This window comes from Budorcas taxicolor, chromosome 18 (assembly GCF_023091745.1).
Source record: "Budorcas taxicolor isolate Tak-1 chromosome 18, Takin1.1, whole genome shotgun sequence".
Classification (NCBI taxonomy): domain Eukaryota; kingdom Metazoa; phylum Chordata; class Mammalia; order Artiodactyla; family Bovidae; genus Budorcas; species Budorcas taxicolor.
This window is the reverse complement of record NC_068927.1, coordinates 60,308,394-60,380,482: the sequence shown is the minus strand read 5'-3', so window position 1 is coordinate 60,380,482 and position 72,089 is coordinate 60,308,394. Positions and strand designations below refer to the sequence as shown.

The following is a 72,089-nucleotide window of genomic DNA, read 5'->3' as shown; positions in this document are numbered from 1 at the left end:
GCACTCTGGCCACCAGTGAGGGCTTGTGGATGGCTTCTCATCGTGACAGGATCTCAAAGCATGTTTTCTGTCTTTACTGTCTGAAGCGAGGAGCCCCCTTCTCTGCAGATGGTCCTGTGAGCAGACACAGCAGAGAAAGCAGAGCAGGAGCCTCTGTACGTATCACTCACGTGCCTTCAGGGAGCAGTAGGGCTCTTGTCAGAGCAGTGACTTCTGCCTCCTGAGCTGAGCTCCCTAGGGGCAGGGCTTTTGCTTCTACCACCTTTTCAAGGGTTAGCACCACAGGACTTCCCTGGGGGTCCAGTGGTTAAGACTCTGCACTTCCACTGCAGGGAGTGTGGATTTGATCCCTGTTGGGGAACTAAGATCTTGTAGACTGTGTGGCAAAAAAACCACAAAGGGTTTTCACTACATACTGAATACGTCCCCTGCCTTGGTCCACGAAGCTGCTTCCATTCATGAACACATCCACATCCAGCTCAGCCAAGGGTTGTGTGTTAAGCCTGGTCTGCTCGAAGCAGTCATGCTCAGGGGGTTGTGCAGCAACCATCGGGAGCAGTGACGCTGGATTCAGGGCCAAAGTGACCTGAAGTTTTAGAGTGGAATTGCCTTAGAGAATGGCTTGGTACTTCCCCATTCTCCCAGAAGTCAGCCAATAACCCCCTTTATGTTCCAGTGAAGAAAGGACATGAAATGAACTGAAAGTCGCTCAGTCATGTCTGACTCTTTGCAACCGCATAGACTATACAGTCCATGGAATTCTCCAGGCCAGAATACTGAAGTGGGTAGGCTTTCCCTTCTCCACAGGACCTTCCTGACCCAGGAATCGAACTGGGGTCTCTTGCATTGCAGGCAAATTCTTTACGAACTGAGCTACCAGGGAAGCCCGAAGAAAGGACATGGTGAGAGAGGTACACAGTGGTGGGTTGCCCCAGGGTGAACTGCTCAGTTTCCTGAAGTCTGGCACAAGGACTTGCCACAGCTCGAAGGCTAGGGGGCCACCCTGAACACTGTGTTAGTTGAGAAGTAATAGTGGGCCGAGGGATGTTCCTCAGAGCTTGAAATAATACATGAGACTCAGGCCTTGTCCCTCATGGACCTACAGTGTGCAAGGTTTAAGTCTGCTAGTTCCAAAGCTGGAGCCGAGACTAACCTTGTTTTTATCATTTCCCAGGCTGTTTGGTGCTCTTTTGTCGAAGTAAGAGCTCAAGATATGTTCTTTTAAAGCCTGAATTCGAGATCCTAATTTGACAGAATCCTGCCTTTCCCAGAAGCCCCTCAGCTCTGTGTGTCTTGGGTGTTCCCAAGCTGGCAGTTGCCTATTTTCTGTCAGGCAGAGGATGAAACCCAGGTACGTGACTTGTTACTTACATACTCGAGCCTTCTTCAGGGAGCTGTTCCACCCACAACTGGCCGAGTTCAGGGTTCTTATGTTATTTTTTAGACACTTTGCTTGTTGTGAGCAAGTCATCCACACACATTGGAGTAAGAGCCCGAGCCAACATTTCCCCAAACAAGGTAGGGGAAATCTTCAGTCCCCGAGGCAACACTGTCCAGCAGTACTGTTGGACTCCCTGTGTTTCTGGGTCCTGCCACCAGAAAGCAGACAGCTGCAGTGGTTCTTCTGCAGTAGGAATGCAGGGAAAAGTATGCTTCAAGTCCAGAACTGAGAACCAGCAGTATCGTCCCACAGTAGCTGTGAGCAGAACACATATAGATTACTTACTACAGGCTACAAATCTTGGGCTGTATCACAAATGGCCCTGATGCCTTGGACAATGATTTGTACACTGCTGAGTTCACCTCTTTGGGAGGATAGGAGTTTTATATAGGAATCTACAAGGTTTAATTAGTCCCAGTTAAGCCAACTTTTCAAGAATTGTCTGAATTATCTTTGGGGTCTCTTGCCTCAGAAGGTATTGTTTTAAATTAGGTGTACCAGTGTCCTTTTTTTTTTTTTTTGCTGTCTCACACAGTTTGCAGGATCCTAAGTTCCCTCACCAGGAGTTGAACCCGGGCCACTGCAGCAAAAGTGCCAACTTGTAATCACTGAATCACCAGGGAATCCCTCCAGTGTCCCTAATAACAGGATTTGCATTGGCCACATGTTTGTCAGCCTTCCCTGCGGTGCTGTCAGTCCACACTTCCTGCCTTACCTTTTGTATACTTGAGGAGGGGGAATCAATCTCCTTCTCCAGAATGTCCACAAATGTCATCTGCCTGCTTACCGGGTGCCCTGACAGGATGCAGAGGTCAAGCTGTTCTGGTAAAAAGTCATTTGTGCATTTAATTTACAGAAGAGGGATTGGACATGTTGGCATATATAAGAAGCTGTGTTTCAGGTTGAGGTCCCCTAATCTGCATTGCAGGGATTGTAAGAAAGAACAGCTTTGCACTTCTCCAGAAACTCCTGTGACCGGGATGGACTGAGTCGTTTTCTGTGCCATCTTGGTATCTACCAGAGTATGCTGCACTGTAGCTATCAGAAAGTCAGTCAGCTTGTCCCACTGTCACAGGTACCCGGGGCTCCTGGGGCATCATCAGAGTGTTCATCTCTTTCTACTGCAGTGACAAGCTCCTGTCTGTTACTGCTTTCCTTCTTACTCCTTAGCCAAGGACAGTCTGTTTTCCAGTGCCCTCCTTACACTAAGCACGTTGTTCCCTCCCCCATGGTGGCTCACCTCTCCTCAGGTTACTCGTGCTCTGGGAATCCACTGCTGCCACCAGGTAGTGTGGCTTTCAGTCTTGCATCTTCTTGCTTCTTTTATTGTTCCCTGTTGTTGAACACTTTTAAAGCAACATCTGGCAGTTGAGAAGGGGTCATTCCAAGTGGACCATCTAACTTCTGTGATTTTCTTATGTCTGGGGAGCTTTGTCCAATAAGGGTTATGTTTACCATTCTCATTATTTTCAGAGGCCTCAGGGTTTGCATCAGAGCAGTGCCTATAAGTATGATAAACTCTTTCTAGAAACTCTGATGGATCGTAATTGGGTTTTTGGTGTATCTCTTGAATTTATCTAAGCTCTTTTGCCTGGGTATTCCTCTTCAAAGACCTGTTCAGATACAATTACTGTAATGCTCTCAGTTCAGTTCAGTCTCTCAGTCATGTCCGACCGTCTGTGATGCCATGGACTGCAGCATGCCAGGCTTCCCAGCCCATCACCACTCCCAGAGCTTACTCAAACTCATGTCCATTGAGTCAGTGATGCCATCCAACTATCTCATCCTCTGTCATCCCCTTCTCCTCCCGCCTTCAATCTTTCCCAGCATCAGGGTCTTTTCCAATGAGTCAGTTCTTTGCATCACATGGCCAAAGCATTGGAGTTTCAGCTTCAGCATCAGTCCTTCCATGAACACCCAGGACTGATTTCCTTTAGGATGGACTGGTTGGATCTCCTTGCAGCCCAAGGGACTCTCAAGAGTCATCTCCAACATCACAGTTCAAAAGCATCAATTCTTCAGCACTCAGCTTTCTTTTCAGTCCAACTCTAACATCCATACATGACTACTGGAACAACCATAGCCTTTACTAGACAGACCTTTGTCGGCAAAGCAATGTCTCTGCTTTTTAATATGTTGTCTAGGTTGGTCATAGCTTTTCTTCCAAGGAGCAAGTGTCTTTTAATTTCATGGCTGCTGTCACCATCTTCAGTGATTTTCGAGCCCCCCAAATAGTGTCTCACTGTTTCCATTGTTTCCCCGACTATTTGACATGAAGTGATGGGACTGGATGCTATGATCTTAGTTTTCTGAATGTTGAATTTTAAGCCAGCTTTTTCACTCTCCTCTTTCACCTTCCTCAGAGGCTCTTTAGTTCTTTACTTTATGCCATAAAAGTGGTGTCATCTGCATATCTGAGGTTATTGATATTTCTCCCAGCAAGCTTGATTCCAGCTTGTGTTTCATCCAGCCTGGCATTTCGAATGATGTACCCTGCATATGACTTAAATAAGGAGGGTGACGATATGCAGCCTTGACGTACTCCTTATCCTATTTGGAACCAGTCTGTTGTTCCATGTCCAGTTCTAACTGTTGCTTCCTGACCTACATACAGATTTCTCAGGAGGCATGTCAGGTGGTCTGGTATTCCCATCTCTTGAAGAATTTTTCATAGTTTGTTGTGATCCACACAGTCAAAGAGTATTCATGAAGCAGAAGTAGATGGGAGGAATATTCTATTTAAGGGGCAGGGTTTCTGGGAATTGGGCCTCTGCCTGCCTTTTGGCCTTTTATGGTTATCCTGTGAACTATCATTGTGCCTGTCCGTGTTTAGGTGAAGTGTAATGAGGTTTAAGGTCAACTGGAAGTAGACTCTTCCGCCATCTTGTGCCTAGTTTTTGTCATATCCTTTTTTTCTCAATGACTGGGTCATCCCTTCCCCCCACTTCTTTTAATGGTTGTGCCCTGCCCCCTTCCTTCTGTCTCATTGTGATCCTTTAGAATATTGAGAATGTTGTCTTCTAAGGAGTGATGTGGCTTGGTGCCAGAGGAAGAAAAATTGATCTTTATGGTTGAACAGGTTCTTCCATCAAGGTCCGGTTAACAGAGGGCTCATGCAAGAGGAGGGAGGGGGCCAAAATGGGCAGAGGAAAAGTTTGCATTGAATTTTCCTGTCTTGCCTTAAACTGTTGAGTTTTCATTTCATCAGTGCTCTCTCAGGAGGCAGACGTCTTACTGCATCCCACCTACTCTGAATGTGTGGGCAAGAGGGATCAGGAGACAGAGTGACTGAGAGAAATAGAAACTTGAGGAGAACAGAAGAGTGGGTGAGATCAGAGGGCAGTGTGGAGGATGGGTGTTTTGCAAAGAGATGGTAAGAATGAAAGAATAAACAGTGAAAGTAGCAGATGGTAAAAACAAAGTGAAAGGAAGTTGGGATCTCTTGGGACATGAAGGAGTAAAGACAGAATAGGAGAGGAGCCCCTGATCAGTATGAAAGGGAAGGTCCCTTAGTCGTGTCTGACTTTTTGTGATTCCCATGGACTATAGTCCACTAGTCTCCTCTGTCCATGGAATTCTCCAGGCGAGAATACTGCAGTGGGTTGCCATTTCCACCTCCAGGGCTGATCAGTATAGTGAGGGTATAAAAGGGTGGAAGAAATGACCTAGGGAGAGACTTGATGCTGGGAGAGAAGGGCTGGAGTGGGGACAAACTGAGCAGAGGAAGAGAGGGTGGAAAGGTAGTTTGGCCACGAGAGGTGGGGCAGAGTGGGGATGAAGGGAGTGTCACGGATTCAATGGTGGTAACCTGGAGGACTGAAAGAGAGGGACACAAGGAAACAACAGGTCAGAAAGGTTGAGGGGAAACAACGTGCAGAGAGGCAGGACAGCAGAGGGGAACAGAGAGAGAAACCAAATGAAAGGGAAAGACGTGGAAGTGAGGGGGTGCAGATCTGGACCCAGATGAGTGCTGAGCTTTTTTTTATGCATGATTAAGTTGTGATGTATTTGATTTGTGGCTTTGGACTCCAAAAAACACCTTTTAAAATTATTCTGATAAGGATGAGAATTGAAACTGTCCGGTCTGTATGTGTGCATCTTGTAATTATTTGTATCATAATAGAGCTTCCATCTGCCATCCTGTTCAGCCCAGGGGACAGTGACTTGACTCAGACAGCTGTGGGTCACCCCTTCTGTTTCCTGGTGTGGAGGAGAGGATGGGGAGGCTGGTGGAGCCAGAAATGACATCTGTCACCATGCGGTGCCTCTCTGAACGAATGTTAAAGGTGCTTTAACATCCTTCTGGTGATGGTTTTGCTTTTTGCTTTACATTGAATTGTTTTCTATAAAGAATTATTCTGAAATGTACTTTGCTGCCTTCCTATAATCCACTCATATTCTTATGCTATATTCTAAAAGCTTTTAAAATAGTTGGCTAGGCTGGGTCTTAGTTGTAGCATGTGGGATCTTAGCCACTGGACCCCTAGGGTAGAAGGAACATGACACCAGACATTTTTTTTAATTAAGAAAAACAACTTTATTGTTTTTTTCATTCATCTCAAGTTTAGATCAGCACTTGTATGCTTTCTCCTCTTTATGTTACATGTTGAAAAAGTTCATTGGTAATAACTTAATAATTTTACACTTTTGGCGAGTACTTGATCTTACCAAGTACTTGGACTGTAGTCTGCCAGGCTCCTCCATCCATGGGATTTCCCAGGCAAGAATACTGGAGTGGGTTGCCATGCCCTCCTCCAGGGGATCTTCTGGACCCAGGGATAGAACCAGGGTCTCCAAATTGCAGACAGACTCTTTACCATCTGAGCCACCAGGAAAGCCCAGTAAAGAAAGTTGATGATCATTTAACAGTCTCTTTTCTTCCCTTTTTTATAATGTAAAACAGTAAGCTGTGAGGTACTAAATAGACATTCACCTAAGTCCGTTCTCTGTACATGAGACTCTGTCTATTCATGATGAGATAAATAGACATGTCTGTTCAGCATATTTCTAACCTAACTCCATTTCAGTGTTTTCCTGAAGAGTAGCTATGTTCTTGCAAATCAGTATTTTTTTTAAAGTATTTTATTTAGATTTTTCTGGCAAAGAGGATTTACGTGGTTGGTATCTATGTGACTGGGGATTCCTTGTTTGCTCAGTGGTAAAGATTCCACCTGCCATGCAGGATGCGTGGAAAGACCCTCTAGACAAGGAAATGGCAACCCACTCCAGTGTTCTTGCCTGAAGAATTCCATGCACAGAGGAGTCTGGCAGGCTATATAGTCCATGGGGTTGCAAAGTTGGACACTGAGCAACTAAACCACCACCAGTGTAATCAGATCTTGAAAGAGAGCTTTCGTTTGGGCTTATGGACACAGACGATGGTCCCAGTGTTTTTAAGTGGGATGCACACTAAGGACAAACTGCCCACTGACTAGCCCATCATGTGTCCTCTCCAGAATTCAGTTACACCTGGTTCTTTCACTCAACTCAAGACAGTTTCAGAAATGTCTCCCTGGTGGGCCTCAGGGAGATTGAGAGACCCCTGAAGTGACTGGCTCAGTTGGGTGTGTGTCTGTGTGTTCACGAGGGTAGTGCCTACTTGTAATTCAAATTTTGAATGTATCCCAACAAATTCTCTGGCAGTCCACTGGTTAGGACTCAGTATTTTCACTGCCTCCGGCAGGGACTTGAGGAACTAAGATGCACAAGTCGTGTGGAATGCCAGTCCTTTCAGAATGAAAAACAAAAAATGCCAGAGTGCAGGATGGTGGAGTCATATGTCTTTCTCTGCATTAGGATAAACATGAAAAATTATGTGCTCCACGGGCTTCTAGCTGTCTGTCCTCTGGACATGTAGTCACAACCCCACCCTAGGAATGGACCATTTTCTCATGGTTCACTCTGCTCCGGTCACTTTCACCTTTTCTTTCTCAAAGTTGAGGTTCCTGTTCCTCTCCTTTGTCTCTCAGATCTTCAGGTCTAGGCTCAAAGATATCTTCCCATCCATCATGTAATTTTCCCATGGTTTTATGGCCTCCCTATCAACAACCTATCAACAACCACATCAGAACTGCCCATCTCCTTTGATTGGGTTTTCCTTCCTTTCTCTTCATCGACGGGCACACAATGTTGATTTTCTTCCTTGAATGCCTGCAACACGTCACTCTGGGGATGTCTGTAGGGATGTGAGTAGGGGTTAAGATTGAGTAATCCTTAGGAAAGAGCAAGGGATCAGGGCAGGTCTGGATGGTTCCATCTTTGTTCTGCAAAGTTCAAGTGAACAACCAGTGTCCTTGGATTTGCAGCTTGTGTGCATTCCTGTTGTGACACCAGTGCCTGGAGGGAGGAGAGTGTGGAGCTCTAGAGGAACCCAGTGAATGGTGTGCATCGCAGGTGATTCTGGGATCAATCAGTGTGTGGAACTGCTGGACGTCTGAGGTCTGATTGGAAGCCTGAGGCTGAGTTTATGGGTAGTTTCAGGATCAAGGAATAGGTGTGAGGTGCCACAGTGGGTGGTGAAACTCAGATTTGCATGCCTGGGGTTTTAACTGGGTAATTGATAATCATATCTGGCACAGAAAGGAAGGAAGCAGATTTAGGCAGAGAGAATATTATTAGAAACCAGCCTTGAGCTGAGCTCACATGCAGTGTGCTCAGTGAAAAACAGGGACCTTGGCCCTGCAGTATTTATTCTTTTTGACGTGGCAGACTGGGAGTTAAGGAAAACTCCCATTTGCCTGCCATTCCTTAATTTCTCTTTCTGACTTTAAGCGTACAGAAAATGCAACAGATTTCTGTATGTTTAATATCCTGCAACTTTTATCAAGTTCACTGATGTGGGCTATAATTTTTGGTGATATATATTTATAATGTCCCCAGTGACAGTTTTACTTGAATAAAAGCGGTATTGGGCATCCTTGCCTTATTTTTTGATCTTGAATGTTTTCAGCTTTTCAGTCTCAACTGTGATGTTAGATGTGAATTTTATGAAAAGGTCTTTTTTTGCATGTAACATTTACTTGACTGGAGTATTTTCTTACGAATGCCACAGGTGTTACTTAGTTTGTGCAAAAATCCCACAATCAAAATGTTAATATGATCTGGTATCACATGGATTAATTTACAATTATTGACTGTCTCCTTGTGCCCATGGGAGATCCACTTGATCATGGTGCTGATTCCTTTTAACCATTTCTTTTACCAGGGTGTTTGGTGGAGGCCTTGTTGAATAAGTCTTAGAAGCATCCTTCTCTCTAATTTCTGGAATAGCTTGAGAAGAATCAGTGAAGTCTGATTTAGACATCACCCTGTAAGCTGATCTGGTATTTTCTTTGTGGTTCATATTTGTGCGTTTCATTGGCCTAGAGATTTTTTACGCTTATGTATTTTGTGGTGTTGATTGTAATTTCTTTTTCGTTTTATTGATTTTGACCCCCCCCCCCTTTTTTTTTTACTTCATTGGTCTTTTATTACCTTTTAAAATTTCATTTCTGTCTGTTCTGATCTCTTTGGTTTTGCTCTTTTTCTATGTATAAAGATTCTTTGAGATTTTCCTTATTTCCTGAAGTAGTAGGTAGGTATAAGTTTCCCACATGTGAATTGTGTTTTCCTTTCATTTTTGTCTCAGTTCAGTTCAGTCACTCAGTCGTGTCCGACTCTTTCCGACCCCATGAATCGCAGCACGCCAGGCCTCCCTGTCCATCACCAACTCCCGGAGTTCACTCAGACTCACGTCCATCGAGTCCGTGATGCCATCCAGCTATCTCATCCTCTGTCATCCCCTTCTCCTCCTGCCCCCAATCCTTCCCAGCATAAGAGTCTTTTACAGTGAGTCAACTCTTCGCATGAGGTGGTCAAAGTACTGGAGTTTCAGCTTCAGCATCATTCCCTCCAAAGAAGTCCCAAGGGTGATCTCCTTCAGAACAGAATGGTTGCAGTCCTTGCAGTCCAAGGGACCCTCAAGAGTCTTCTGCAACACCACATTTCAAACGCATCAATTCTTCGCCACTCAGCTTTCTTCACAGTCCAACTCTCACATCCATACATGACCACTGGAAAAACCATAGCCTTGACTAGACGGACCTTAGTCAGCAAAGTAATGTCTCTGCTTTTCAATATGTTATCTAGGTAGGTCATAACTTTTCTTCCAAGGCGTAAGTGTCTTTTAATTTCATGGCTGCAGTCACCATCTGCAGTGATTTAGGAGCCCCCCATTAATAAAGTCTGACACTGTTTCCACTGTTTCCCCATCTATTTCCCATGAAGTGATGGGACCAGATGCCATGATCTTCTTTTACTGAATGTTGAGCTTTAAGGCAACTTTTCACTCTCCTCTTTCACTTTCATCAAGAGGCTTTTTAGTTCCTCTTCACTTTCTGCCATAAGGGTGGTGTCATCTGCATATGTGAGGTTATTGATATTTCTCCTGGCAATCTTGATTCCAGCTTGTGTTTCTTCCAGTCCAGCGTTTCTCATGATGTACTCTGCATATAAGTTAAATAAGCAGGGTGACAATATACAGCCTTGACATACTCCTTTTCCTATTTGGAACCAGTCTGTTGTTCCATGCCCAGTTTTTTTTTTTTTTTTACTTTACAATACTGTATTGGTTTTGCCATACATTGACATGAATCCACCACGGGTGTACGTGTGTTCCCAAACATGAAACCCCCTCCCACCTCCCTCCCCATAACATCTCTCTGGGTCATCACCGTGCACCAGCCCCAAGCATGCTGTATCCCGCGTCGGACATAGACTGGCGATTCGATTCTTATATGATAGTATACGTGTTACAATGCCATTCTCCCAAATCATCCCACCCTCTCCCTCTCCCTCTGAGTCCAAAAGTCCGCTATACACATCTGTGTCTTTTTTGCTGTCTTGCATACAGGGTCGTCATTGCCATCTTTCTAAATTCCATATATATGTGTTAGTATACTGTATTGGTGTTTTTCTTTCTGGCTTACTTCACTCTATATAATTGGCTCCAGTTTCATCCATCTCATCAGAACTGATTCAAATGTATTCTTTTTAACAGCTGAGTAATACTCCATTGTGTATATGTACCACAGCTTTCTTATCCATTCATCTGCTGATGGACATCTAGGTTGTTTCCATGTCCTGGCTATTATAAACAGTGCTGCAATGAACATTGGGGTACGTGTGTCTCTTTCAATTCTGGTTTCCTCGGTGTGTATGCCCAGCAGTGGGATTGCTGGGTCATAAGGTAGTTCTATTTGCAATTTTTTAAGGAATCTCCACACTGTTCTCCAAAGTGGCTGTACTAGTTTGCATTCCCACCAACAGTGTAGGAGGGTTCCCTTCCATGCCCAGTTCTAACTGTTGCTTCCTGACCTGCATACAGATTTCTCAAGAGGCAGATAAGGTGGTCTGGTATTCACATCTCTTTCAGAATTTTCCACAGTTTATTGTGATCCGCACAGTCAAAGTCTTTGGAACAGTCAATAAAGCAGAAATAGATGTTTTTCTGGAACTCTCTTCCTTTTTCGATGATCCAGTGGATGTTGGCAATTTGATCTCTGGTTCCTCTGCTTTTTCTAAAACCAGCTTGAACATCTGGAAGTTCACGGTTCACATATTGCTGAAGCCTGGCTTGTAGAATTTTGAGCATTACTTTACTAGTGTGTGAGATGAGTGCAATGGTGTGAGCATTCTTTGGGATTGAAATGAAAACTGACCTTTTCCAGTCCTGTGGACACTGCTGAGGTTTCCAAATTTGCTGGCATATTTTGTGCAGCTTTAAAAATTTATATATCTTGTCTTTGCACTTTTTGCCCTTGTAGTTTGATTCTCCCTCTCATAGCAGTCAGAGAAGATTCTCCATATGGTTTCACTTCAATTTACTGAGACTATAATGTTCTATGTGCAGTAATGTGTAATGAGCATTTTCGAGAACACTGTGTGATGACAGAAATTCTTCCCTGTTCCTGACAAATCACAAAAGCCATATATTGTTTGGCTGTTGAGAAATCGCTTTATGGCTGGTCAGCTGCCAGGATGGCATGACTTGTAGACTGGAGGGCCTTGGGTTAAAGGATACCAGACACAGAACAGGTACAGAGTTTGAGGACTACAAACCTTATACTGAGCATCTCAAATATAAACTTATTCCTTGACAAATCAGATCATGTACTTGTGGAAACTAATTTACCTGTTGTGTAATTTTATCTAGGTGGGTGTGGTGTATAAATTATATATTTCACATTGGGGGTAAGAGAAAGATTTCTTACAGGTGCTCCCCTACCAGTAGTCTGCTATGGCTTTCATTATACTCATAGTTAAACTTTGCAGGGAAAGCAATGCCTGAAGAAAGATTAAAAGGTAATATGTCAAAGTCAAGCATTCATGTTTAGCAAGCAGGTCACACATTCCTGAGGAATTCTAGCCATGGGAGGAGCCAGATGTCTTGAGTATTCCTCTTTTGGGATTAAATGAAGGAAATAGATAATGCAGAATGAACATGGTAGATAGATTAGGTTACATATCAATTAGATGCTCAGTTGAGTTCAGTCGCTCAGTCATATCCAACTCTTTGTGACCCCATGAACCACAGCACACCAGGCCTCCCTGTCCATCACCAACTCCCAGTGTCCACCCAAACCCATGTCCATTGAGTCGGTGATGCCATCCAACCATCTCATCCTCTGTCGTCCCCTTCTCCCCCTGCTCTCAATCTTTCCCAGCATCAGTGTCTTTTCCAATGAGTCAGCTCTTTGCATCAGGTGGCCAGTGTATTAGAGTTTCAGCTTCAACATCACTCCTTCCAATGAACACTCAGCACTGATCTCCTTTAGGATGGACAGGTTGGACCTCCTTGCAGTCCAAGGGACTGTCAAGAGTCTTCTCCAATACCACAGTTCAAAAGCATCAATTCTTTGGTGCTCAGCTTCTTCACAGTTCAACTCTCACATCCATACATGACCACTGGAAAAACCATAGCCTTGACTAGACGGACCTTTGTTGACAACGTAATGTCTCTGCTTCCTAATATTCTGTCCAGGTTGGTCATAACTTTCCTTCCAAGGAGTAAGCGTTTTTTAATTTCATGGCTGCAATTACCATCTGCAGTGATTTTGGAGCCCAGAAAAAAAAGTCAGCCACTGTTTCCAAGGTTCTGCATCTATTTCCCATGAACTGATGGGACCAGATGCCATGGTCTTTGTTTTCTGAATGTTGAGCTTTAAGCCAACTTTTTCACTCTCCTCTTTCACTTTCATCGAGAGGTTTCTTAGTTCCTCTTCACTTTGTGCCATAAGGGTGGTGTCATCTACATATCTGAGGCTATTGATATTTCTCCTGGCAATCTTGATTCCAGCTTGCAGTTCTTCCAGCCTGTGTTTCTCATGATGTACTCTGCATAGAAGTTAAATAAGCAGGGTGACAATATACAGCCTTAACATACTCCTTTTCATATTTGGAACCAGTCTGTTGTTCCACATCCAGTTCTAAGTGTTGCTTTCTGATCTACATATAGTTTCCTCAGGAGGCAGGTCAGGTGGTCTGGTATTCCCATCTCTTTCAGAATTTTCCACAGTTTACTGTGATCCACACAGTCATAGGCTTTGGCATAGTCAATAAAGCAGAAATACATGTTTTTCTGGAACTTTCTTGTTGACTTCACCAGCTTAACATTTTTATCACTTACTGGATCTGAAAATGCCACACACCAGTGTACCACTAACTGAGAATTCAGCTTGTTTTGTGTGGCTTTTAAGAAGCATGACCAAGAGGAGCTGCCTCACATCCAAGGTCAGGGGCAGCAGCTGAGAGGACCTACCCCACGTCCAAGGTCAGGGTTGGTGGTGGAGAAGAGCTACCCCATGTCCAAGGTCAGGGGTGGTGGCCGAGAGGAGCTACCCATGTCCAAGGTAAGGGGCAGCGGCTGTGCTTTGCTGGAGCAGCAATGAAGAAATACCCCACGTCCAAGGTAAGAGAAACCCAAATAAGATGACAGGCACTGAGAGAGGGTATCAGAGGGCAGACAGACTGAAACCACAGTCACAGACAACTATCCAGTCTGATCACATGGACCATGGCCTTGTCTATCTCAATGAAACTAAGCCATGCTGTGTGGGGCCACCCAAGACAGATGGGTCATGGTGGAGAGGTCAGACAGAATGTGGTCCACTGGAGAAGAGAATGGCAAACCACTTCAGTATTCTTGCCTTGAGAACCCTATGAACAGTATGAAAAGGCAAAAAGATAGGATACTGAAAGATGAACTCCCCAGGTCGATAGGTGCCCAATATGGTACTGGAGATCAGTGGGGAAATAACTCCAGAAAGAATGAAGGGATGGTGCCAAAGAAAAAACAACACCCAGTTGTAGATGGGACTGGTGATAGAAGCAAGGTTCAATGCTGGAAAGAGCAATATTGCATAGGAACCTGGAATGTTAGGTCCATGAATCAAGGCAAATTGGAAGCGGTCAAACAGGAGATGGCAAGAGTGAACATCGACATTTTAGGAATCAGAGAACTAAGGTAGACTGAAATGGGTGAATTTAACTTTGACCATTCTATCTACTACTGCAGGCAGGAATCCCGTAGAAGAAATGGAGTAGCCATCATGGTCAACAAAACAGTCCAAAATGCAGTACTTGGATGCAATCTCAAAAATGACGGAATGATCTCTGTTCATTTCCAAGGCAAACCATTCAATATCACGGTAATCCCAGTCTATGCCCCAACCAGTAATGCTAGGGAAGCTGAAGTTGAACAGTTCCATGAAGACCTAAAAGACCTTCTGGAACTAACACCCAAAAAAGATGTCCTTTTCTTTATAGGAGACTGGAATGCCAAAGTAGGAAGTCAAGAAACACCTGGAATAACAGGCAAATTTGGCCTTGGAGTACAGAATGAAGCAGGGCAAAGGCTAACAGAGCTCTGCCAAGAGTTTCCCTTTTAGTCCTCCATTAATAATGATATGATTTCTAATATATAATAAATTTTTGTTAAAGTGTTTTATCTCTTACTCATGATTCTCTTCTAAACCTCAGCAACCACAATCTTGTCCAATTATTTCAGTAGTTGGCACCAATTTACACTTGTTCTTGACTAAAAGGAAATATGTCTTCTCTATCAATCAGAATGAACCACTCTTGCCTAAACAAATACAACTTCACCTTGGATAATCTCTCTTCTAGGATTATATGGTAATCAGTGTACCTACATCTTATTTAAACATTCATTCACAACACTAACTGATGAAATGAAACTAAAGACATGGTCTGGAGATAATGTGGGTTCATTTCTGGACTACCACAACAAGGCACTTATCACTGGGTCATGGTGTTGCTAGTGGTAAAGAACAATTTGATCCCTAGGTCAGCAATATACCCTGGAGGAGATCATGGCAATCCACTCCAGTATTTTTGCCCGGAGAATCCCATGGACAGAGGAGCCTGGGGGCGCTACAGTTCATAGGGTCACAAAGAGTCAGGCATGACTAAAGCGCCTTAGCAAACACACATGGTGCATATAAAAGTTACATTCTCCCTATTCTACAGACTAAACTACGCAACAGAATTATGTCTTAAAAGAAAAAAAAAAAACAGTCTAAATACATTAATGAAATGTTTATTCTCTGTCTTTTTCTTCTGGGAGGTGGCCCACTGGACACAGATATTTATTGGATTGGCCAAACAGTTTTGTTCAAATTTTTCTGTTGAGTTCTTCCAACAAATTTTTGTAAATACACTGAGGTCATTCTAACTGACCAGCAGCATTTGATTTTTGTGGGCACAGAGCTGCTGGATGGCCCTACTCAGAATTACTATATGCAGAGAGTCCACCTGCACCTGGTCTGCTGCCTGAGGTGCCATCTCAGGGAGCCTCCTCTTAGCTGTTCCCCCAGAAATACAACTGGGACAAGGTGACTCATCCCACCCTTTGTGCCTGCCTGCACCTCGGCCCTGTCAGCTGCAACAAGAATTACTGTAGCCATGCCAACAACCTAGGCTGCAATGTGGCAACACGTTGAAGAGATCTTTGAGGCGAGACAACGTGGATTCAAGCTCTGATTCAGTCACTTCCTGGGATGGGGTGCTTTTGTTCCATTCAAGTTCCTTCATATGGGAAACGAGAAACAACATTAGTACTTATTTTGGAGTTCAAGTTCAAAAAGATAGCATGCATAAAGTATTAAAACAGGGATTTTCAAACTGTGATATAAAAGTGATTTTGAGTCGAATTTAACATCAGTTATCAAGGAAAGTATTTTCGGTTGGGAACAAAGAACACATCTCACTTTCTCTGCAAGATCTTTGGGCTCTGAATGTGAACACAACAGAGAAACGGCAGGATGGCTTGCAAGCATTTGGCACTGGAGACTATTTCCCTGTCACAAAATACAGTGGAATCCAGTCATTCCCTTTACTGTGTGCTTGTGCAACTCTACTCACTTGACTTCCAAGCACCTGATCACAGCCAACTCCCAAATGAAACATTTCATTTCACAATTTGGCCATTTCAGTTTTTTCATGGAAGTGAACCCCACCCCTAAAGAAACTCAGCTTCTTCACTACACCTACTTTGTACACGTCATGGCATTTATGGGCATACTCAGGTCACAAAAGTTTGAAAACAATCCACTGATTCATATATACCTTGGTGTAAAGAGGACAGACAGCTTCTGGGAGCACCTGTTTATTTACCACGTGGGATGCTGACCAACCCATGAATCAATGAATAAGGCCATAGGGATCTTTAATATTTACTTGTGAAGACCAGTGAGCCCTGATTAAAGGAGCCCCACAGGAATGGGGAAAACAGAGACTTCACTCTTAACAGGTGCAGACGAAGCCTCATGCACACTGAGATGAAGCTGAGATGAAGAGCAAAACACAATCGTTTGCTAGGATCCTGGATGGCGTGACCTGCCTGCTGGTCTTAAAGGATCTCTGAGGGGTGGGAGGTGGGCTGTGGCTCACTATGGGGTCACAGATCCTGAGGGCAGAGCTATGAGAGAGCACTCATCAGCATGAGGTCTCCATCTTGGACTGATGCTGGCTCCACTCAGAACCTGTAGGCTACAGCAATGGAGCCCCTAAGGCCAAAGGATGAAAGGGCCAGGATGTAGCCCTAACCATTAGCAGACAGGCTGTCCAAAGGCTTCCTATACACATACCTTTCAATGTAACTCTACCCACAAAAGGGTCAAGACCCAGTTCTAACCATCACTGTGCAGGCACAAGCCTCCAGACCAGCCTCACCCAGCAGGGTCATTGGTCAGCTGCTCAGTCGTGTTCGACTTTTTGCGACCCTTCAGACTGCAGCACGACAGGCTTCCCTGTCCTTCACCATCTCCTGGAGTTTGCTCAAACTCATAACCATTGAATCGGTGATGCCATCCAACCCTCTAGTCCTCTGTTGCCCCTTTCTCCTCCTGTCCTCAAACTTTCCCAAAATCAGGGTCTTTTCCAATGAGTTGGCTCTTCACAGCAGGGGGCAGACACCAAAAGCAAGAAAAGTAGAGACCCACAGCTTGCAAACCGAGTCCACAAATACACGTGGGACACCACCCTGGGATCAGATGTCCTCTGGCTCTTGGATTGGGAGAAGGATGCCTGGGATATCTTCTGCAGACGGCCACTTCTCCAAGGTCAAGAAACATAATTATGCTACCAGATAGATTAAAATACAAATAGAAATTTACACAAAACGAGGTGACAGAGGAATATGTTTCAGAGGGAGGAACAAGACAAAACCCTAGAAGAAATAAGTAACGTGGAGATAGACAATCTACCTGAAAGAGCTCCGAGTAATGATAGTAAACATGATCAAAGAACTTGGGAGAAGAATGCATGACCTGAGAAATGAGAAGTCTTTAATGAAGACTTAAAAAATATAACAACCAACCAAACAGAACTGAAGAATATAGTAAAGGAAAAGAAAAAAAACAAAAAAAAACCCCCAGAAACTAAAATGAATCAGAACAGGCTAAATGAGGCAGAAAACACATCAGTGAGCTAGAAAAAAGAGCACTGAAAATCACCACTCCTGAACAGAATAAAAAAGAATAAAAGGAGGACATTTTAAGAGACCTCTGGGACAACAAGCCACTAATATGTGCCCTGTAGGGTCCCAGAAGAAGACAGGAAAATCTTAGGAGGAGAAAACAGCTGAAACCACTCTAATTTTGGAAAGGAAACAGTCACCCAAGTCTAAGAAAAGCCAAGAGCCCATATCTGAATAAAAACTTCATAGTAAGGACAAGTCAAAACTCTGTGATACACTGTGAAAATGCGCATGAAAATACCCGCAACATCCTGAGACTGTCCACTGTGTCAGGCTCCTTGGTGCACCCATTTACCAGGCTGAATTCTGCCCAATGCATCAATCACTGAATAGAGCTAATTAGGGACTTCCCCAACGGTTCAGTGGGTAAGAATCCGCCTATCAATGCAGAGAATACAGGTTCCATCCTTGGTCTGAGAAGATCCCACATGCCACAGGGCAATTAACAGAATGTGCTGCAGCTACTGAGTCCGTGCTTTAGAGCCTGGGAGCTGCAACTACTGAGCCCTCGCACCCAGAGGCTGTGCTCCCCAACAAGAAAAGCCAACACACACAGCAACTAGAGAAAGCTTGCATGCAGCAACGAAGACCCAGCACAGCCAAAAATAAAAATAAAATAAAAATAAAGCAAATTAGACCTTTAAATTTATTTGATGCGATTTTTGCACATTAATGGAAGTCAGTCTAAAATGCACTGCTGTGCTATTTGGATTACAGTCATATGAATGTTCTGGTACAGAGTGTAGAGAGAGTAACTTTAGTTACAAATTATGACTACGTACCCCCCAAATTTTACGTTGTTTGATTCCATGGTGACAAGAAATTGTTCTAGATTTATTTAAACCTGAGAGCCTAATGCTGCCTTCTTAGCTGCTGTTACAAAGTAGTGAAGTGAGATAAAACTGTTTTGATGGAATAACAGAATCCATCCAGGGTTAAGACACAAGTGTTTCTATTTTATTCATGGAAACAGGAAACCTTGATACATTCAGAATGTAGTTCTTTGAATACAACAGTCGCAAATGGTAATGACAGCTGTTAAATGTGACTCATACACATACAGATATTGCCCGGTTCTGATCAAATTTGATGCTCAAAATAATTGCTCTGTGTCGGGGGACGTTCAACTTTAAGGGATCCAATATGTTATTTTCTTCTTTTGTGTGCCATTTCTCAAGGACTCTCTATTCCTTATCAGTTCCTGGAAAACAGGAATGAGTAGAGCTGCACCCAGTTCTCAGGACTGAGGTCATGAGAAAGGGCATCTGCTTGGATTCTTTTCAGTGATTCCCTTCAGTGACCTTTTACTTAAAGGTAATTTATTCATTTATGCCCCTCTTACTCAGCATATGGAATGCTTTCTGGCCCTTTCAAGATTGTTATTTGCTTGGCTTTCTTTTTGCTCATTTTCTTTTTTTTTTACTGCCTAAAGCTGCCTTGTATGAAGTTATAGAAACATGCGTTTCTGCAAATAAAGCACACTATTTTCACTCGAGACTTGGGTCTCCTGCGTCCTTCTTCTCGTCAAGTCCAGTCCCCAGGTCCTGGTCTACAAAGACCGTGACAAGTGGCGTCCAAACAGGGACTTGGTGAACGCCCTTGGCAAGTGGACGGAGTGACTATTGGGACCTAAGGAGGTCAGTAAGTGTGGGATTATAGGACAAACAGCTGGAAAGCCCCACCACTTTTCTACTTTCCTTCATCACTTATTTAAGGGTCAAGGACTTTCAGTTTTGTGTCAATGGATAGAGGCTTGCCACCAAACAGTAGTTAAATATAATCCCTGGTTCCCTGATGAAGGCAATTTTGATTTAGAAATTTGGAGACGGGTTAAAGAAAATATGAGCAAGCCACAAGACAGGAAGAAAATATTCCAATAAGTTTCTGGCCCTTGTGGGCCCTCATTAAAGCCGTGACCTTGCCATTTCAAGGTAATTCTAGCCCCCCTGATATTCGTCAACAAGCGGAATGCTCATTATATGAATATAAATTAGATGAGAAGACTTTACAGAAGGCCCAATTACAGCAACATAACTTGTTTTAAAACTTCCCCACCATTCCTGCTCCGACTGTCCCAAGCGCTCCTCCTCCTCCTCTTGTAACGGGCATGAAACCGAACGTACCCTCAATTAGAGGACAAAATTAATCTGATGATGATTCTTCTGACGCTCTCTTTGACACTAAAGCCAACAATACTTTTTTTGATGACAATGATAAGCCCCTACACACACTCATATTTATGAAAACAGACGATCCACTCATTCTCCTTCATGACAAAGGATTTCTGATTTACTGGCTTTGCAATCTCGAATCTCTGAGGCCGATGATATTTTTGCCTTTCCTGTGTTAGGAAATGTTTATGCTCAAGGGCAGCTAATATTGCAATATGAAGGCATTGAGTTTTCTTATGTGCAAGAGATGAAAATGGCTGTTACTCTGTACAGCCCTCATCCACCTTTTACTGAAGAACTTCTAAACGCTATGGCATCTTCTACTGGAAACTTTATTCCTATGATTGGCTAACTTTGATAAAAGCTCTTCTTAAACCACAAAAATATCTTCAATGGATAATGTGGTTTCAGGATATGACCCGAGATCATGCCAATTCTAATGCTCAAGCTGGGACTCCTCAAAACCAAATTACTTTAAAAATGTTAACCAGTATGGGGCAATCTGATTTGGTGAAAGCTCAGATACAATGTCCTCTTTTGTTGCATGAGCAATTGAAAGAAGTTGCCCTTGAAGCTTGGGATCGAATTACTCCTCAAGGGGAACCTAACAGTAACTACACAAAGATACGACAAGGGCCTAATGAAGCCTATGCTGATTTTTTAACTAGACTGGGTGTTGCTATCTCCCATAATGTTGCCAGAGAAGAGACAAGAGTGCAATTAGAAAAACTGCTTGCCTATGAGAATGTGAATCAGGAGTGTCAAAGAGCCATTGCTCCAATTCGTGAGATCAGGAATGTTACTTATTATTTGAAGGATTGTCACAACTTAGGATCAGAAACTCAGACAATGCAAATGTTAGCTGAAGCAATGGCTGCTGCCTTTAAAAAGGGTGAAAAAGGATGTTTTGTTTGTGGAGATAGGAGCCATTTAAAAAACGATTGCCCTAAAAAACACACAGAAAAAAAAAATAAAACTACTAAAAAACCTCCAGGAGTCTGCCCTCAATGTCATAAAGGGGTGCATTGGGCTAAAAAATATCGATCTAAGTGTGATGTTTAAGGCAACCCTATTTAAGGAAACTCAAAGATGGGAACTCCCCGGGTCCCAATCCACAAAAACCAGGGGCAAACTCCATCTTTCCCCTCAAACCTTCAACATCCAGCAATGCTGCCATCAATATACCAGCCCTAAATGATTTTCTTCTTTTTCCTCAAGCAGTCCCTTCTAGAATACCTACCAGCCTTTATGGACCCCTACCCCCACAAACCTTCGGCCTTATACTTGGCCAATCTAGTCTGACTTCTAAAGAAATTACTATTCACCCTGAAATAATTGATTCAGATTATGAGAAAAAAATTTAACTTATGATGTCATCTCAGATACTATAGCAATTCAAAAAGGGGGACAAAATAGCTCAATTACTTCTTTTACATTTCTATTAACTCCTCTAATGGTATAGGGACAGGTGGATTTGGTAATACAGATCAAAAGCAGTCCTTATGGAAAACGATAGCATCTGAATATGCACGACCAAAAATCAGTATCAAAATTAATGGCAAAAGATTTTCTGGTCTTCTTGATACTGGATTCGATATTACCATTATTTTCAAATATTTATGGACCAAATCTTGGCCTATACAGAGAATTTCTTGCTAAATTGCAGGAATTTCTCAAACCAAAATACATGAGATTTATCAAAATGTTCAAATATATCAATATGAGGGACCAGTAGGCCAGGCTGCAACATTACAACCTTATGTAATAGAAGCACCCCTTAATTATATAGGAAAAGATTTACTTACACAATGGCAAACTCAAATATATATTCCACATTTTTCCTAGTGGCCACACTAACAAACAATACAATTATTAAAATAACTTGGAAAAATGACGAGCCTATTTAGACAAAGCAGTGGCCCCTTACAAAAGAGAAATTAGAGGCTGCTAAGGTCATGGTGGATAGGTCTGACAGGATGTGGTCCACTGGAGAAGGGAATGGCAAGTCACTTCAGTATTCTTGCCTTGAGAACCCCATGAAGAGTAAGAAAAGGCAAAATGATAGGATACGAAAAGAGGAACTCCCCAGGTCATTAGGTGTCCAATATGCTACTGGAGATCAATGGAGAAATAACTCTAGAAAGAATGAAGGGATGGAGCCAAAGCAAAAACAATACCCAGTTGTGGATATGACTGGTGATAGAAGCAAGATCCGACACTGTAAAGAGCAATATTGCACAGGAACCTGGAATGTCAGGTCCATGAATCAAGTCAAATTGGCAGTGGTCAAACAAGAGATGGCAAGGGTGAATGTCGACATTCTAGGAATCAGTGAACTAAAATGGACTGGAATGGGTGAATTTAACTCAGATGACCATTATAGCTACTACTGCGGGCAGGAATCCCTCAGAAGAAATGGAGTAGCCATCATGGTCAACAAAAGAGTCCAAAATGCAGTACTTGGGTGCAATCTTAAAAATGACAGAATGATCTCTGTTTGTTTCCAAGGCAAACCATTCAATATCATGGTAATCCAAGTCTATGCCCCAACCAGTAATGCTGAAGAAGCTGAAGTTGAATGGTTCTATGAAGACCTACAGTACCTTTTAGAACTAACAACCAAAAAAGATGTCCTCTTCATTATAGGGAACTGGAATGCAAAAGGAGGAAGTCAAGAAACACCTGCAGTAACAGGCAAATTTGGCCTTGGAATGCGGAATGAAGCAGGGCAAAGATTAATAGAGTTTTGCTAAGAACATGCACTGGCCATAGCAAACACCCTCTTCCAACAACACAAGAGAAGACTCTACACATGGACATCACCAGATGGTCAACACCGAAATCAGATTGATTATATTCTTTGCAGCCAAAGATGGACAAGCTCTATACAGTCAGCAAAAACAAGACCAGGAGCTGACTGTGGCTCAGATTATGAACTCCTTATTGCCAAATTCCGACTTAAATTGAAAAAAGTAGGGAAAACCTCTAGACCATTCAGGTATGACCTAAATCAAATCCCTTATGATTATACAGTGGAAGTGAGTAATAGATGTAAGGGCCTAGATCTGATAGATAGAGTGCCTGATGAACTATGGAATGAGGTTTGTGACATTGTACAGGAGACAGGGATCAAGACCATCCCCATGGAAAAGAAATGCAAAAAAGCAAAATGGCTGTCTGAGGAGGCCTTACAAACAGCTGTGAAAAGAAGAGAAGCAAAAAGCAAAGGAGAAAAGGAAAGATATAAGCATCTGAATGCAGAGTTCCAAAGAATAGCAAGAAGAGATAAGAAAGCCTTCTTCAGCGATCAATGCAAAGAAATAGAGGAAAACAACAGAATGGGAAGGACTAGAGATCTCTTCAAGAAAATTCAAGATACCAAGGGAACATTTCATGCAAAAATGGGCTCGACAAAGGACAGAAATGGTCTGGACCTAACAGAAGCAGAAGATATTAAGAAGAGATGGCAAGAATACACGGAAGAACTGTACAAAAAGGATGTTCACGACCCGGATATCACGATGGTGTGATCACTCATGTAGAGCCAAACATCCTGGAATGTGGGCCTTAGAAAGCATCACTACGAACAAAGCTAGTAGAGGTGATGGAATTCCAGTGGAGCTATTTCAAATCCTGAAAGATGATGCTGTGAAAGTGCTGCACTCAATATGCCAACAAATTTGGAAAACTCAGCAATGGCCACAGGACTGGAAAAGGTCAGTTTTCATTCCAATCCCAAAGAAAGGCAATGCCAAAGGGTGCTCAAACTACCGCACAATCACAGTCATCTCACACGCTAGTAAAGTAATGCTCAAAATTCTCCAGGTCAGGCTTCAACAATACTTGAACCATGAACTTCCTGATGTTCAAGCTGGTTTTAGAAAAGGCAGAGGAACCAGAGATCAAATTGCCAACATCCGCTGGATCATGGAAAAAGCAAGAGAATTCCAGAAAAACATCTATTTCTGCTTTATTAACTATGCCAAAGCCTTTGACTGTGTGGATCACAATAAACTGTGGAAAATGTCTTCAAGAGATGGGAATACCAGACCACCTGACATGCCTCTTGAGAAATCTGTATGCAGGTCAGGAAGCAACAGTTAGAACTGGACATGGAACAAGACGGCTTCCAAATAGGAAAAGGAGTGCATCACGGCTATATATTGTCACCCTGCTTATTTAACTTCTATGCAGAGTACATCATGGGAAACGCTGGACTGGAAGATGCACAAGCTGGAATCAAGCTTGCTGGGAGAAATATCAATAACCTCAGATATGCAGACGACACCACCCTTATGGCAGAAAGGGAAGAGGAACTAAAAAGCCTCTTGATGAAAGTGAAAGAGGAGAGTGATAATGTTGGCTTAAAGCTCAACATTCGGAAAATGAAGATCATGGCATCCGGTCCCATCACTTCATGGGAAATAGATGGGGAAACAGTGGAAACAGTGTCAGACTTCATTTTGGGGGGCTCCAAAATCATTGCAGATGGTGACTGCAGGCATGAAATTAAAAGACGCTTACTCATTGGGAGAAAAGTTATGACCAACCTAGATTGCATATTCAAAAGCAGAGACATTACTTTGCCGACTAAGGTACACCTAGTCAAGACTATGGTTTTTCCTGTGGTCATGTATGGATGTGACAGTTGGACTGTGAAGAAGGCTGAGCGCCGAAGAATTGATGCTTTTGAACTGTGGTGTTGGAGAAGACTCTTGAGAGTCCCTTGGACTGCAAGGAGATCCAACCAGTCCATTCTGAAGGAGATTAGCCCTGGGATTTCTTTGGAAGGAATGATACTAAAGCTTAAAGTCCAGTACTTGGGCCACCTCACGTGCAGAGTTGACTCATTGGAAAAGACTCTGATGCTGGGAGGGATTGGGGGGTAGGAGGAGAAGGGGACGACAGAGGATGAGATGGCTGGATGGCATCAATGACTCGTTGGATGTGAGTTTGAGTGAACTCTGGGAGTTTGTGATGGACAGGGAGGCCTGGCGTGCTGCAATTCATGGGGTCGCAAAGAGTCAGACACGACTGAGTGACTGAACTGACTTGATTCCCATCCATTTTAGTTCGCTGATTTCTAGAATGTCAACGTTCTCTCTTGCCATCTCTTGTTGACCACTTTCAATTTGCCTTGATTCATGGACCTGACATTCCAGGTTCCTATGCAATATTGCTCTTTACAGCATCAGACCTTGTTTCTTTCACCAGTCACATCCACAGCTGGGTATTGTTTTTGATTTGGCTCCATCCCTTCATTCTTTCTGAAGTTATTTCTTCACTGATCTCCAGTAGCATATTGGGCACCTACTGACCTGGGGAGTTCCTCTTTCAGTATCCTATCATTTTGCCTTTTCATACTGTTCATGGGGTTCTGAAGGCAAGAATACTGAAGTGGTTTGCCATTCCCTTCTCCAGACTGCCCTAAGAAGGCTAATAAAAAACTTCGAAGAATCTGCCCTCGCTGCCATAGAGGAATGCATTGGGCCCAAGACTGTAAATCTAAATTTGATATTGAAGGAAAACCTATTCCGGGAAACTCCAAACAGGGGACCCTCCCCCACCCCAGGTCCCCTACAAGAAAAACCAGGGGCAACTTCCATCTTTTTCCTCAAACCCTCAATATCTGGCAGTGTTGCCATCGATATATTAGCCCTAAGTGATTTTTCCCTTTACCGTCAAGCAGTCCCTTCTAGAGTACCTACCGGACTTTTTGGACCCCTGACCCCACAAACCTTCGGTCTTTTACTTGGCCAATCTAGTTTGACTTCTACAGGAATTACTGTTCACCCTGGAGTAATTGACTCAGATTCTAAAGGAGAGATTCAAATTATGATGTTATCTCAGATTCTATGGCAATTCAAAAAAGGGGACAAAATTGCTCAATTACTTCTTTTGCCTTACATTTCTATTAACTCCTCTAATAATGTATGGACAAGCAGATTCGGTGAATCAAAAACAATCCTCATGGACATCATTGGTATCTCAATATGCCCGACCACATATAAATACCAAATTAATGGTACAAGATTTTCTGGTCTCCTTGACACTGGATCTGATATTACTATTATTTCCAAACACTTATGGCCCCAAACCTGGCTTATACAAAAAATCTCTTGCCAAACTGCAGGAATTTCTCAAACCAAAGTACAAGAAATTTATCAAAATATTCAAATCTACCCATATGAAGGACCAAAAGGCCAGCCTGCAACATTAAGACCTTATGTGATAAATGCATCCCTTAATCTAATAGGAAGGCACTTATTTATGCAATGGCAGACTCAGATATACATTCCACATTTTTCCTAGGGGTCACTGCTCATTTAATAAACAAAGCAATGATTAAAATAACTTGGAAGAATGACGAGCCTATTTGCACAGAACAATGGCCCCTTAGAAAAGAAAAATTAAGGCTACTAAAGAACTTATAGACACACAATTAGAATTAAAACATACTGAGGAATCTTACTCTCCTTGGTACTCTATTTTTGTTATAAAAAAAGAAATCTAACAAATGACATCTCTTAAGAGACCTTAGAAAAGTTAATGCATCTATGAAACCCATGTGTGCATTACAACCAAGGATCTCATCCCCTACTACTATTCCTCAAAATTAGCACATTATTATTACTGATTTACAAGACTGATTTTTAAATATACCTTTACATCCTTTAGACCGAGATGCTCTTTCTCTCTCCCTTTTCCTAATCACATCGGGCCTCAAAAAAGATTTCAATAGACTGTGTTACCTCAAGGTATACTTAACAGTCCTACTATTTGTCAAAATTTTGTAGCCAAGGCTTTAGATCCAATGTGAACAGCAATTCCCTCATGCATATATCATTAATTATATACTGTAACTACAAAAAGGAGAAGTGACATTTTTGACACTGAGTGGCCATGGTATTCTTTAGACTCCAGAAAAAACTGATTCAAATAAAATCTTTTTTGAAATTGCAAAACCAGTTCTTCTTATATGTGCAGTTAGGAAAAGGTTAACCTGTTAAAATACTGTTTTGGAGCTCCAATTCTGCCTGGGAAACAAAAACAGGCCTAAGAAAAAACCTGAAGTTAACTCTTATCATGTCCCTGGGATACACAGCCCACTCTATCTGGGACTCCAGCCATAAACAAACTGGTAGAACTAAGGAAAAAAAAGGAAAAAAATATATTTATATATATATCAAAAAGATATTTCAAATGTCCAGTGGAAAACTATATCTGTCTGTCTATGTAAAATTATCTATGTCTCAATATATGTCTTTGTTTTGGGATAATATGAAATTAATGAGCTCTAATTAAATTCAAGTTCATGTGAACTAAAGAATATTCAATATTAAATATAATATTTAAATATAATTTAAATATAATTGTTTGCTAATCTAATTAAGACATGTCTTAAATCATCATTATATAATACTTTTATTGTGCCTAGATTTAAGGTAAACTGTCAAGAAAAAAGTAATTCTTTAGACATATATATATATATATATAAATGAGATGAAAACTTTTATATAAACTCTAATAAAAATAATTATATTTTCAAAATGTCTACCCAAAATAATGTCTTAGGATTGGGTTAACTTAAATTCATAAAATTGTACTAAATGAAATAATGAAAGTTTATTAAGTAGCTAGGTCATTTCCAATAAAGTAAGATTTTTAAACATTAATTACTGAACACTAACTTCCTCTTAGAAAAAGTTTTTCATATATATTCATATAAAAATAAATATATTACAATATATAATAAATATATTCACCAATCTATAAAATGCTAATATACAAGACACTTCATAGTTGCTAAAGAAAAATAAGATGTATGCTGTTAATAAAAAGATAGAAGAAATGGCACATAAAATGATGAATACAAACATATAAAAAAGGTTTCTGACAAATGAAAGAGAATTTTATGGCAAATGGATGGAACTCATTACTCTGAACTTTCTTCCTCTTCCTTCTTACATGTCTCGATCAATACAAATTCTTCTTTTATATGGGCCACAGCTCTCCAAGAGGAAACTACACGACATATTATAACCCACCTGTTAGCTTACTTTGCAAAAATGAGAACACCTAATTCTATAAAAACAGACAATGGCCTTGCCTGTGTTTCTAAGCAGTTCAAACAATTTTTACATTCATTCTCTACTAAACAGATTACAGACATTTCTTATAATCCACAAACACAAGACACAGTTAAACAAACACATTACACACTGAAACTACAAATAAAAAATTAACAAAGGGGGAATACACAGGAACACTTTTATCTTCCTTATCCAGAGCAGACTCTACTAGATTCGAACGAAATATATTCTTTAAGCCTATAACTATTGTTAATATAGCTTTATTTGTTTTAAATTTTTTAAACTTACCGCAAGGAGATATCTTGACAGGAGCAGAAAAACATTTCGAGGAACTGAAGGACTCTTCTCTTCCTCTGCCCATTTGGTACTAAGACAGGTTGAATAAACAATGGAAATCTGGGAAATTAATCTTATAGGCAAAGGGGTGTGCTTGTATTTTCCCAGATGGATCCAACAAACTCACATGGCTTCCTCTTTGGAAGAGCCAACCCAAGGGGCCCCCGGCCTTCAACATACAGGCGAGACAACAAAAACCCCAGGAGGAAGTTATTCCAATACAGGCCATGGTGGCTCTAAAGATCTCCAGAAAGAACTGCCCTCGGCAGCATCAGCCTTATGATCTCCCTTCTTGGGGACAAATAAACCCCTTAATCAAGCTGAAAATCCGGTTTCTCAATAGACAATGCCTCGGAGTCCTGAAAATATTTTTGTTGCCCTGCTTGCTTTGCTTGCTTGCACCTGCCCCCCAATCAGGCTGAGCTACAATCACACTTATTGGCCTTAAATAACCAACGCCCCTTTACTTCAGGTTGTAGAATGGACAGAGAAAGGACCAATCGTATTACCAAGGACTCCATACATATGTCTTCTCCCTGGAGCCTTAAAGGGCCCTCACACCCTGAAGAAGAAAGGAAACTAATACTTCTCTAGGTTATGAAGTCCTTCCTTTGTGTATGGGCCCAGCAAAATTATCCATAAATGTTAGCAGACAAACTTGGGCTTTTGCCCTGCCTGCAAGAGGACTTTCATATGCTGCTTAGATTATTTACTGCCCTTTCTTTGTCCGTGAACCAGGTTTACACTAGAAACTATACGGAAAGAGTTAGGGAAACAACACTATGCAAAGGGTTTACTAATAAAAGCTTTAAATATACTCCCGTTTGTTGGGACAAATGCCAGCCCAAACCAGGAAAATTAATGTTTGCGGATGTATGCAGGTCAGGAAGCAACAGTTAGAACTGGACATGGAACAACAGACTGGTCCCAAATAGGAAAAGGAGTACGTTAAGGATGTATATTGTCACCCTGCTTATTTAACTTCTATGCAGAGTACATCATGAGAAACGTTGGACTGGAAGAAACACAAGCTGGAATCAAGATTGCCATGAGAAATATCAATAACCTCAGATAGGCAGATGACACTACCCTTATGGCAGAAAGTGAAGAGGAACTAAAAAGCCTCTTGATGAAAGTGAAAGAGGAGAGTGAAAGGTTGGCTTAAAGCTCAACATTCAGAAAACGAAGATCATGGCATCTGGTCCCATCATTCCATGGGAAATAGATGGGGAATCCGTGGAAAAAGTGTCAGACTTCATTTTGGGGGGCTCCAAAATCACTGCAGATGGTGACCGCAGCCATGAAATTAAAAGACGCTTACTCACTGGGAGAAAAGTTATGACCAACCTAGATAGCATATTCAAAAGCAGAGACATTACTTTGCCGACTAAGGTCCATCTACTCAAGGCTATGGTTTTTCCAGTGGTCATGTATGGATGTGACAGTTGGACTGTGAAGAAGGCTGAGCGCTGAAGAATTGATGCTTTTGAACTGTGGTGTTGGAGAAGACTCTTGAGAGTCCCTTGGACTGCAAGAAGATCCAACCAGTCCATTCTGAAGGAGATCAGCCCTGGGATTTCTTTGGAAGGAATGATGTTAAAGCTTAAAGTCCAGTACTTGGGCCACCTCATGTGCAGAGTTGACTCATTGGAAAAGACTTTGATGCTGGGAGGGATTGGGGGCAGAAGGAGAAGGGGACGACAGAGGATGAGATGGCTGGATGGCATCACTGACTCGATGGACATGTGTCTGAGTGAACTCCGGGAGTTGGTGATGGACAGGGAGGCCAGGCATGCTGCGATTCATGGGGTCGCAAAGAGTCGGACACGACTGAGCGACTGAACTGAACTGAACTGAATCATACAATTGTTGATTGGGGACCCCATGGTATGTGGTTATCTAACTGCTCAGATGATATTAACAGCACTTTGTGTGATTATGCTACTCAAGTAGCATAGAAGGGTAGTAACACTATAATGGAATATTACCATAACAAAGGACTTCTTGGGTGGCTTGATGGTGGAATGGCACCCACTTCGTCCTTGAATTGTCCTCGATAAACAGATTGGGCCTGAACATTGGGACACCTGGAAACTTGCTGCAAGCACCGAAGAACTTGGGACTAGGACTGGACATTTCACAGGGACCAATCATAGTCACAGAAACTATTTCTTTTGTTATAATCAATCATATTTCATACAAGCTTGTGTTCCCCTTCCTTTTGTTCTAGCTATAGCAAGTTTCAATTCAATAAGACTTTACGTTCTGTAACTTGTATAAATTGCAAATTATATACTTGTCTTAACACCTCTGTTTCCTTAAGAAATGAATCCCTTTTGATTCTTCGATCTCGACGTAGTCAGTGGTTACCAATAAACCTCGAGCAGCCCTGGGAAGAAGGCCCCATGGCTGGACTTGGTTCCCGGTTACTTACTAAACTGCTCCAGTGAACTAAACGATTCATTGGATGGCTGATACTTGGCATTTTGGGATTAATAGCTATTTGCACCACTGCTGCCGTACTGGCATTGCTTTACAAACCTCAATTCAAACACATAACTTTATCCCAAAGTGCACTAAAGATGCTCATACTATGTAGGCAATTCAGACTCAGGTAGATGAGTATATTCATGATGAAATACAGGAACTAAACAGTCATCAAATGGGTTGGAGATCAATGAATAGATGTACAAAAACAGATGATGCTAAAATGTGATTGGAATTCTACTCAATTTTGTGTTCAGTTCAGTTCAGTCGCTCAGTCATGTGCTACTCTTTGTGACCCCATGAATCGCAGCACGACAGACCCCCCTGTCAATCACCAACTCCCAGGGTTCACTCAGACTCAAGTTCATCGAGTCAGTGATGCCATCCCGTCATCTCATCCTCGGTCGTCCCCTTCTCCTCCTGTCCCTAATCCCTCTCAGCATCAGTCTTTGCCAATGAGTCAACTCTTCTCATGAGGTGGCCAAAGTACTGGAGTTTCAGCTTCAGCATCATTCCCTCCAAACAAACCCCAGGGCTGATCTCCTTCAGAATGGACTGGTTGGATCTCCTTGCAGTCCAAGGGACCCTCAAGAGTCTTCTCCAACACCACAGTTCAAAAGCATCAATTCTTTGGTGCTCAGCTTTCTTCACAGTCAAACTCTTACATCCATACATGACCACAGGAAAAACCATAACCTTGACTAGATGTACCTTAGTCGGCAAAGTAATGTCTCTGCTTTTCAATATGCTACCTAGGTTGGTCATAACTTTTCTTCCAAAGAGTAAGTGTCTTCTAATTTCGTGGCTGCAATCACCATCTGCAGTGATTTTGAAGCCCCCCAAAATGAAGTCTGACACTGTTTCCATGGTTTCCCCATCTATTTCCCATGAAGTGATGGGACCAGATGCCATGATCTTCGTTTTCTCAATGTTGAGCTTTAAACCAACTTCTTCACTCCCCTCTTTCACTTTCATCAAGAGGCTTTTAGTTCCTCTTCACTTTCTGCCATAAGGGTGGTGTCATCTGCATATCTGAGGTTATTGATATTTCTCCCAGCAAGCTTGATTCCAGCTTGTGTTTCTTCCAGTCCAGCGTTCCTCATGATGTACTCTGCATATAAGTTAAATAAGCAGGGTGACAATATACAGCCTTAACATCCTCCTTTTCCTATTTGGGACCAGTCTGTTGTTCCATGTCCAGTTCTAACTGTTGCTTCCTGACCTGCATACAGGTTTCTCAAGAGGCAGGTCAGGTGGTCTGGTATTCCCATCTCTTGAAGAATTTTCCAGTTTCTTGTGATCCACACAGTCAAAGGCTTTGGCATAGTCAATAAAGCAGAAATAGATGTTTTTCTGGAACTCTCTTGCTTTTTCCATGATCCAGAGGATGTTGGTAATTTGATCTCTTGTTCCTCTACCTTTTCTAAAACCAGCTTGAACACCTGGGAGTTCACAGTTCACGTATTGTTGAAGCCTGGCTTGGAGAATTTTGAGCATTGCTTTACTAGCGTGTGAAATGAGTACAATTGTGCGGTAGTTTGAGCATTCTTTGGCATTGTCTTTCTTTGGGATTGGAATGAAAACTGACCTTTTCTAGTCCTGTAGCCACTGGTGAGTTTTTCAAATTTGCTGGCATATTGAGTGCACTGCTTTCACAGCATCATCTTTCACGATTTGAGATAGCTCAACTGGAATTCCATCACCTCCACTAGTTTTGTTCGTAGTGATGCTTTCTAAAAAAGTGAAGTCACTCAGTCGTGTCCAACTCTTTGCGACCCCACGGACAGCAGGCTCCTCCGTCCATGGGATTTTCTAGGCAAGAGTACTGGAGTGGGTTGCCATTTCCTTCTCCAGAAAACGACCCAGGGATCGAACCGAGGTCCCCCACATTGTAGACAGATGCTTTCCGTCTGAGCCACCACTTGATCTTAGCCAGAAGGCCAAGAAGCGATTGATGCTTTCTAAGGCCCACTTAACTTCACATTCCAGGATGTCTGGCTCTAGATGAGTGATCACACCATCGTGATTATCTGGGTCATGAAGATCTTTTTTGTATAGTTCTCCTGTGTATTCTTGCCATCTCTTCTTAATATCTTCTGCTTCTGTTAGGTCCATACCATTTCCGTCTTTTATTGAGCCCATCTTTGCATGAAATGTTCCCTTGGTGCCTCTGATTTTCTTGAAGAGCTCTCTAGTCTTTCCCATTCTGTTCTTTTCCTCTATTTCTTTGCATTGATCCTGTTCAACTCAATAATAGCACCTACAGCTGGGAATAAATCAAGTTTCATTTACAACACATACATGATAATGCCTCTCTGGATGTACAATTATTATAAAAAGAAATCTTTGAAACCTTTTCTAAATATCTCCCCTCTTCCACTAATTTGGAAACTTTAGCTGAATAGCTGATCAATTATATGGGTCAGACCCATGTGGACGGTTTCAAAGCATTACTCACAACACTTGGTCTGGAACTGTAATTTTGGTGATTGTCTTGACAATTATATTTGCCGTTCACCATTGCCTGCATGCAAAAATTGTTAAAATTAGACAAACTCAAATGGTGAGAACCCTTTCTACAAATATTATAAATAAGTGGGAATTGTCAGGCAATGTTTAATAGGAGGATTCCAACGTGCTGTTCCTCATAAATCCTCTGTTCCTTACCAGTTTCTGTTGTCAGAAACCACTGGAATGGCACGCTGCTCCCAGGACTGAGGTCATAGAGTAAGACAGGCTTGAAACGCCTTCAGTAAACATTCTCCTTAGGACAAAACTGCTCAGTCTTGATCCTCTTTCTTGAGATATGGATTTTCTCCTGACCTTGTGACCATTACTAATCCCTTGTTCCCTTGGTAATGGTTGCTGTATGTTTGGTTTTCTGATCTTTATCGACAGAAATTTCTTGTACAACAGCCTATATATATTCACAGAAAGGTCATTAAAGCACCTTTGCTCCATCAGAGCTTGGATGCCAGTGTCTTTCTTTCTCTTTCACTTTCTTATCGTTGACTCCAGTCCGCCAGGTTCCAGTCCATTAAAGGACCCCAACAAATTCCAACGCAATATACTCTTTAATTCTATAACTATTGTTAATACAGCTTTTCTTGTTTAAAATTTTTAAACTTGACACAAGGGGATATTTTGACAAATCAGAAAAACATTTTGAGTCATTGAAAGATACCTCCCTTTCTCTGCCCATTTGGTATCAAGACAGGTTGACTAAATGGAAATCTGGAAAATTAATATTACAGGGAAAGGGGTATGCTTGGATTTCTCCAGATGGACCCAACAAAATCAGTTGGCTCCCTCTTCAGAAGATCCGTCCCAAGGGAAAGCCACCAGCATTCAAGATAGAGAAGAAACGGCGAAATCCCCAGGAGGAGGAATTTCCAGTACAAGCCATGGCAGCTTGAAAAATTTCCAAGAAACGCCGCACTCAAGGTCATCGACCTTATGATCTCCCCATTTGGGGACAGATAAAAACCCTTACTAATCAAACTGAAAATCTGGTTTCACAACAAGGAATGCCTCAGAATCCTGAAAATATTTTTGTCACTATGCTTGCTTTTGCTTCCCCCGCTCAGGCTGACTTAATTAATCACAATTATTGGGCTTATATACCTAACCCCCCTTTATTGCAGGTCGTAGAATGGACAGATATAGGACTGGCTGTATCCACTAATGACTCAGTACATATGCCTCCTCCTTGGAGCTTAGAGGGGCCCTCTCATCCTGAGGACGAAGGAAGATTAATTAACATTTCTCTAGGCTATGAAACCCTTCCTTTATGTAAGGGCTCAGCAGAATTATGTATTAATGTTAGTCGACAGACGTAGGCTTTCATCCTGCCTCCAAAAAAGAACTTCCACACGTTGTTTAGACTGTTTACTGCCCTGTCTTTTTATGAGAACCATGTCAATACTACCAACACTCTAGGAAAAGGACAAAAGGTGGAATATAAGGGGTTTACTTATAAGGATTTTAAATATACTTGTTTATTGAGATAGATGTCAAGCTAAATCATGGAAATTCATGTGTGTGGCTAATTACACCATTGTTGATTGGGGACCCTATGGTATGTGGTTATCGTACTGCTCAGATGATATTAACAGTACTATGTGTGATTATGTTACTGAAGTAACATGGAAGATTACCAACAGTTCAATGGAACACTTCCATGACAAAGGACTCCTTGGCTGGCTTCCTGGTGGAATGGCACCTTCTCCCCCTCAAATTGTCCTCAATAAACAAATTGGGCCTGAGCTATGGCACACCTGGAAACTTGCTAGAAATACTGAAAAACTTGGAACTTGGACTAGATATTTCACAGGGACCATAGTCATAGTAACTATTCCTTCTATTATAATCATTCATATTTTATACTAGCTTGCATTCCCCTTCCTTTTGTTATCACCATAGGAAACTTACAATTTAATAAGACTTTATGTTCTGTGACTTGTATAGATTGCAAATTGTATACTTGTCTTAATTCCTCTATTTCTCTAAAAAAACGAATCCCTTTTGATTCTTCGATCTCAACGTAGTCTGTGGTTGCCAGTAATCTCCAACGACCCTGGAAAGAGGGTCCCATGTCAAGACTTACCTCCCAGTTACTCACTAAATTACTCTGACGATCTAAGTGATTAATTAGATGCTTCATTCTTGGCATTCTGGGGTCAATAGCCATTTGCACCACTGCCGATGTCACAGACACTGCTTTACTAACTTCAGTTCAAACACAAATCTTTATTCAAAATTGGATTAAAGATGCTCATACTACATGGGTCACTCAGGTTCAGAAAGATGAAAAGTTCAAGATAAAATTCAGGAATTAAAAACAGCCATCCAATGGGTTGGAGATCAATTAGTAGATTTACAAAAACAAGTATTATTAAATTGTGATTGGAATTCTACTCAATTTTGTATCACTCCTGTTCGGTTCAACCATAGTGCTTACAATTGGGGAAAAAATCAAATTTCATTTGCAAGATATGCATAATAATGCTTCCTTAAATGTACAATTATTGCAAAAGGAAATCCTTGAAACCTTCTATAAGAGTCTACCCTCTTCCAACAATTTGGAAACCTTAGCTGAACAGCTAGCTGATCAATTATCTGGGCTAGACCCTCAAAGATGGTTTCAAGGCATTACACATAGTATTTGATCTGGAACTATAACGCTGATAATTATCCTGGTGATTATAATTGGAACATACCGATGCCTTTCAACTAAAATTGTTCAAACTAAACAAACTCACTTGCTCAGGGCCTTTTTCACCCAAGTATCTACAGTCATCCCCAATTATGACAAAGTAAAAAAGGGGGAACTGTCAGGGGACATTCAACTTTAAAGGATTCAACATGATATTTTTTTCTTTTGTGTGCCGATTCTCAAGGACTCTATTCTTTATCAGTTCCTGGAAAACAGGTACTAGCAGAGCTGCACGCAGTTCTCAGGACTGAGGTCATGAGAAAGAGCATCTGCTAGGATTCCCTTCAGTGACCTTTTACTTGAAGGTAATCTATTCAGTTATGCCCCTCTACCTCAGGATATGGAATGCTTTCTGGCCCTTTCAAGATTGCTATTTGCTTTGCTTTTTGTTCAACGTTTTTACTGCCTAAAGTTGCCTTGTGTAAAGATATATAAACATGCGTTTTTGCAAATAAAGCACCCTTGTTTCACTCGAGACTTGGGTCCCCTGCTTCCTTCTTCTTGTCGAATCCATTCCTCAGGTCTAGGTCTACAAAGACCGTGACAGCTCTCTCTTCAATTTCCACAAGTAAGAGTAAGTCTTCTTTAATCATGGATACAACAGTTATTTCTATCCAATGGAGAACATGACCCTATTCCTATGCATTGTTCCTAGCACACCATCAGTCCCATGCAACTATCCCTCTCCTCCTATGCAAAGCTCAGGACTTTTAACATCTTGCCTACTCTGTTCAAGGTCAGTTGGTAGAACATTATGTTTTACAACAGGCTGGACTATGTACGGAAGGGCTTCCTGATCCTACTGACCGTGATGAGTCATGTCCTAGTTTTACATTATTTTCTCCCCTCCCTGTTGCTAATTCACACACACTATTGCATTTTGTAATTCAGGCTGTGTGTTTTTCCAGGGAACATGGATGTGAAGGAGTTGTATCTAATAAAGTCGGTCCCTTCATCTCATTGATTCCTTCCCAGAGACCATTGTGAAATGCATGTAGCAAATGCATTTGATCAATGTATTACCAAAGCCAAGCTCTTAGAGCTCACCACACAACAGGCCAATAAACTGAGAGACTTTATTCAGAAAGCCAGGAGACCAAAAAGATGGCGGACTACTGTCCCAAAGAATCATATTTGCTGAGGCAGAATTTGGGTTTCTTTTACACGAAAAGATCTCTGTAGCTTCTCTTCAAATATGGACTTACTGCAGTTGCTGAGTACCTGAACTAAAGTCATCAGAGAATACATAGAGTGAAAAAGGTAAAGGATTTGCCACAACCGCTGAGTCTGGGAAGTATGGCTCCACTATGTTCCTATCTTGTGACTTTTGGGTAAGATCCCTGCCACACACATTACATTGCTGTGTGTTTTCTCCAGGATAAATACTCTGATACTACTGGTGAGATGTGAGGATAGGGTATTTTGTTTTTTAACTTTTGTGAAATTGGTGAGGAATCTTTCTAGAATGAATTCATGTTCTAAAGACCTGACTAATCAATACATATATATCTGGCTTCTATCCAGTATGAATTTTCTCATGAAGCCTAAGATGTTGCCACACTCATGATATTTGTATGGTTTCTCAGTAGGATGAATTCTCTGAGCGACTGTAGGGAGTGAATTTTGAACTTTGAATTTTGAAGACTTCTACCATATACCACATTCACATGAGTTTCTCTCATGTATGGATTTTCTGATGTTTAGTGAGTGCTGAGACCTGAGTAAAGGATTTTCCACACTTGAAACATTTGAAAGGTTTCTCTATATGTATTCTCCGATGTCTTTTAAGGTGTGAATTTCGACTGAAGAACTTGCCACACTCATTACATCTGAAAGGTCTCTCTCCAGCATGAATTCTCCAGTGATGTTGAAGATGTGGTTTTTGACCAAAGACTTTTCCACACTCATCACATTTGAAAGGTTTCTCTATATGTATTCTCTGATGTTTCTGAAGGTGTGAATTTCGACTGAAGAACTTGCCACACTTATTACATCTGAAAGGACTCTCTCCAGTATGAATTCTCCTGTGACGTTGAAGATGAGGTTTTCGACCAAAGACTTTTCCGCACTCATCACATTTGTAAGGTTTCTCACCAGTATGGACTTTCTGATGCATTAAAAGGGTTGACTTTACAGGAAAGGCCTTGCCACACTCATCACACTTGTAAGGTTTCTCTCCAGTATGAATTGTCTGATGCTTTAAAAGGATTGACTTTAGACGAAAGGCACTGCCACACTCATCACATTTGTAAGGTTTCTCACCAGTATGAATTGTCTGATGCTTTATAAGGGTTGACTTTACAGGAAAAGCCTTACCACACTCATCACATTTGTAAGGTTTCTCTCCAGTATGAACTGTTGTCTGATGCCTTAAAAGGGTTGGCTTTAGAGGAAAGGCCTTGCCACACTGATCACATTTGTAAGGTTTCTCACCAGTATGAACTGTCTGATGATTTAAAAGGTTTGACTTTAGACGAAAGGCCTTGCCACACTCATCACATTTGTAAGGTTTCTCACCAGTATGAACTGTCTGATGACTTACAAGACTTGACTTTAGACGAAAGGCCTTGCCACACTCATCACATTTGTAAGGTTTCTCTCCAGTATGAACTGTCTGATGACTTAAAAGGGTTGACTTTACACAAAAGGCCTTGCCACACTCATCACATTTGTAAGGTTTCTCTCCAGTATGAACTGTCTGATGACTTAAAAGGGTTGACTTTAGGCGAAAGGCCTCACCACACTCATCACATTTGTAAGGTTTCTCACCAGTATGAACTGTCTGATGACTTAAAAGGGTTGACTTTACATGAAAGGCCTTGCCACACTCATCACATTTGTAAGGTTTTTCCCTCTGTGCTTTGACTTCTTGTGTTATTCCTGAAGGATTCATAAAATCATTCCCATATATATTAGAAACACTGGTTTGGACACTAGGAGGAATTCTGTGAAGTGGTGAAAATGAGAAACTGTTGTTGACAGAACTCTTAACTTCATTATATTCAGAAATTATTCTGCCAGTTTGAACTATCCGCAGTTTATCCTGAAAGTTAAATCCAAACCTCTTTCCAAAGGGTTTGATGTTTGCATCCTTTCTATCATGCGAATCTCTTTCATCAGGCACATTTCCATTAAGGCTTACAGGTGTGCCTTTGTAATTTCTTTTGTCATCTCTCCCCTGACACTCAAAGTCACACATATTTTCCTGACTTTTCCAAAGATGAAAATGTTTGATTTCACAGCTTTCAGGGCTTCCAAGCATCAATGTTTGGAATGTTTCTTGTTTACCACTGTCCGCATTGGGTTGTAAATGCTTGATCACATGTGTAGGAGAAATATCTACAAGATAAAAAGAATCATAGGTATCCTGCTCACAATAATTCAAAAATAAATGTTTCATGTTGAATATATATTACACCCAAAGTAATAATTACATCAAGTTATGAAACACCACAATGATGACCTTAAGTGTTTAGAAACACTAAAGGAATAGAATTCTTAAGAAAGCATAACATAAATTCACCGTTAAGGTAGCCTAGTTTTAAAAACCATATGCCAAACATACTCACATTGGACAATCTTTTGCCAACTCTCAGAAACAGAGTGTTTTTCTACCAGGACCCTTAGGAACGTATCAATCAACAGTTGTCTCAAATTGAAATGAAAAATATTAGACTATCATTGTATTCTGCAAACTTACTGTACATAAATAAATTCTAAACAATATATAATATATTGTAACATAAATAATCCAAAACCAAGCTTACCCAATTGATAATTAACTTTTCATAATTGGTTGTTTACAATTGAAAACAAATGAAAAATGAAAACTATGACTAAAACAATTTTTTGAAACAACATAGTTTTCTAAATCTGCTATAGAACTACGTACCCAGAAAGAAAAGGCATTTTACAATGTTAACAAGTAGTATGTGTCAGCTGTATTGCAGAATACATGCTAAAAGACCATCATCTGTAAATGACACATAAATTAAGATGTAAAATATTCACCAGTTTTCTAACAGCCAATAAACAATGCAATCCCCACCTATGTTGTTGTTGTTCAGTCGCCCAGTCGTGTTTGCCTCTTTGCGACACTGTGGACTGTAGCGCACCGGACTCCTCTGTCCATGGGATTTCCCAGGCAAGAATAGTGGAGTGCGTTGCCATTTCCTTCTCCATGGGATCTTCCTGACTCAGGGATCAAACCTGCTCTTCTGCATTAGCAGGTGAATTCTTTACCACTGAGCCACCAAGGAAGGCTACTGCTACTAAGGCTACTACCTGCTACTGCTGCTAAGTCACTTCAGTCGTGTCCAACTCTCTGCGACCCCATAGACGGCAGCCCACTAGGCTCCTCTGTCTTGGGATTCTCCAGGCAAGAATACTGGAGTGGGTTGCCATTTCCTTCTCCAATGCATGAAAGTGAAAAGTAAAAGTGAAGTCGTTCAGTCTCTTAGTGACCACATGGACTGCAGCCTACTGGGCTCCTCCATTCATGGGATTTTCCAGGCGGGATTTCCCAGGCAAAAATAGTGGAGTAGGTTGCCATTTCCTTCTCCATGGGATTTTCCTGACTCAGGGATCAAACCTGCATCTTCTGCATTAGCAGCTGAATTCTTTACCACTGAACCACCAAGGAAGGCTAATCTCTAGCCATGCACTATTCTTAATTACCTAGTTTAATGGCACCAAAATATAATAAATAAAAAGTGAGTGCTTTGTGTATTTATTGACTGGGGTCAGAAACAATATTGCTGAAAAATGTTGCAAGTGAAACGCATACAAGATATAATGTAGTTGAGGTTTGACAGAAAACAAAATTCGGTAAAGCATTCAATTAAAAAATAAATAAAATTTTAAGAAGATATAATGTAGAGCTAGAACAAATAATTTCACAATTTGCATGGAAATACAAAAAATCTCGAATAGCCAAAGCAATCTTGAGAAAGAAAAATGGAACTGGAGGAATCAACCTGCCTGACTTCAGGCTCTACTACAAAGCCACAGTCATCAAGACAGTAGGTACTGGCACAAAGACAGAAATATAGATCAATGGAACAAAATAGAAAGCCCAGAGATAAATCCACGCACCTATGGACACCTTATCTTTGACAAAGGAGGCAAGAATATACAATGGATTAAAGATAATCTCTTTAACAAGTGGTGCTGGGAAAACTGGTCACCACTTGTAAAAGAAAGAAAATAGATCACTTTCTAACACCATACACAAAAATAAACTCAAAATGGGTTAAAGATCTCAACGGAAGACCAGAGACTATAAAACTCCTAGAGGAGAACGTAGGCAAAACACTCTCCGACATACATCACAGCAGGATCCTCTATGACCCACCTCCCAGAATATTGGAAATAATAGCAAAACTAAACAAATGGGACCTAATTAAACTTAAAAGCTTCTGCACAACAAAGGAAACTATAAGCAAGGTGAAAAGACAGCCTTCAGAATGGGAGAAAATAATAGCAAAAGAAGCAACTGACAAACAAACAATCTCAAAAATATACAAGCAACTCCTGCAGCTTAATTCCAGAAAAATAAACGACCCAATCAAAAAATGGGCCAAAGAACTAAATAGACATTTCTCCAAAGAAGACATACAGATGGCTAACAAACACATGAAGAAATGCTCAACATCACTCATTATCAGAGAAATGCAAATCAAAACCACAATGAGGTACCATTTCACACCAGTCAGAATAGCTGGGATGCAAAAGTCTAAAAGCAATAAATGCTGGAGAGGGTGTGGAGAAAAGGGAACCCTCTTACACTGTTGGTGGGAATGCAAACTAGTACAGCCACTATGGAGAACAGTGTGGAGATTCCTTAAAAAACTGGAAATTGAACTGCCTTATGACCCAGCAATCCTACTGCTGGGCATATACACCAAGGAAACCAGAATTGAAAGAGACACGTGTACCCCAATGTTTATTGCAGCACTGTTTATAATAGCCAGGACATGGAAGCAACCTAGATGTCCATCAGCAGATGAACAGATAAGAAGGCTGTGGTACATATACACAATGGAGTATCACTCAGCCATTAAGAATTCATTTGAATCAGTTCTAATGAGGTGGATGAAACTGAACCCTATTATACAGAGTGAAGTAAGCCAAAAAGAAAAACAACAATACAATATACTAACGCATGTATATGGAATTTGATAGATGGTAACAATAATCCTTTATGCGAGACAGCAAAAGAGACACAGATGTATAGAACAGGCTTTTGGACTCTGTGGGAGAGGGAAAGGGTGGGATGATTTGGGAGAATGGCATTGAAACATGTATAATATCATATATGAAACAAATCACCAGTCTAGGTTTGATGCATGATACTAGATGCTTGGGGCTGGTGCACTGGGATGACCCAGAGGGATGGTACAGGGAAGGAGGAGGGAGGGGGGTTCAAGATGGGGAACACGTGTATACCTGTGGTGGACTCATGTTGATGTATGGCAAAACCAATAACAATATTGTAAAGTAATTAAACTCCAATGAAAGTAAATAAATTTATATTAAGAAAAGATATATTGTAGATGAAGTCGTATCATAAAGAACATGACAGAATATAGATATTACCTTTTTTAAACAAGTAAATTTTGAGTATTTACTATAAAACATGTACTACTGACAGCACTAATTTGCTTTAAAAGGCTTGAGGTAAATTAACATGTTTTTCTCTAATCAGAGAGGGAGACACATCCAATTGGCCCACAAATGGTAAGAGAACCAGGATATGAATCTGAACCTACTGGGACGACTGAGAATACTTATTTGTAAACATGACCACCCACCAAATGAACAGACTGCTGCTGCTGCTGCTAAGTCGCTTCAGTCGTGTCCAACTCTGTGCGACCCCACAGACAGCAGCCCACCAGGCTCCCCCGTCCCTGGGATTCTCCTGGCAAGAACACTGGAGTGGGTTGCCATTTCCTTCTCCAATGCATGAAAGTGAAAAGTGAAAGTGAAGTCGTTGAGTCTCTTAGTGACTGCATGGACTGCAGCCTACCAGGCTCCTCCATTCATGGGATTTTCCAGGCGGGATTTCCCAGGCAAAAATAGTGGAGTGGGTTGCCATTTCCTTCTCCAAGGGATCTTCTTGACTTGGGGATCAAACCAACTTGAAAGAAAATATCAAGGAAGATACAAGACAGACGTAGTCTGTTTAACTATTATTCAACCATCCCATCTCAGAATGGGCTGTGAGTTATCATGGATGCACAGAGTGATTTAGGTCATGTCCTGAGAAACATGTTCAATAAATGATCAGAGATTATCTTTACAGTGAGAGTATGTAGAAGGTGGAGGGACCTGATAGGTAAGAATAATGTTTCCAATCATATCAAGGTACTATGTGAGGACTGGTCAGGACTAAGCAAGGGCCTGCATGGAGCTTAGGGTACACAGGTTTATGTCAGATATCAGCTTGTGACTGCATCTCTTTGTGAAAATAACTGAGAGCGCAAACTAATATGTTGAACTTAAAAGAAAAGAACCAGTTCAGCAAGTTTATGAGCATTATACTATGGGAATGGGACAGAAACAAGAGAGATTTTAAAAGTGATATATGGAGAAAGCAGAATAATACCTGTTATACTATTTAAAATGTAATATATCCAACTGTGATTTTGTAAGTTACAATGGAATGCTTATATTCAAGAAAAACATACACAATATTCCAGGATATTGTGTAATAATCTTATTAGCAGAAATCAGGAGGAAAATCCAGGAAAAGGCTATCTAAACCTGGGTTCCTCTGCCAAGTATGATTAACCTCTCTATTGGACATTTATTTCATTTCTTCTTCCACACATGGTCATCTCAAGATCGAGGAGTATCAAAGGAAAGGAGGGATTGACACTGACTCTGGAAGACCTTCCCAGTTACAAAAGCCTTTCTGAGGCATCCAACTCTTTTTTGTAGAAAAAGGTTTTATTCTCCTAGGCCTTCCCTGAGTTCAAAAGAGCAGAATCAAACAGTTACTAATACATTAAAGGACATTAAAGGATCATACCACGATCAAGTGGGATTTATTGCAGGGATGCAAGGTTTCTCAATATCCACAAGTTAATCACTATGATACACCATAGTAACAGTCGAAGACTAAAACCATATGATCATCAATAGACTCAGAAAAGATTCTGACAAAATTCAAGTGCCATTTATGATAAAAACCGATCAGAAAGTCAGCACAGATGGACCCTCAGTTCAGTTCAGTTCAGTTCAGTCGCTCAGTCGTGTCCGACTCTTGGTGACCCCATGAATCATAGCACGCCAGGCCTCCCTGTCCATCACCAATTCCCGGAGTTCACTCTGACTCATGTCCATCGAGTCACTGATGCCATCCAGCCATCTCATCCTCTGTCGTCCCCTTCTTCTCCTGCCCCCAATCCCTCCCAGCATCAAAGTCTTTTCCAATGAGTCAACTCTTCGCACGAGATGGCCAAAGTACTGGAGTTTCAGCTTTAGCATCATTCCTTCCAAAGAAATCCCAGGGCTGATCTCCTTCAGGATGGACGGGTTGGATCTCCTTGCAGTCCAAGGGACTCTCAAGAGTCTTCTCCAACACCACAGTTCAAAAGCACCAATTCTTTGGCACTCAGTCTTCCTTACAGTCCAACTCTCACATCCATACATGACTACTGGAAAAACCATAGCCTTGACTAGATGTACCTTAGTCAGCAAAGTAATGTCTCTGCTTTTGAATATGCTATCTAGGTTGGTCATAACTTTTCTTCCAAGGAGTAACCGTTTTTTAATTTCATGGCTGCAATCACCATCTGCAGTGATTTTGGAACCCAAAAAAATAAAGTCTGACACTGTTTCCACTGTTTCTCCATCTATTTCCCATGGAGTGATGGGACCAGATGCCATGATCTTCGTTTTCTGAATGTTGAGCTTTAAGCCAACTTTTTCACTCTCGTCTTTCACTTTCATCAAGAGACTTTTTAGTTCCTCTTCACTTTCTGCCATATGGGTGGTGTCATTTGCATATGTGAGGTTATTGATATTTCTCCCGGCAATCTTGATTCCAGCCACCCTACCTCAACATAATTAAGACTGCATGTGTCAAACACACAGCTAACATCATCATACTCAACAGGGAAAAACTGAAAGCAATCCCCTTAACAACATGAATAAGACAAAAATGTTCATTATTGCCACTTTTATTCAACGTATTTTTGGAAGTCCTAGCCACAACAATCAGAAAAATAAAAAAATAAAAAATAAATAAAACGAATTCAAGGTAAAAAAAAAAGAAGAAGTAAAACTGTCACTATGATGCTACACACAGAAAATCCTGAAGATGCCACCAGATGACTACTAGACCTCATCAATGAACAGAGTAAACTTGCTGGATACAAAATATATAGAAAGCTGCTGCATTTCTATACACTAACAATGATATGTCAGAAAGTGAAATTAATGAAACAATCCCATTCACCATCTCAGAGAAGAGAACACAATTCTAAGGAATAAACCTACCTAAAAAGTCAAAAGAACTGTACTCATAAAACTATAAGATGCTGATGACTGATACCAAAGATGACACAAACAGATGGCACAAACATATACCATGTTCTTGGACTGAAAGAAGTAACACTGTCACAATGACCATACTATCCAAGGCAATCTACATAGTCAATGCAACCCTTCTCAAATTAACAATGACATATGTCATAAAACAAATACTTAATTTGTACCAAAATACAAAAGACTCTGGTATCTAAAATGATCTTGAGAAAGAAGAACAGAGCTGGAGGAATCATGTTCCCTGAGTTCAGACTATACTACCAACTGACAGTCAACAAATTGAAAGTGAACTTGCTCAGTCGTGTCCAACTCTTTGTGACCCCACTGACTGTAGACTACTAGGTTCCTCTGTCCATGAAATTTTCCAGGCAAGAATACTGAAATGGGTTGCCATTTCCTTCTCCAGCAATCTTCCTGACCCAGGGACTGAACCTGGGTCTCCTGCATTGTAAGCAGATGGCTTTACCATCTGAGCCACCAGGGAAGTGGTATGATGATGGCACAAAACAGAAACACACATCAGTAGAACAGGACAGAAAACCAAGAAATAAACCAATTTACTCAGTCAACTATTCTATAGCAAAGGAGGAAAGAATATAGAATGAAGAAGTCTCTTTAATAAGTGATGCTGGGATAAATGGATAGTTACATGAAAAAGAATGAAATTCCAACATTCTCTAACACCACATACAAAAATAAACTCAAAATGTGTAAAACATCTAAATGCAAGATCAGATACTGTAAAATTCATAGTGGAAAACAAATGAAAAACACTGACATAAATGTAAGCAAAATTTTTTTGAATATATCTCTTAGAGTCATGGTAATAAAAGCAAAATCGAACAAATGAGACCTAATTAAATTTAAAACCTTTTTGCAAAGCAAAGGAAACCAAAAAAAGAACAAAAATTCAACTTGTGGACTAGGAGCCTAAAAAATATGCAAATGATGCTACCTATCAGGGATTAATTTCCAAAATAAACAAACAGTTCATACAGCTTAATATCAAAACAAACAACCCAATAAAAAATGGGCAGAAGATCAAAACAGATATTTCTCCAAAGGAGACAAACAGATGACCAACAGTCACCTGAAAAGATGTTTGACGTCTCTACTTATGAGAGAAATGCAAATCAAAACCACAAAAATGTATCACCTCACACTGGTCAGAATGACCACCATCAAAAAGTCTACAAACAATAAATGCTTGAGAGGGTGTGGAGAAAAGAGAACCCTCCTACACTGTTGGAAGGAACATAAATTGGTACTGCCACTTTGGAGAATAGCATGGAGATTCCATAAAGAACTAAAAATACAGCTATCACATGAACCAGCAATTCCAACCCTGGGCATATATCCACAAAGGATGAAAATGAATTCAAAATGATACACGCACCCCAATGTTTTTAGCAGCACTATTTATACCAGCCAAAACACGGCAGCAACATAAATGTTCACTGACAGACAAAGGGATAAAGAATATGTGGTACATATATACAAGGGAATATTGTGAAGTGAAAGTAGCTCAGCCGAGTCCAGCTCTTTAAGACCCCATGACCTGCAGCTGCCAGACTACCCTGTCCATGAAATTCTCCAGGCAAGAACAGTGGAGTGGGTTGCCACCTCCACAGCATAAAACACAATGAAGTAATGCCTTTTGCAGCAACACAGACAGACTTAGGGATTATTCTAAGTGAAATCAGACAGAGAAAGACAAACATCATAGGATATTATATGTTGAACTGAAATAAATGATACAAATGAACTTATTCACAAAATAAACTCACCAGAATGAAAAACAAACTATGGTTACCAAAGGGGATAGTACAGGATGGTGATGGGGGCAGGAAAGGGAGAGATAAATTAGGAGTCTGAATATTTACAAACTAATGTATATACAAAATAGATAACAGGAACCAACGATATAGCTCAGGGAACTATATTGAGTATCTTGTAAACTGCTGTAAACCTGAAACACAACATTGTAAATTAACTATACTTAAAAAGTGGAGAAGGAAATGGCAACCCACGACAGTGTTTTTGCTTGGAGAATCACAGAGACAAAGAAGCCTGGTGGGCTGCCATCTGTGGGGTCGCAGAGAGTCAGACATGGCTGAAGCGACTTGATATGCATGCATGCATGCATTGGAGAAGGAAATGGCAACCCACGCCAGTGTTTTTGCCTGGAGAATCCCAGGGAGAGAGGAGCCTGGTGGGCTGCCGTCTGTGGGGTCGCACAGTCAGATACAACTGACGTGACTTAGCAGCAGCAGCAGCAGCAGCAGCATACCTAAAAAGAATGGTTAAAACAAAAACACCTCTTGCGGAGATGTTCAGCAGATGTTTCACAGGGGTGTAAAAACTACTAAATGGGGGAAGCAGTCTATGAAACAAGACATGTTGACAAAACTGAATACCCACCAGCAAAAGAATTTACTTGGAACATTATCTTACACTACAGACAAAAACAAACTCAAAATGGTTCAAAGACCTAAACCTAAGTCCCAAATGTATAAAACTCCTATAAGTAAACATGCAGGAAATGTTTCTGGAAATTAGACCCACAAATGATTTACCAGATATAACACCAAAAGCACAGGCCACAAAATAAAACCAGATATTAATAAATTGGACTATATCAAAATTATAAACTACTCTGCATTAAAGTGCAGTGAGTTTGAAAAGACAACAGTAGAAGAGAAAATATGTGGAAATCATACATCTGATAGTAAGTTGAGTACAAAGAATATATAAAGAATTTTAAGAGGGACTGATCACCAGTTCCACCATAGGGACCATTCCCCAATCAACCATCCAACACATTGCAAATACAAAACAGAAACACTAAGAGTAACACAGAAATTTGAACTCAATGATAAAAAAATACCTACAATGAACAGAACAACAGTGCAGCCAATAGCCCCATAGATATGAGAATGTGAACTTGGACAAAGTTGTCCTGGGATAAATTCCCATACCATTTACAGAGGCTAAAATATATGGTCCTTGATACACATCAACAACACTGTCATGGTGCCCTTGACAGAGTCTCCAAAGCCAGAAAATAACCTGGAAAGATGTATCAGGCTCTCGTGATACGTTCTCTCTCATCATCCTAGAACATACTGACCACTCTACTGGATAGCTTCAAGTGGTGACTTTGTACAGAGCAAGAAATTAACATTAGGAATAGTGTCTCCATCACAGTTTTCTGTTACCTACTAAATCCACTACACAGAGACTCACCAGAGGCTGCCAACTAAACATAGGTGGATTATCACAGCAAGGAAACCAGATAAAATTTCAGACCCTCAGGAATATATTTCAAGGAAATTGAAGAGGTAAAATGATACAAAGTAAGGAGAAAGGAACATCAGGAACAGTTGACATTCCCAGACTGGGTAGAGCAGCACAAGAGTAAAACTAATACAACATGAAGGTCAGACATTACAGCATCTTGAGATGGGACCATGCGCTCAACCTACAGATGGCAAGCTAAGAGCCCGCGAGATTCACATATGCTCCCCTCATAGGATCTAGGATCAAAAAGACGATCTCTCTACCCACTCTTACATTTTCCTAAGTAACAACCACAGAGGATCCAATCCACCAACTTGTCCCACTCCTAAACAGAAAAAAAAAGCCCTTTTGAGATACTTGTTTTTCTTTATATGTTGCAGTTTTGGCTACTTTTACATCACTCCCTGTTGGGAGCCAGCGTGAGGAACTCCGCCCATGGCAAAGGTCATGAGGAAGGAAGCTTGGCATACGCAAAGGCGTGATCAAGCCTCAGGAAACCCCCTGTTCCTGAGCGTCTGCTCCCAAAACCAGAGTACTTTCCGGGGAGCTCTCCCCCATAACCATTTCTCTCAGAGAAGGAGTTAACTTGCAGCTCCAGTTAAAAATTCCTGGGCGTGATAAGAGTGTTTCAACTTACGAACTCTGGAGGTTCTCTGGCCTGCCTGATCAGGCTCGTCCAGCCGCATGAGACTGTTTACAGCCTCCCAACTGTAAGAGGCACGGGATGTTTTAAAACTTTCTAAATACAGACTCTTTTGAGAAGTTAGAAGATGATTAGTATAGTATTAGTAGGTTGATTAGGAATTATATTGGTGAAGGGTTTTTTCATTTGTCCTGCCAATAATTACTGCTAATTCCCTGCCCTGGGTGTGACAAGGATGTCTCAGGTCAAACCTCTCTGCTGACAGACTAGCTTGTGTGACAGCCTCTCAGCCATAAACAGCACAGAGAGTTTGGAGTATTAGCATAGGGCTTTTTCTCATTGATGAGTCAATAATTGCCATCAGGCCTCCATATCCTTAGACACCTGGGAATATATTAATCAATGTATTTGAAATATAGAAAAGGAAATATAGTAGTTTTTTGATGTTAGCAATACTAGACTTTTTGAGTTAATGAATCTTCTCTTTTGTTATAGATCACTGTACTTTGTTATAAATCACTATAAATCACTGTGTCCTTGCTAGGCAAAAATGTAACTTTATCACTATCTTAAAACAAAACAGATCTTAAGGGGAATATTGGTGAAGGGTTTACATTTGTTGAGCCAATACTTGCTGCTAAATCTCCATATTCCTGTACTTATAATGAATATAACTAGCATATAGGAGAAATAAGTATTAACCTTTAAGATTAATCATGATAAACCTTAGGTTAAGTAAATTTCTTTCTTGATTGTAACTCACTACACCCTCACCCTATAGGAATGCAACTTTATTTGGAGGGTGGCGCCTGATTTAAGAAAAAATCACCCCAGGAAAAGTAAGTTTTCTGGTTAACTGACCAGTATCAGAAAGGGCCATAAAATGTCAGCAGACCTCATGGCTAAAAGATGATGAAACTCATAAGACCTTTGTATATGAAGCACCTGATTGTGACAAGGGTCAGGTCTGCTGACCCCCACATGACTCTGTATTCATCCCTATGTATAACAAAAAGGTATATAAACAAACCTGAAAAATAAAGAAATCGGATCAGTTTCTGGAAAGATTGATTCCCCCGTGTTGTTTCTTTCTTCCTCTCTGCTTTCCTGGCTGAATTACCGTCTGAAATGTGGGTACTCACCAAGCCTGCTAATTCTGCCTGGGCTTCTGAGGTCAGACCAGGGAGGCCTCAGTGCCTCCTCTCCTTTGAGAAAATGGAAAGACGCCTGTGGCCTACCTAGGGGGTGATTGGTATTCCATGTAAACCAGTTATTCAGCCTCTTTTCTCCACTAATTCTCCTACTACACTGTTTCTAATCTCCCTCTATATCTGTAATTAAATAAGTTTTTTCCAGGATGCCGACTCCGTCCCCACGTTCGAATCACCCTGGATCCACCGGGGCTGGACCCCGGCAACTCCCCACTGTCCAGAGCTTTTTCTCAGGCTCCAATGTGGAGATAATATTCAGATCAGAAACAGAAATTCTGGGACTCCCCTGGTGATCCAGTGGTTAAGACTCTGCATTTCCAATGCAGGGGGTACAGGTTTGATCCTTCAGAGAACTAAGATCCCACATGCAGAATGGTGCAGCCAAGAAAAAGTAAACAAGCAAGCGAAAGCAAACAAATAGATATTTAGCGTTGTCAGAAGAAAGAAATCTAAAGTGCTGTGGATTTTTTAAAACACTGAGCAAAAGTCAAAAAGAAGAAAATAGGAAATCGGGTGTTTTGGTTTTTTTTTTTTTTTAACATTTGCCAGTGAGCTTCGTACATAATTAAGCTCTGGGACAAGCTCAGATATGACATGAAACAGACACAGCATCTGAAGAGGGTCAGTTTAACCTTGTGAAGCTGTGTCATGCCCCAGTAACCAGAACTCTCACATGAAAGACCTCAGGGCCTCCCAAGGGGCACACAGGGAAAATGCAGATACCCAAGGGCAGCTCTGGAAGGAAGTCATCCTTACCCAGCGAGAGCAGGTTCCTATAGGTCTCCAGCATCACGTCCCTGTACAAGGCCCTCTGAGCAGGATCCAGGAATTCCCACTCCTCCTGAGTGAATTCAATGGCCACGTCCTCAGAGGTCAGTCGTTCCTGAAATGAAACCACATGTCACCAAAAGGGCCATGAAAACTTCTCATTTTCATGCAAAAGAGGAAGGGCGGTAAGGGGCAAGGATTGACTTGGTTGAAGTATGTGTTCTAACAGATCCATGCAGGGGTATCTGGAGGAACTATGGATCTCTAATTTTAATTTCTTATGCTTTTTGCCAAGACCTTATGAGATTATCCAATTAATATGAGTTTTTCATCATTGTTCAAAATCCATGAAATATATAAAAATAAAGCTCAACACTGTTTTGCCTATACAGAAGTGTCAGACATTATGTTCTAGTCAGTGAGCACAACTCATTATCTCAATGAGGTACAGCATGAGTGGTGTCTTCAGAGATGACAAAGTCCACGGCACTTTTAATGGAAAGGTCAAAATTTTCAGGTATGATGTTGATAACAGCAGCAAGGACCGAAAGTGTCTGAAGGCTTCCTGTTACTCTAAATTACTGTAATATTACTCTAAACATTAAATAAGTACTTTATAGGCATGAACATTTCATCAGTATAATAGCTCATTGAAGAACCATGTGTTCCCACCTTACAGAAGAAGACCTGTGTCACAGACACTCTGAGAAACTCGACTCAGATCAAGAAGGTAAGAAACGTTACATGAAGCACCTGAACTCAGAAGCTTGGGCTCAGCAACTGAAGCTTCAGCATCTAACAGTGAAGTAATACAGAGAACGTTACAAGTCCTTTGACAGAGGGCTCCTAAAGAAAACTTGAAAGAAGTCCAAGGTGAGCCTCTTCCCTGCCCCTCTGTCTTCTCTGCAGGGGGAGCAGCTCTCGGGCCCCCAGCCTTCATCCCTTGAAAATGGACACCTGTGCCAAAGTAGTCTCTACACCCTCCCTGATTGGGAGAACCTCCCCACTGTTGAATGATCACTGTCTGCAGTGGTGGTGAAGGGCTGGAGACACTGACCCATGAGAGCCACAGCAGCTTGGCAGCCCCAGGTCCCCGGACCATCTCACATTCCTAGCCACAGCTTCCAAACCAGTGCCATTTCAAAGGACTTTGACACAGCAGCCAAGTTCCCTGGAGCTGGAACTGCCATAGCAGGGGTGGCTGGCTCCAGGGCTGGAAGTGGGACTGTGTTTGGGAGCTTCATCACTGTTATGCCAGGAACCCTGCTCTGAAACAGTAGCTCTTCTACGCCATGGGCTTGGCCCTCTCAAAAGCCATGGGGCTCTTTTGGCTGATGGTGGTCTAGCTCATCTTCATGATGTGAAGGAGCTGTTTCCACCTCCTATAGTTCTTTCTCCTGTGTCTGCCCTGTATGTTCCCTTTCCTGGAACTCCCCAGGCAGCCTGGGGTAAGTGGTGGGCTCAGGGTTTGACAGAAGGAAAACAAATAAATATTGTATTAATATGAAAAAAAAAAAAAGTCCAGGGTGAACAATGTGGAATGGCATGAAAGGTCATTACAGACGTGGATACAGAAACACAACTCTTAGTAATTTACTACTTAAAACACTAACAGGATTGTTTAGAAAATTTCAAGGCCACAGATTATACTGATAATATAATTTCAACTGAAAAGAAAAGGTGATATGTAGTTTTTAAATCATGATGTCTTCTATCTAAACCACAGACTTGCACATGCATGCATGCTTATCTATAAAAAATTAACTGACATGAGAGGATTCATCTTTTGACAGATTTCTTGGACAATTTTATATCATCCTTTTATTCACATGTGTTTCAGTATCTTTCAGACGATAAAAATATATCCTTTGAAATCAGCTGAGTTTGTCAACAGGATTCTATACTAGGCTACCAAAAGAAAACTGGTAAAAACATTAAAAAAAAAATACTTGAACTCAATTCATAATAAAATTACCATATACAAAGATACAAATATAATTTTATTCATTTAGAGTTATATAGCAAGGCATTAACAGAAGCCAAAGACTTTCTTTGCTTTTTTTTCCATTAATAAAACAGTGATTTGAAATTAGAAGCGTCATTAGATTATGACCAAAAAAAATTATCACAATAGCAAAGTAAAAAAACTTCTTGGAGAATTAAAAATCATGGCAAAAAATAATATGGAAAAAAATATAGTTATTAAGCAAGACTGTCTCAAGGAACATCATGATAGGAAGGAAATATTCAATACATTCCTTCTGAAATTACAGTGGCATGAAAGGAGCTGTCCAGGGTGCCTGTCTTTCACCACCATACGATGCACAGGAGAAGAGGCCACTAGAAGTAACAGGAGGAAAAACCCAGGGCAGGAGACACAGAGTTTGTCAGAGCTGAAACAGGTAGTACTCACAAACCTAAGGACATGGACAGGTGAAAAGTGAAAGAATGGAAAAAGACAGTCCATCCTAAAGAGAGCAGGGGAGACTGTTATATCAGACAAAATAAACTGAAGGAAAAAAAAAAGTGCAATGAGATAAATATTGTATAATGATAAAACTGTCAAATTACCAAAAAGCTGTAACAAGTAAAAATATATATACATCTAACATTAGATATCTCAGAAAAATGAAGCAAATATTGAACAGGCATGTACAGCTCACACGGCCCAACAAAAGCATAAAGCACATGTATCTCAAGGACACAGAAAACATTCTCTATGAGAGACCACGTTAGGCCAAATTAACCATTTTAAGAGACTGATACCATAACAGTATCTTCCCTAACAACAACGAAATAAACACAAGAAAAAAAGAAAATTCCTCACATGTGGACATTAAACAATTCACTCTTACACCACAAATGGGTCTAAGAAAAAAAAATCACATGGAAATTTTTAAATACATGGATGAAAATGAAAAGACAACATTACAAAATTTATAACACACAGAGAACACTGTACTAATAAAGTCTGAACTGTAAAATGCTTACAGTAAAAAAAAGAAAAGATCTTAAATCTGAAACCTATTTTTATACCTCTAGGAAGCAGAAAACAGAAAACAAACTAAACTCAAGTTTAGCAGAAGGAAACATGTAAATAAGAAAGATTAAACCAGAGATACAATAGAAAGTAGAAAAATATAAAAATCAACAAACCAAGAGTTGATGTTTTGAAAAAACTGTATAGGAAAACCCCACCTTGACTAAAGAAAAGAGAAAAAAGATTCAAATAACTGAAAACAGATATGAAACAGGAGTGATCACAACTGAGGTCAAAAAGATAAGGAAGTACTATGACCGATAATACCTATAAATGACAGAATATAGGAGATACTGGCAAATTCTCAGAAACATACAAACTATTTTACTTATTAAGAAATAAAAAAATTGAGAAGTGTTGAAAGTGAAAGTGATAGCCACTCAGTCGTGTCTGACTCTTTGTGACTTCATGGACTGTAGCTCACAAGGCTCCTCTGTCCACGGAATTTCTCTAGACAAGAATACTGGACTAGACAGCCATTCCTTTCTCCAGGGAATCTTCTGACCCAGGGATAGAACCTGGGTCTCCCGCATTGCAGGCAGATTCTTTATGATTTGAGTCACCAGGGAAGCTCATTATAACTAGAGAGATTTAAAAAGTAGTCAGAAACCTTTAAGAAAAATATAGGACCAAATTCTGCCAAACATTTACAGAAGAATTACCACTAATCCTGCTAATTCTATGGAGCAAGCACGGTTCTAATAGTTTGCTGACTTCCCAAAGACACAAGAAAGGAAAACTAGAAACCAATACCCCTGACGAATACTGATGCAAAATTAAAATACTTGCAAACCAACTTTAACACATATTAAAAAGAATTGGGGAAACAGACACAGAGAACAGATTGAGGTGGGAGGGGAGGAGAGGGTGAGATGTATGGAGAGAGTAACATGGAAACTTACATTACCACATATAAAGTAGAGAGCCAATGCGAATTTGCTAACTGACTCAGGGACTCAAACAGGGGCTCTCTAACAACCTACACGGGTGGGATAGGGAGGAAGATGGGAGGGAGGGGACATATGTATACCTATGGTTGATTCATGTTGGAGTTTGGCAGAAAATAACAACTGTAAAGCAATTATCCTTCAATTAAAATAACTTAAATAAATAAATAAAAAGATCTGACACCATGACCAAATGGATTTTATTCATATAAGGCAAGGAGAAGTCAACATACAAATATCAATTAATATGACACACTACACTGACAGATTAAAGGAGGAAAAAAAAAAAACAGGATCAACTCTATGGGGAGACAGGATCTAAGTGGAGATGACAGGGCCGGAGGGAAGGCCCCAGGTGACTGTGCATGTACAGGAGTCACACAGGACACTCCAGAGTCAGACACGATTAGCAAGTCCAGAGAAGGGCATTTCAGGAAGGATAGACTAAATATGACCTTACCTGAGAAAGAGCCATGCCTGACTCCTTTTCTTTCCTCTTCCTTAATTTCAGGGCTTCCTCAGGCAACACGAGTCTTCAGAGGTCTATCATGAAAATTGAAAACATGCTGCTTAATGCTAAGAGTCAACATATCCCCTTCCTGAGCCCCAACCACACACACACAGGGAAGCCCTCACCATGAGGAACAGACAGGCCCCTGTGGCCACTGTCTCAGGAGGGACTCAGGACAGTCTTCCGCAGAGAGACCAACATGGGACTTTCCCACACTTTCCCTTGGATCACACTCCCCTCCTGCTGAGGCCTCACGTACACAGCAGCAAGAGGCACCTCTGCTGACCAGGCAGTCTCCTTCAGGTCACACAGCAGGTCCTGATCCACTCCCACTCAGAACAGAGCATCCCCTCCTCCGCCCAGATCTCAGCCCTCAGGACTGGGAGGACTCAAGAGTCCTCATGCTCCGTGAGGGATCCAGACTGGAATCAACTGGGCCATCTTAAACATTCTCAAGCTGTGGACCAACGCAAACTACCTGAAGGGGAATCTCTGGTCAGAGGGTACAAAACATATGTTTCGGGAGCCGCGTTAGGCATTACTGACAAAATGGAGGCACGGCCCCAACCCCCTCTCCTTGTTTCATAGACACGGACCCGGGATGAAGGAGTTAGGTCTTGTGATTCTGACTTGTTTTTTCCTTTGCTCGGTTGAGTTGACTGAAAAGAATGTTAAGGTGCTTATTGTCCTTGAGAGGAGAATGAGAAGGCACAAAGCCTTTAGCAGTTGTGCCCAGAGAATAATCCATAAAGTTAACCATTGACATTTGTTCAAGGATCTTTACAAGAGTGTTCAAGGATGAGCACGTAGGCCGCAGCTTGAGGCCACGGGAAGGATTCTCATCTGAGACCTATTTGTGAGGGAAATGTTTATGGCAATGGAAGTTTGCCAAATTTAGTGTTTAGGAATAATTAAGAATATTTAGAAGCTAAAAATTTAAGGAATGTGGTAGTGCTAGCATGTTTTACTATAGCTTATACAGATTAGGAATTTCAGAGATATTAATAGCGAGAAGCCTTTTTAGGAGATAGTGAACTTAGGATGCTAGGGGCAAAGAGGATTTAGAAAGATAAGAAATAAACTGAGCAATGTGGTTTGCAGCGGAGACACAAGCATGAGTTTCAATATAATCACAAGTTAAAGTAAACAGGATTCTGAGAGAATCCCTGAAGCAGAAACTCTGTTTGAAGGGCCACAATGTTTTATGGAGACAATAAATCTGGGTGAGGGGAAACTGAAAATTCTAAACCTCTGACCTAGTGCTTTTGTCAAAGTATAAAAGAGAACCTGAAGCTTGAAATAAACATGCAGCCCCATACCTTGAGTCAAAGGATGCATCATTCTACGCTGACACCGCTCATCTCTTCAGGCTGATTCCTTGGCTGCTGCAGCTGGACTCTGGCACATGTGTATGCAAAATACGTCATCAATGAAACGTGAAGCCTGGACTGAGCACCATTCAGAGGAGACAAGCACGCCCCCCCCCCCCCCGCCCCCTTTTCCTTTCCCAGCCTTACTAAGGTGTAACTAACAAAAATGGTATAAATGTACTGCGTACAAAGTGATCATGTGATAGACTCATACACTGAATAATTATTATAGTCGAGGAAGTTACACTTCCACCTATGACTACACTGTATTATTTCTCTCTGGGCAAATTTCAAGGATATAGAAGCACTACTGGCAGCATGCAGTACCTCAGATCCCCAGAACTTACGTATTTTACAACAGAAAATCTCTACTCTTTCACTACCAGTGCCCCATTTCCCCCTCCACCCACCTCCTGGTAAAGCCTTATTACTCGATGGCTCTATGAGTTCGACAGGTCTAGTTTCCACATAGGGTCTGTCCTCCTTTGTCAGGCTTATTTCACTTGGCATAATGTTCTCTAGGTTCATTCATTCTGGCATAAATGCAGGATCCTTGATTTTTATGTTTTATATACAGAGAAAAAATAGTTCATGAATATACAGTATACAATTAATATTTCTATACCACACTTTTGTAATGTATTCTTTTGTCAAGAGACATCTGGGCTGTGTCTATGCCTTCACTACTGCAAATCCAGTCACACTCATGGGAATGTGGACATATCCCTGAAAAACTGATTGCTCTTCCTTTGGATATCTGTCAGAAATGGGTTTGACAGACTGTAGGCCTGTTGTTTATTAATTTCTTAAGGAACTTCCATTTTATTTTCCAACACAGCAGAACCATTTACATTACCACCAACAGTGCAGTTAAGATTCCGTGTTTTCTGTACTGTGCCTGTATGTGTGATTATTTTGGGAGGGACAGGAGTGGATAACACAGAACCCAGCCTGGGCAGCAAGACAGTTGCAGCTGCATCTTCTAGAGGACAAGCCTCCAGGCTGCAGATCACTGCGGCATCGCTGCCCTCTGATTTTTTTGGAGCCATCCTCCCCTACATCACGGGACTTTATGACTCTTCTCAGGCTGGGCCCAGAGATCCCTACCGAGCAGGACCACCTTTATAACAAGCATTCCGTGATCTGAACCTTAGTACTCCTATTTTCCCAGCAGGACTCAAACAAACTTACAAACTTTCATGGTATCCAACAGAGTCTCCACAGAGCCCATAATGAGACTCTAACCCTCTTCTACAAACACAAAGCATCCCAAGCCCTGATAGCTCATGCATGAGGCAAAATACAAAAGAGGACACCCAAAGATTCACAGACACAAGACACTATATTTTCATGTACAGTGAGTGATCCAGGTCAAACATCGAAATCTCCAAAGACTATGAAAAAAGAGGGATAATTCCAATGATGCACATGGCCCACTGAGACCTTCAGCATCTTCTAAGGAAACCCTCCAGATTCTCTTGGTATCTTCCCAAATGCACATGAACCTTTCTGCACCGGCAACCCCAAGTACACAATGATACCAAAGTTGATGCAAAAAATGACCTGAGATTTTCACTGTTACGCTATGGTGCCTGCCTGCTAAAAGAGCCAACAAAAGCCAGGGAGTGGAGTGGATGCTGGGGACACCTGCTAGAACCAGCCCCTCAAGCCCAAGGCTCCCATCCTCTTGCACCCACAGGTGCCTGCGGGCTCAGCCCAGGCCACAGTTCTAACAGTGGAAAAGGACTTCTCTTGGCTGAATTCCACATCCTTCACTGCTGCTCACGTGTGGTCACGAGTTGTCAAATCAAACTTGTGCAGGCACATGTCAGCCTCAGCACTGCTGTCCTGGGGAACACTAGCTCGGGCAGTAGAACCGCAAATCACTGCATGCGGGCTCTCCAACAAACCCGCTTCCAGGTGCTCCAGCCTAAACGGAGACATTTTCTTCCAACAGATCCACACACCCCTTGTCCCTGCAACTACACTTGGGATGGGCACACATGCCATTCACTGGGCTCACCTTGATGCTCCCAAGTACTGCCACAACCCTCATGCAGACCCCACCAGGCTCCCTCTGCTCTCCCCATTTGTCTACCTCTCCTCCCTTAAGACTGGACTAAGCAAGACTGAAGCACACAGGGGTTTCCTGGCAAAGGGGATCACAAGAGTGCCCACGAGCTACCACCCAAAGGACACTGCACATGCAGTATGAAATCAAGAGACTGGCCCTCCTGCGAAAGTCTGCCACCACCTGGGGATATTATGGAGTCCACGTACAAAGGCGTTTGAGATGAGGAAGTCTCAAAGCAAGGGTCTCCAGGTCTCACTCTCTCCTGTTTTCTCCACCCACACCTACTTGGAAGATATTCTAGCTCTTGGGGGGGCACAGGGGGCAGCATCTTCTTCCTGCCCCATTAGGTTTTGGATTTCTGCTCATCCTCAGCGCACTGAAATCACAACACTGACACTGAGCACATGAACTCCTAGATGGCAAAGCTGCTGTCCATGATGGTGACTGGTCCCTAAATCGACAGAGCTTAGATCTGGGGGCTGCAGAGGATGAAACCCAGCAGACGAAATACGGGGACATCTTAGCCCACTGCTTGAGGACACCAGTTCTGCAGGGCTTTTCAGGACTTCCTATATTTCTTGGCTCATCTTTTGAGTAATTAAGTAGTCACATGGGGTAAAGATCAACTACAGCTGAAATGTCCAGAACATGGGAAACATCTTCATCACCTGCCCTGTTCTCTTGGTCTTCCCTGAGGATTATTCAGCCCAACCCATAGTCCTGTCGTCTACAGACATTTCCAGTAACAGGTACTGCAGCCATGCTGGGAAGAGGAACACTATAAGCCCTAAAAAGAGGGAAACCAGGAAGGACTCAAAATAACCCATGAAGAATGGCATTAATTTCTACTGATGGTAACTGATACACAGGCAATAAACCTGGGTAACATGAGAAAGACTGTTAGGAGGGGATGGGGAGACCTCTCTGAGCCTAGACTTGAAGGGTGACAAAGGGCCTGAGGCACGGTGACCTGAAGGTGAGAAAAGGATCTACAATGTCAGACAGAAATGGTTTGGGTATTTGGAAACAGAGAAAAGGTAAATACGACCAGGACAGGCTGAACCATGAGCAAAGGGTCAGCTCCCAGGATGAGGCTGGAGACACTGACAGGGCCCTGAGCTTGACAGAGGGCTGTGGAGAAACAGCAAGGAGTCAAGCTTTTGACCCAACAAATGAAAGCTAGAGGAGGTCTGAACATAAGGACCTAAAAAAAAAAAAAAACTCCCTTCAGATTTAGCCTCATTCATAGAAGTCATCTAATTCTGAGCCTGTGATCCTGCCTCCATCCTACAGTTTTCCTTTTCCTTTTTCATTCAGGGAGGACTGGGATCTATTTAAAATTCTCATTACCACCAGAAACTCCCTCCAAACCAGAAATGCAACACACAGACACACAGCCAATTTGGCTAATCATTTCAGGGGTCAGCGTTGCTCTTCTGGTCTAGTCTCTCATCTGCATGTTACAAGTGGGCTCCCTCAAGCCCAGAGAGAAGCCGTTTATGAGAAGGTCTGAGCTGAGTGAAGAGAACCGGGTATAACTGAATAATGAAATGGGAGGATGAAGGGCAATTGGGCCAAGTTTGTCCTTATTGCCCATCCCATTTAAGACCAGGAACATCTGTCATGTATCTGAGCAAACGAAACTTTTCTTTCAAGATTGGGTCAAACTGATACCAAGCAGGTAATCCTTTATTATACAATTGCAGTAAAATATTTTAAAAATACAGAATTGCAAATATATATCCACTGGTACAAAAAACATTGTAAGGGGTCAGCTTGGAAATAGGATCTGAGCAATCTTTTTCATTATGAAGAGAGAGGCTCTGTTGGAAGGTTCCAGGTCAATCCAGCCCATCCTTCCTCATTTGCACAGAAAAGTCATAAAGGGACCTGAGGGAAACATCTTCATATCACCTCACAGCTCACTTTTTTTTCACTGATCATAGAAAATGGAGAAAACTGACCATTAGACTAACCAGTTACATTAGGTGTTTGTTTTTTTTTTTCTTTTTTTGAAAAGAAAGAATGAAGCATTTTGGTGGTTTTATCATGTTAAATGTTCTTTTATTTTCCCATTTTTCAAAGAAATGCCTTAATTTCACAAGATCTAATGTCATATCTCCGTCATTCTCTGGTAAAGAGCTGAGACCACAAATATCCATTTGTGTGTGCACACATAAACACATACACATAATTCATGTCTTTGGTAAAACCACAGTTGAAAATATGTCTGTTTTGTTACAAGATGTTGAGAGGGTAACAGGCAGGAAGGCCAGGGGTCTCCAAATGGAGGAAATAGGCTGCAGGTGTCAGACATTTTTATCTCTTTTAAGCGGCAGGAGGAAACAAACTGGGTCTCGAAAGGGGGGAAATAGGCTGCAAGTGTCAGACATTTTTTCTCTCTCTTAAGCAGCAGGAGGAAACAACTAGCGATATTTTTTTTTTCTTCTCTATATAAATCTAACAGGAGGTTTCTCTTAAAATACTGTGTTGTCATGACACCTGGGGTCAGACTCTCAAGACAATCAGGACTGAAGGTGCCCGGAGGTCCCCACACAAGCTCCTGTCCTAATTACACCTGAGGAACCCCAGGTATTAATAACTGGGGGGGGGGGGGGGGGGGGGCAATCCCTCTATTTCCTTTCAGATACTGGGCAACTTACTCCATGCTTACTGAAGCCCCTGGCCCACTTCCTTCTGGATCCGCTTCTGTAATGGGACTGTCTGGACGGGCCAAAGGGTATTATTTCAGTAACTGAGATTCTGAGCTATTTTCACACGAGTTTCTGATTGTGCCAGAGTCTCCCTCACCCCTTTTGGGGAGGAATATACTGGACAAGGTCCATGCTTCTGTTTTCATAAATATGGAGCCCTCCTTTTCTCTCCCTTTAGTTGAACAAAATGTTAATCCTAGAGTATGGGCTGATGGAAAATCTGTGGGTTGAGCACAAAATGCTATTCCTGTAGTTGTCAAGCTCAAAGACCCACTTATTTCCACATAAGAAGCAGTATCCACTGAAACCTGAGGTTAAGGGTTAAAACACATCATTGAAAATTTAAAGGAGCAGGGACTATTAGTTCCTGTAACAGTCCATGCAACACTCCTATTTTGGGTATAAAGAAATCAAATGGTAAATGAAGACTAGTTCAAGATTTACAAATAATAAATGAGGCTGTAGTTCCTTTACACCTCATGGTGCCTAATCCTCTATTGTCTGAAATTGCTGAATGAGCCAGATATTTCTCAGTAATTGATTTGAAAGATGCTTTCTATTCTGTGCCTTTGGTGGAGGAAAGTCAATTTCTATTTGCCTTTGAAGACCCTATGCAGCCAGCTTCTCAGTTAACCTGGACAGTTTTGCCCCCGGGATTTCGTGACAGTCCTCACTTATTTGGACAAAGTTTGTCACGGGATCTACAAAACTTTAATAGCTCCGAAGCGGTGGTGTTACAATATGTAGATGATATTTGGCTCTGGGCTGAGACAGAGGAAGCTTGTTCAGGAGCCTCAGATTTCTTTAACTTTCCGGCAGGCTGCGGTTATAAGGTGTCAAGAGAAAAGGCTCAGCTTTGTCAACAATCTGCTAGATATCTGGGCCTAATCATATCAGAAGGGACTAAGGCCATAGGCCCTGAGAAAATTAAACCCATACCAAATCATCCCCTACCCAGGACTTTAAGACAATTGAGAAGATTTCTGGGAATCATTGGCTACTGTCATATTTGGATTCCGGGTTATGGGGAACTTGCCCGGCCTTTATATAAACTTATAGCTGAAACTCAGCAGGCCCAAACAGACAAACTACTTTGGTCTCCAGGTACTCAAAAGGCTTTTAAGGTTCTTCAGACTGCCCTCCTGCAAGCTTCCGCTTTGAAGTTGCCCACAGGGTGAGGATTTAATTTGTTTGTCACTGAAAGAAAAGGTGTGGCCTTGGGAATTTTGACACAAGCCTGAGGGCCTCACGGGCAACCTATTGCTCATCTAAGCAGAACATTAGATGTAATTTCACCTGGGTGGCCCCTAAGAGTAATTGGGGGCAGCGGCTTTATTAGCACCTGAAGCTTTAAAAATAATTAATCGACGAAATCTTACTGTCCTGACTTCTCATGATGTGAATGGAATCTTAAATTCTAAGGTTAATATTTGGATGACAGACAGTAGGCTTCTTAAAATCAGTCATTGTTGTTAGAAGGACCAGTAACTAAGCTTAAAGTGTGTGGACATTTAAATCCTGCCACTTTCCTTCCTGAGAAGGAAAATGAAACACCTGATCACGATTGTTCCCAATTCCTAACTTTAAACTATGCACCTTGGGAGGATCTAATGGATACCCCATTAGACAATCCTGACATGGAAGTATTTACAGATGGCAGTTCTTTTGTTTGGGATGGAAAGCATAAAGCAGGTTACTCCATGGTGACTGCTGAACAGGTTTCAGAAACAAAATCTCTCCCCCTGGGAACCAGTGCTCAGTTAGTGGAGCTTGTGGCTCTGACCCGACCTCTAGAGTTAAGCAAAGGGCAGCAAGGAAATATCTACATGGATTCTCAGTATGCTTACTTGACTATACATGCTCATGCTGCAATATGGAAAGACAGACAATTTAAAACAGCAACAGGGGAACCTATTAAGCATTTCAGAGAGATTGAGAGACTTTTAACTGCTATATACTGTCCTAAAGAAGTAGCTGTTTTGCATTGCAAAGGGCACAGCAGGGATGGGAGTAAAGCAGCAAGGTAATCAGCTGGCTGAGTCTCAAGCCAGAAAAGCTGGCACTTTATGAAACCCCTTCACTGTAGATGCCTTTGATCTGGACAGATCCTGTGGAACAGGAAAAACCACAATATACTGAGGAAGAATTAGAAAGATATGAGAAAAGATGAGCAAAGATTACAGATAAAGGATGGTTAAAGTCTGAGGATAGATGATTAATAATTCCTAAAAATGCTCAATGGAAAATTCTTAAGGGTTTACACCAGAGTTTTCATTTGGGTGCAGAGAGTACTTACCAGATGGCTTCTCGTTTGTTTGAAGGTAAAAACTGAAAGGTGTGAGGTCCATCAGAAGCATAACCGAAAGACTGAGAAGCTAGCAATATCTGGATTACAACGAAGTGGAAAGTATCCTGGAGAGGGCTGGGAAATTGATTTTACTCCTATGCCAAAAGCTAACTGATGTTGTTGCTTACAAGTTTGGGTAGATACTTTTACTGGGTGGATTGAGGTTTTCCCTGTTGTAGTAAGCAGGGTAAGGAGGTTATAAAGATTTTAATCCATGAAATTATCCCCAAGTTTGGGCTGCCACGGAGCCTTCAGAGTGACAATGGCTCTGCATTTAAAGCTGCTGTAACTCAGGGGGTATCTGAAGCTCTAGAAATAAAATATCACTTACACTGTTCCTGAAGACCCCAATCTTTAGGAAAGGTTGAAAAATCCTATGACATTATCAAAAGACACCTGTGCAAATTAACTCAAGAGACGCAGGACAACTGGATTAAAGTCCTACCCATAGCTTTAATGAGGGCCTAAACTGCCCCCCAAAAGGAGGGTCTGTCCCCCTTTGAATGTAGTTATGGAAGGCCTTTCTCATGCACAGACATCGTTATAGACCCTGAAGCCTTGGAATTAACTAGTTATGTAACTCAGCTCTCAGCTTTTCAACACGCATTAACAGAACTCAGGGAGATGACTCCTGACCCAGCCTCTGAGTCAAACAAGCCTCTATTTGAGCCAGGAACTGAGGTCCTCATAAAAACATTGGGATCTGGGGGCCCATCCCTCGAGCCCCTCTGGGAAGGCCCTTACCAGGTAATTCTTTCTTCTTCCACAGCTGTCAAAGTGCCAGGAATTGATTCGCGGGTACATCACACTTGAGTTAAGAGGTGGCACCCTGACCAAAACTAAGGGACTTCATTTTATGTCTTTACTTTCTATGCTCTGACTTTGTACTTTTCAGATGGGCCTGATAATCTATGTGAGCCTACTTCTGCTGACTCTAAAAATCCTTAGTCTGCCGTTTGAGCCTCAAGACAATGCCTTCCTGTCCTGGGCTCACTCCTACGCTGCATTCCACAATTGGTCTAACTGCTGGGTCTGCAGAGCGCCCCCCTCTTCATCATGAAAGGCTTTTGTGGTGGACATCTCCACTTCAAGAAAAAGACTTTCTCCAAGTCTGTGAATACCTTCGACAGCAATCATATGTGAGGCCTCTTCTTCATCTGATGACATCTACCAACCCTAAAATGGACTGGTGCACCACTTTGTACTTTAACTATGGACATAATGTGACTTTTAATTTTGATTATACATTGTCTCGGTTTAATGAGTATTTCGCTACACATAAGGCAAATAGGTCTGGATCTAATGGTTTTTTACCTGACGTTTATCAAATACGGGATGAGGTTATATGGCTAACTCCTGAAAAAGGACGTCTAGTATCTACTGCCCCTATATGCTGGGAACAAACAGAGCCATCCCCAAAAGTCAGCCAACAACTTAATTACAATGATTGGAAAAAATTGGGATTTTTTGCTTCAGGATGTATGTAACGTAATCATTCCCGTCTTTTCCAACCCCAATTCAGGTTCTCCCTTTGTCTGTCCAGGCACTAATTGGGACTGGATATCTCAGTCAGCTGGCTTGCTCCAAACGGGACCTATTGGATATGTGGCTCTTACCTATGGGCATGGCTTCCCCTTGGTTGGATAGGGAGATGCACATTGGGTCTAGCCTTTACTCACGGCTTTATATTTTCAGAGCTTCCAGAAAAGCTTGCTAATTTACCCCACCTTAAAACTCGGTGGGCAAGGTCTGTATTTCACTGGTATGATTATTTGGCTACAGTCTTTGTTCCCTCTTTGGGAACTACAGATGATATGCTACGAGTGGATGCTTTGACTAATTTTACTCAACAGGCATTACAAGATTCTCAAAAAGCTATTTCAGCTCTTAATGCTGAACAAGCACAAATTAGAAAGGTGGTTTAACAAAACAGATTGTCTTTAGATATTCTGACAGCTGTGCAAGGAGGAACTTGTGCCATTATTCATACCCAACGCTGTACATATAAACCTGATATGAGCACTAATGTTATTCATTTGACTAAACACATGAACAAGATGATTGAGGCTATGGATATTCCTGAAGCCTCAACTGCCTCATTTTGGGAGATGTTAACTAGTGCCCCATGGTGGAAAACTATCTTACAATAATTCTGATTGTTCTGTCTTCGCTGTTTGCTCCCTGCATCTGTAACTGTGTAACTGGATTTGTTTCTAGTTGCATGAAAGCTTTTAAGTTACAAATGGCTGTGTTAGGGGAAGCTCACTGATTGAAACCGCCCACCCTGGCCAGGCACCATAGTAACTATTTGCATGAACTGTTTTATGACAGGAGATCCTGATAAGGAATAAGGAACTAATGAACCACCACCAGCCTGAAGAGTTCCAGAAAGGTTGAAAGGAGACACGGAGTGTCTGTCCACTTCCCAGAATCCCTCTCGCTAGCATCCATCTTGGCTGAGCAATGCCTGCGCCACCAGGAAAGACTATGAATTAGAATGATTGGCCAAAGACCACCCAGAAACTAATCTCATCACCATAAAACCCAAGACTGCGACCCACGTGGCAGAGCAGTTCTCCTAGGTTCTCTTACCCTACTGCTCTCCGCCCAGGTGCCCTTTCCCAATAAAATCTCTTGCTTTGTCAGCACATGTGTCTCCTCGGACAATTCATTTCCAAGTGTTAGACATGAGCTCAGTTTCGGACCCTGGAAGGGGCCCCCCTTCCTGCAATAGTTGCTCAAACTCCTGCTACTGCTGCAGCTTCTTCCAACTACTATTTGGGGGCCAAGAACATTAGAGATACCAAGGGAACATTTCATGCAAAGATGGGCTCGACAAAGGACACAAATGGTATGGACCTAACAGAAGCAGAAGATATTAAGAACAGGTGGCAAGAATACACAGAAGAACTGTACAAAAAAGATCATGACCCAGATAATCATGCTGATGTGATCACTAATCTAGAGCCAGACATCTTGGAATGTGAAGTCAAGTGGGCCTTAGAAAGCATCACTACAAACAAAGCTAGTGGAGGTGATGGAATTCCAGTTGAGCTGTTTCAAATCCTGAAAGATGATGCTGTGAAAGTGCTGCACTCAATATGCCAGCAAATTTGGAAAACTCAGCAATGGCCACAGGACTGGAAAAGGTCAGTTTTCATTCCAGTTCCAAAGAAAGGCAATGCCAAAGAATGCTCAAACTACCGCACAATTGCACTCATTTCACATGCTAGTAAAGTAATGCTCAAAATTCTCCAAGCCAGGCTTCAGCAATACGTGAACCGTGAACTCCCTGATGTTCAAGCTGGTTTTAGAAAAGGCAGAGGAACTAGAGATCAAATTGCCAACATCCGCTGGATTATGGAAAAAGCAAGAGAGTTCCAGAAAAACATCTATTTCTGCTTTATTGACTGTGCCAAGCCATTGTGTGGATCACAATAAACTGTGGAAAATTCTGAAAGAGATGGGAATACCAGACCACCTGACCTGCCTCTTGAGAAACCTGTATGCAGGTCAGGAAGCAACAGTTAGAACTGGACATGGAACAACAGACTGGTTCCAAATAGGAAAAGAACTTTGTCAACGCTGTATATTGTCACCCTGCTTATTTAACTTCTATGCAGAGTACATCATGAGAAATGCTGGACTGGAAGAAACACAAGCTGGAATCAAGATTGCCAGGAGAAATATCAATATCCTCAGATATGCAGATGACACCACCCTTATGCCAGAAAGTGAAGAGGAGATAAAAAGCCTCTTGATGAAAGTGAAAGTGGAGAGTGAAAAAGTTGGCTTAAATCTCAACATTGAGAAAACGAAGATCATGGCATCTGGTCCCATCAATTGATGGAAAATGGATGGGGAAACAGAAGAAACACTGTCAGACTTTATCTTTTTGGGCTCCAAAATCACTGCAGATGGTGATTCCAGCCATGAAAATAAAAGACGCTTACTCCTTGGAAGAAAAGTTATGACCAACCTAGACAGTATATTCAAAAGCAGAGACATTACTTTGCCAACTAAGGTCCGTCTAGTCAAGGCTATGGTTTTTCCTGTGGTCATGTATGGATGTGACAGTTGGACTGTGAAGAAGGCTGAGTGCCGAAGAATTGATGTTTTTGAACTGTGGTGTTGGAGAAGACTCTTGTGAGTCCCTTGGATTGCAAGGAGATCCAACCAGTCCATTCTGAAGGAGATCAACCCTGGGATTTCTTTGGAAGGAATGATGCTAAAGCTGAAGCTCCAGTACTTTGGCCACCTCATGCGAAGAGTTGACTCATTGGAAAAGACTCTGATGCTGGAAGGGATTGGGGGCACGAGGAGAAGGGGATGACAGAGGATGAGATGGCTGGATGGCATCACGGATTCAATGGACGTGAGTCTGAGTGAACTCTGGGAGTTGGTGATGGACAGGAAGGCCTGGTGTGCTGCGATTCATGGGGTCGCAAAGAGTCGGACACGACTGAGCAACTGAACTGAACTGAACTGAACTGAACTGGATCAGACATCTTCTGTATGAGGGTTAGGAGAATATGTTGCCTGACCAATAAGGACAACGCCCCTTGTCAGCTTGGAAGCAGTTATAGAACGAGAACGATGCCCCTTTTCCCTAGGCAACATAATTCTTCTAAAAGAAAAGGGGGGAATGAGAGGGTAACAGGCAGGAAGGCCAGGGGTCTCCAAATGGAGCAAATAGGTTGTAAGTGTCAGACATTTTTAAATCTCTGAAGCAGCAGGAGGAAACAAATTAGTGATACTTTTTTCTTTCTGTATACAAATTTAAAAGGAGGTTTCTCTTAAAATACTTGTTGCTATAATGACACCTGATTTCATCTGAAGTTAACTATTCTCAAACCTTGAGTTAACCAATCTGTTTTTCTTATGGAAATGTTTGTCTTAAGCTATGTGAATGGACTATGCACTTACCCCAGATTCTGTCTTCAAGTCGGTTCCGCCTAATGGCTGAGAACCTACTTCACAAACCAGTATGTTATACTCAGTTATTATTCCCCTAATTTATGTAAACAAAACTATTTGTATGGTAATCTGCCCTTCTACAAGATTCAAGTTAATCATTTTATGGCCTGGGATGAATCATCTGGTGCCAAGATTATCCCAAAATGCATCTTATGGATGAGGGGCCTGGTGCCATTCTGAGTTTTAAAACCTTCCTTTTCTTCATTAACAGACTGCTCGTGACTATAATCGCACCCCACTCCAGTACTCTTGCCTGGAAAATCCCATGGATGGTGGAGCCTGGTAGGCTGCAGTCCATGGGGTCGCTAAGAGTCTAAGAGTCGGACACAAGTGAGCAACTTCACTTTCACTTTCATGTATTGGAGAAGGAAATGGCACCTCAGTCCAGTACTTTTGCCTGGAAAATCCCATGGATGGTGGAGCCTGGTAGGCTGCAGTCCATGGGGTCGCGAAGAGTCTAAGAGTCAGACACGACTGAGCAACTTCACTCTCACTTTTCACTTTCATGCACTGGAGAAGGAAATAGCAACCCATGCCAGTATTCTTGCCTGGAGAATCCCAGGGACAGAGGAGCCTGTTGGGCTGCCGTCTATGGGGTCGCACAGAGTCGGACACGACTGACACAACTTAGCAGCAGAAGCAGCTCCCCCATTCTGAACCCTTTTCCACCTCCCTCCTCACAAGATCTCTCTGGGTTGTTCCAGAGCACTGGCTTTGGGTGCCCTAATTTGTGCATTGAGCTTGCACTGATCATTCCATTTTACATATGGTAATTTACATGTTTCCGTGCTATTCTCTCAAATCATCCCACCCTCACCTTCTCCCACTGAGTCCAAAAGTCTGTTCTTTACATCTCTGTCTCCCTTTGTTGCCCTGCATGTAGGATCACTGGTACCATCTTCCTACATTCCATATACATGCATTAATATACAGTATTTGTCTTTCTCTTTCTGACTTATTTCACTCTGTATAATAGACTCTAGGCTCATCTACCTCACTAGAACTGATAAGCGAGGTGACATTTTTGCTAAGTATGGCACAAAATAGTCTAAGATCATTTACTACTTACCAAAGAAAGTTTCAAATGTATGAGATGAAGGGAAGAAATCACTCAGGCAAGGAATGAATCTGAAAAAAATTTGAAAAAAAACCCCTGAGAATTATTTTTAATCTAAAAATCTGGTGTCAAAGTTTAAAAAATTGTGGAGAATAACCATATTTAGAAAAGGATGATAAGAGTAGAATACTGGAAACTAAAAAAGCTTATTTCTGAAGTTAAAAATGAGTACAGAAACTGAATGAATTAAGACCTATTCCAAGCTACAAAAAGCACCATTCATAAAGAAAGGAGAAAATGTGAATCCGTTAAAAAAAAAAAAGTGTTCCTTTAAAAATGCTACCCAATAATGATACAGTGGATAAGAATCTGCTTGACAATGCAGGGGACATGGGTTAATCCCTGGTTCAGGAAGATCCCACAAGTACAAGCAACTAAGCCTGTGCACAACTACTGAGCCTGTGCTTTAGAACTTTGGAGCCACAACTCCTGAGCCCACAGCACAGCCCAGCCAAAAAAATTCATAAAAAAAAAAAAAAAAAAAGCTACCACAGAGTGACACTCTAGAGTCAGTCATTTCTTGCCCCAGGTCTCTTCTTCCCTGACCTCTATCTTATGATAGGACAAGGGAAGGGGGTCACTCACAACTCAGTGAATCAAGCCACTGCCCCAGGCTCAACAGGGTTTGCAAATGAAACTCATCTTCTGCCACAACTAATAAAACAAGACACAAGCCTTATAGACAGGAGTTTTGAAATTCTCATTCTCCTCTGTATAACTAAAAAAATCATCTGTATCCAAATAACTGGCCACACCTGGATTGAGCTTACCCCTCTGTTCACCTAGCTCCCTATTTCATCTGGGTCTCGGTGTCTCTTTTTCTCCCCCTCTGCTCTCCTGCTGTTCCCGTCCTATTTCCTCCCTCACACGTGTCCTGTCCCAGGCTGCTGCAATTTGTTCCCCCTCGAAATGCTCTCTCTCTCCAACCTTCCTGAGTCTTTCAAAAATCCATACCTATGTCTGCCTCTTTCTTCCCCCATTTCCACTCCCTCTCTGCGCTCCAGATTACTCCCCTCCTCTCGCTGTGACTCTCCCTTCCTCCCCACTCTCTGGCAGGCCATGTGGCTAGCCTTCCTTCCAGCTCTTTCTTCCTCTGCTCCTTACCTTTCTCTGCCAACACCATGGTGAAGGTGCAGGTGAAGTCACTTAGTCGTGTCGGACTCTTTGCGACCCGTGGACTATAGCCCACCAAGTTCCTCTGTCAATGGGATTCTCCAGGCAAGAATACTGGAGTGGGTTGCCATTTCATAAAACCGGCCACTTCAGATTGAGACTTGAACCTTTGTGGCAGGACTACAACCGGGTGAAAACACAACTTGGGACTCTAACCCAAGAGGCCTGACTCAAACTCGGCCAAAACCCAGTTAGGGACTCTCCACCTCTGACGTCCGTCATCGCCCTTCACCTCCCCGCTCCCATCACTGAGACAGGGCAGTTCTCCCTGTGCTGTTTTCCAGTCCCTGGAGATCTGGCTTTCTAAATTGTTAATACTTCTCTATTTTACTCACTTGGCTATTTTCAAGGCTTAACCTCTTTGACTTGACTATCCCTTTGCAAATCCCTCAGCCATTCTCAGTTTTCCCATTGGTTCTCCCTGATGCTTTTCTCCTCGGTTTCAGTTATTTCTCTCCGTCCTTCTGACTCTGCTTCTCCTGATCCTCCTGCCTCCTGAATTTACTGAGTGGCCGACAGAACGAGACGCCCCCGGACCGGAAGATCACCTTTTCCCCCGAGTTGAA

The 72,089-nt window shown here is 41.7% G+C and overlaps 1 protein-coding gene across 1 annotated transcript; it reads right to left on the bottom strand.

The window, feature by feature from the left end:
* Positions 1-37,442: 37,442 nt before the first annotated feature.
* LOC128064032 (zinc finger protein 83-like) lies at positions 37,443-59,065 on the bottom strand. The gene is given in 6 exon segments (XM_052656852.1): positions 37,443-39,146; positions 48,989-49,035; positions 50,693-50,761; positions 51,242-51,368; positions 55,701-55,773; positions 58,908-59,065. Coding segments are annotated over 6 exon segments (2,178 nt in total).
* Between the last annotated feature and the right edge of the window lie 13,024 nt (positions 59,066-72,089).